This window comes from Primulina eburnea, chromosome 3 (assembly GCF_022965805.1).
Source record: "Primulina eburnea isolate SZY01 chromosome 3, ASM2296580v1, whole genome shotgun sequence".
Lineage (NCBI taxonomy): Eukaryota > Viridiplantae > Streptophyta > Magnoliopsida > Lamiales > Gesneriaceae > Primulina > Primulina eburnea.
The window spans coordinates 52,958,263-53,030,351 of NC_133103.1; the positions used below are offsets into that span (position 1 = coordinate 52,958,263).

At 36.0% G+C, this 72,089-nt stretch overlaps 5 protein-coding genes across 5 annotated transcripts; 2 read left to right on the top strand and 3 right to left on the bottom strand.

Moving 5' to 3' along the window:
* Positions 1–6,332: 6,332 nt before the first annotated feature.
* Positions 6,333–7,486, top strand: LOC140828589 (ethylene-responsive transcription factor ERF086). The gene has a single exon (XM_073191534.1). It carries the CDS (start codon positions 6,357–6,359, stop codon positions 7,281–7,283), a length of 927 nt encoding a protein of 308 aa, XP_073047635.1. The 5' UTR covers positions 6,333–6,356; the 3' UTR covers positions 7,284–7,486.
* Positions 7,487–13,814: 6,328 nt separating this feature from the next.
* On the top strand, positions 13,815–24,549 carry LOC140827931 (protein ALWAYS EARLY 3-like). The gene is made up of 21 exons (XM_073190890.1): positions 13,815–13,971; positions 14,872–14,979; positions 15,521–15,619; positions 15,860–15,922; positions 16,674–16,751; positions 17,239–17,425; positions 17,808–18,073; positions 18,152–18,515; positions 18,755–18,832; positions 19,530–19,804; positions 19,884–19,940; positions 20,213–20,521; positions 20,605–20,783; positions 20,900–21,182; positions 21,565–21,789; positions 22,288–22,449; positions 22,706–22,846; positions 22,951–23,151; positions 23,629–23,733; positions 23,821–23,916; positions 24,007–24,549. The coding sequence occupies exons 2-21, from the start codon at positions 14,875–14,877 to the stop codon at positions 24,181–24,183; spliced, it is 3,450 nt and encodes a 1,149-aa protein (XP_073046991.1). The 5' UTR covers positions 13,815–13,971; positions 14,872–14,874; the 3' UTR covers positions 24,184–24,549.
* Positions 24,550–24,866: 317 nt separating this feature from the next.
* LOC140827933 (uncharacterized) lies at positions 24,867–26,863 on the bottom strand. The gene is made up of 5 exons (XM_073190891.1): positions 26,679–26,863; positions 26,406–26,560; positions 25,447–25,505; positions 25,252–25,338; positions 24,867–25,163 (listed from the first exon to the last, which is right to left on the bottom strand). The coding sequence occupies exons 1-5, from the start codon at positions 26,771–26,773 to the stop codon at positions 25,122–25,124; spliced, it is 438 nt and encodes a 145-aa protein (XP_073046992.1). The 5' UTR covers positions 26,774–26,863; the 3' UTR covers positions 24,867–25,121.
* Positions 26,864–39,692: 12,829 nt separating this feature from the next.
* On the bottom strand, positions 39,693–41,556 carry LOC140827480 (uncharacterized). Its single transcript, XM_073190155.1, has 4 exons — positions 41,264–41,556; positions 40,975–41,136; positions 40,822–40,831; positions 39,693–39,758 (listed from the first exon to the last, which is right to left on the bottom strand). Exons 1-4 carry the CDS (start codon positions 41,554–41,556, stop codon positions 39,693–39,695), a joined length of 531 nt encoding a protein of 176 aa, XP_073046256.1.
* A 3,744-nt stretch (positions 41,557–45,300) lies between these two features.
* LOC140827934 (sucrose nonfermenting 4-like protein) lies at positions 45,301–52,074 on the bottom strand. Its single transcript, XM_073190892.1, has 13 exons — positions 51,559–52,074; positions 51,331–51,415; positions 50,545–50,736; positions 49,933–50,067; positions 49,783–49,842; positions 49,037–49,126; positions 48,402–48,536; positions 47,804–47,948; positions 47,480–47,653; positions 46,658–46,721; positions 46,484–46,553; positions 45,905–46,019; positions 45,301–45,736 (listed from the first exon to the last, which is right to left on the bottom strand). Exons 1-13 carry the CDS (start codon positions 51,654–51,656, stop codon positions 45,642–45,644), a joined length of 1,458 nt encoding a protein of 485 aa, XP_073046993.1. The 5' UTR covers positions 51,657–52,074; the 3' UTR covers positions 45,301–45,641.
* Positions 52,075–72,089: the final 20,015 nt, after the last annotated feature.

Sequence of the window (72,089 nt, forward strand, 5' to 3'; positions counted from 1 at the left end):
GTTGATACCCCTTAGGCATTTGTAATTCTTTTGTAATGCTGTCATATGGCACCATTCTGCCAATTTTCCTTTAAGGAAAGAGGCTCTTCTTGCCAACGTATCTGGATTACCAGGTACGTATTCCCTTATGAGCATTTCTCTCCAAGGGCTTGGCATTTTTGCGAAGAAAAGCTGCATAGCTATATCTTCTTCGACTCCTGAACTCCATCTATATTTAGTGAATAACATAATGTATTCATCTACCAAACATATGTCATGTAGTTCAAGACTATACAGAGCTTGAGTGTATTTCTTCTTCTTCTCTGTATCTTGACTGTTGAAATAGTCTACCTCTATAAAATGTGCTTTAAATAGGGTAGTCATTTTTCCAGCGATCTCACTAAGAGATTCTCCAGCTAGGACTGACTCCTTCATATCTAATGAAGTCATTTCCCAAGCAATTTTCACTGATCCCATCAGACTCATTTCCAACAGTTTAATGAATCCTTCTTTGTTAAGATCGAGTGTTCCTGCTGCAATTCTCATAGCAGATGTCCAATCATCTATGAGATCTTCTCTGTTTTTGAAGTCTAATACATCAAGGTTAAGCATAACCCCGTAAGGATGTATAGGATCTAAAACAATTTTCCCATAGGGTGTTTGGTGCAAAGGAATTTGATTTTTCCCTGCCCTTGTCCCTGCTGGGTGTGATCCTCCACCAGTATGGAAATAAGATTGAGCTTCTCTCATGTTTACATTCTGAGATCCCACACTTTCCCTGGGTGGTTCTTGAGAAGATGACCAGGTTATAGCAGGTGGTGTTTCACCTACTGTTGTATTCATCCTCAGATCTACTACTTTGAGATTTGCGAAAGATTCTGCAAGCTCTTGTAGATCCTCTAAACCAATCCTTTTCTAAAGTTGTCATCAGATCAACTTCTTTTCTTAGACAGACTTGATTAGATTGATCATCTTTTCTTCTTCAGTCAAAGGTTTTGACACCACTCTGGCCTTCCCTTGTTGATGTAACAAAGGTTCAGTACCAAAGGATGGTGGTAACAAACCTCCTGAAGTTCGTCTACTGGAACTGGGTTGTTGTTCTAGTTTCTGAATTCTTGTTTGAATATCCTTTAATAATCCAAGAATTTCTTCTTGGGTTTCAAGGATTTTCTCAACTCGTTGTGGTACAAAATATAGCATATTGCCATAATTTTGTACTGTCTTCTGAATTTCTCTAAGATCTGAAGAGAGCTTAGAGGAATCTGGAACTATCTCCAGAAACTTATTTGTTTGAATCAAAAGTTTACCTGAGATTTTACCAGAGGGTGCAGTAGCTTTCCTTTCTGTTTCGGATATCTAACAATAGTTAGATGCCCTTGTTTATATTCCAAAATTTTGGAATATTCCTTGTAAATCATTTTTCTCGAACCGTAGTTCGGATTCATAATTTGTTCAAAATTCTTCTTTTCATACAATCAGTTACTAGTAATAATAAAATTTGTGTTTGAAATAAATTACCATTCGCTCTGATACTATTTTCGAAGCACGGAGGATCAACTAGAAGAAAATAAAGAAGAAAGGTAGTTTTGTCAATTTTATAGGTTTAGGGAGTTAAAAGAGAGTTTTTGATGGCTAAGGAGTTAGGGGCAAGTTAAGTTTGAGATTAGGGATTTATGATCAATTTTCTCTTATATATACAGGGTTACTTTCATTATTAAATTTCTATGTAACATCGGTTGAAGTATTTAAAAGCAAGTTTGAATAAAAACATAATAATCTTGGTTAAGTTAGTTAGGTTGATGACTAACTTTTATATATTTCATGGTGTCGACGACATTTGATTAATCCATTTATATTTTAAATTACCAATATATTTTTTTTACTATTAGTCCATTACTTCAAATTATATTTGTTGAAACATTTTTATTCAATCAAATATAGAATGTGTGAATATATATAAAGAGTATGTCTCTTGTGAGACGGTCTCACGAATTTTTATATGTGAGACAGGTCAACCCTACCGATAGTCATAATAAAAAATAATATTCTTAGCATAAAAAATAATAATTTTTCATGGATGACCCAAATAAGATATATGTCTCACAAAATACGATCCGTATGACCATCTCACATAAGTTTTTGTCATATACAGAAAAGTTATGCCGCCAACCAAGGGTGTTACTTTTTAATGAGATATATAATGACTATAGAAATAACATTAATTTTAACAATTATTTTATTTGATTCTCGTATATAAATCATGTTGGCTATTTTTTGTTATATTAAAAATCAATGTTTACTGTTAATCATAAGACATGTGTCACCACGTCGCTTGACAAGCCAACAATATTAACTTTCAAGCAAGAAAAAAAAACAAACAAAAAATGACTATATTAAGTTCTTAAGTTTAAAACGAGATATCAAATTTGAACAAATATCTCACGAACTAAAATAACCAAATTTAAATATTTATGTAATAAATTATTACATATATAATTTTCTATTCAGCCCAATTTGTTGTTGGGTCATCCAAGCCCATAAGGAGGACCCATTTCCAATGCTGGATTGTACGATAGCCCCGTGGTACAAGTGGGCTTATTATAATGCCTATTAATGAAGGTGTTAATTCTTAATAGGGTGACTCTCATGTGAGACTGTCTCACGGATCTTGATATGTGAGACGGGTCAACCATATCCATATTCACAATAAAAAGTAATACTCTTTTCATGAATGACCCAAATAAAAGATCCGTCTCATAAATACAACCCGTGAGACCAACTCACACAAGTATTTGTCTTCTTAATATAAGATAAGAAGCAAATACTCAAAAATTTATTCTTTGGTAGCAACCAAATATTAGGTACGTGGCTTATAAAACATTGATACATGCGAGTAATTTTATATAACTTGTTTAATTACATGATATTTGGTGTTTGAATCATTTTATAAGTCATACGAAACGATAAAAGTTAAAGATTTTGACAGATTTATAATTAGATAATTGAAATTTGATGGCTTTTCTTACACACACACACACACACACACACACACACACACACACACATATATATATATATATATATATATATATATATATATATATATATATATACTAACTATATTATTACGTTAGAGACACTTAGAGTAACTAATTTTTGGTGTCATTGTCTGTTTTAATAATTTAAATTGATGTCTTTTCTTATATATATTTATACTATATTATCAAGTTTGAGACACAGAGTAACTAACTTTTGGTGTTATTGTCTGTTTTAATAATTATATATATTAATAAGTGTGAAAATTTTGATGTAAGTTATTCAATTCTTTCTTTTTCTTCTTTTTTCTATTTATTTTGTAATTCATATATCAAAATCACATTGTAGTTATTCATTATTTTTTATAATTATATTTTGATTTCATTTAAATATAAATCAAATTGATTATAAAAAATATTTGTACATACACGCTATGTGTGCATCGGTACTTGTGTGCAGTTTGGTATAATCAAGATCGAGTTGTACTGTTTGTGGGCATCACAAAATTTCATGGTACCATCAAAAAACAAGTGTACAACCCCAGAAACGAACAAGACAGTCGAATGACGTGGCACAGCAAACGGCACCGAGAGATCGACACGTCATCGAATGGGGCCCAGAAAACAGCACTACCAGGTCACCACACTTTTGAGTAAAGTCGGGTTTTTATTGTCGGAAAATCCGGAAACGTGTTTCCTAGATATTGTAGATAGTTAATAATATTTTATTTTTATTACTAAAAATGCAACATTATATGTACAATTAATTTGGTATTGATTAAAATAATTTAAAGCCGTGTTTATAAATACATAAAAAGGAATAAAAAATTCAAGTGTCTCTATTTGGTCAAAAGATACGAATAGGAGGAGTCTTGTCAAGGTCCAAGTCATTCAAATTTCTAAAAGAAATTTAAATATCCCTAAATTCGGGATTGCCTTTAATATATATCGGAAATCGTGAGTCTCATAATGGTTTGAACCCTTTTTATTCAGTTTATATATATATATATATATATATATATATATATATATATATATAATATAATATAATAATTGTTTTAATTATAGGAGATAAAAGGTTGTTTTATTATTTATTAGTAAAAAAAATATATATAGTGAATTTGAAATGGAAGAGACAAAAAGGGGTTTGACTCCTTTGATAATGACTTTAACATGTTCTTTTAGGAACGTGAAAGTTTCATAAAATAAATTTTAAAGATCACTAAGTATTATAATGTGGTTTGTACTTTTTGACTATAGCCTTTTATAACTCACCTTTTATGTACAAAGTAATTAATTTTAATTATATGATATGAAATTTATTTTCAAATCAAACAAATGAAAATATATTTGGATCCATAATTTTAATAATTACAAAAACTTGTGTGAGACGATCTCACGGGTCGTATTTTATGAGACTGATATCTTATTTGGGTCATCTATAAAAAAACATTACTTTTTATTGTGAATATCGGTATGGTTGACCCGTCTCACAAATAAAGATTCGTGAGACCGTCTCACAAGATACCTACTCTTTTATAATCTCGAATTCGAGCATAGTTTGATCCGATTATTGCATTAATATGCTATTCTTTTATACAATAATAATGAAAATGATATGCTTTCTTTCTAAACTCCAAAATTTCTAAAGTTCAGCTGAGTCAAATCTCGCCTAACTTTGATCATTAGACTAATGGTTAAGGGTGAGCATAGTTTGGTTAAAACTGAAATAACCGACCGGACTGAAAAATTCGGTTTAAATGGTTTGGTTTTATCGGTTTTTCGGCCGGTTACAGTTTCAAAATTAAAGAAATTCGGTTTGGTTTACGGTTTTGATCCCCAGAAAACCGAAATAATCGAACCGACTATATTATATTTAACTATAGGTTTTTTGTATAATGAGCTAATAAATAGACATTAGTCATGTGACAAGTCCAATATTGACAATTAAAAATTCAAATTGTTATTGAAGCTCATATTGTTAAATGTATTGAGATGTAAAATCTATGTGCATTTTGGAGTCTGAGAATTGAAATTTAATGACTGTGATATTTTTTTTATTGAATTGCTTATGTGTTTTCTGACCTCGACACATCCTCTATTTATAGACGCTGATATCACTCATACGAAAGACCAAAGGTTGCATTCAATAAACAACCGAAGCATCAACAGTTGATCGGTCTGACATTCGACGCACTCAGGACGTGCTCGTACGTTTGCACACAAAGTCAATCCTTTTCCAGTTCAAATCAGGCTCATGGTTTGCACTACCTACGTCGACGTGTGCGAGAGAGGTTCTCTTGATCAATAATTCTTTCAGTTCCATAAAGTATAATACAATATAAGCTCATCTGTATCACTTATTTTTCTTATGTGAGACAAACCCACCATTTCCCAATTTTCATTCACATACAAGGAAAATCTATTATCATATACATATACAAAACCCAATATATCTTTGAAGTACTTGTATTAAGTTGTTTTTGTTGGATTAAATATACATACGCACTACAAGAACTTCAAAGATATATTGGGTTTTGTGTGTGTATGTGATAATAGGTTTTCCACGTATGTGAATGAAAATCATACACATTACAAGAACTTCAAAGATATCACTTATCCTAATATTTCTTTAACCAAGCACGTTTGGAATTAATATGATTAGCCAAAATAAGATGGGAAACCAGATGTTTGTTGCCACTTTTGACTTGTTAAGCCTAACAAGTACAATTATTGTCTTGGAGCTTTGACATATAATTATGTTTTTATCTTCCGAAAATTTTAATTAAAGGCCATACACATGTATATCATTTCGATTAATGAAAATCCCCAACCACTCCCTTTGAAATTCCTAAAATAAAGACAAGAAAATCAAATAATTTAAGATGATAAACATTTTTGCATTATTCAAGGAAACAAGATTTCAAATGCTTGAAACTCTCAAGAAACATGCAGACAAGAAACTTGTGTCTTTATAACATTAACCTGTCTCAATTTTCACATTAAACAATTATTTGATGCTTCTAATTTAATCCAACATTCTTCAATAATGTTATCAATATCGGAATTTATAGTGACTTTCGAGAAGTAATTTAAAATATTTATAGGAACTAGCAACCCAAAGTGTTGTGCATCTGGGATAGAATGTCACATTATTAAAATTAATATATTATGAATCTATATATTCAATAAAATATCACATTTCCAATGTCCTTTTCCCCTCAACATCATCGTAGATTCATAACTCAGTGCCTTTAAAAGAGCCCTCCGACACACTTCGTTCAAACTCAAAAAACTTCCTTTAATTTTTTTCTCGCACTTTCCACTAAAAAATTCAAAAACATGTCAACAGATAAACTCTTCGATAAACCCTTAACCCTCTTTGAGCCCATCCTCACTGAAACAGGATTCACACTACTTCAACGCAACACGTTGGCGTCATCTCATCCCACCGAGCGAAGGGGCAGGAAGAGAACAATGGAGCCAGGGCGGTTCCTAGGCGTCAGGCGACGACCGTGGGGCCGATACGCAGCTGAAATTCGAGACCCTACCACCAAAGAAAGGCATTGGTTAGGCACCTTTGACACTGCTCAAGAAGCGGCTTTGGCCTATGACAGGGCTGCCCTTTCCATCAAAGGCACTCAAGCTAGGACTAATTTCATATACACTGATCAATCAACTTTTCAATCTGTTTTCAACCATTTTCAGCAGAATTCTACTGCTAAAAGTAAAACTGAGCAACCCTTTTGCCATCTACCACCTTCTGATAACAAGATTTTTCTAGAACCGGCCCAATCAGACAAATGTCGTTCTCATGAATCTTCTTTGTACAATTCACCAGTTAATGACGATGTCATTTTCTTCAATACTGACATGAATTCCGGGTACTTAGATTGCATAGTCCCTAACAACTGTCTGAAACCTTCTACTTCAACTGCCGGTATCACTTCCAAGAAAGTTGAGGAGAGTGGGATTTTAAGCTCGAACACGACAGCAGGATTGAATCTTGGGAACCCTGATATTGAATCTTGTTACGAAGAAGCTGGTTATGGATTTTGGGATACAGATCAGTCATGGGATGAGCTTTCAGCTATTATAAACGACCCTTTAATGCTGGGAAACCAATGCATGGGATCAGACTCGAACCAAATCTCTGGGATGATGAAATATCCGAGCAGCATGAGTGATAATGCCCCTAATTCAGCTGAAAGTTTTTCTTCTCTTGGAGATGCAGTTGATTTGGGATACACCCCATCCTCGGAGTACTGATTGCGAACCCACCCTTTAATCATTTTCTTCTGCTATAAATCTTTCCTTTTTTTCAGGTTTTGGGAAAAAGTATTTATAGCACACAGTTTCACAAGATTGTGAAGATCGACTGGTTCTTTTGCAGCTGCTGATCCCAACATGGAACTAATTAATAAGTTGTGACTCTGATCTTTCTTAACTAATGCGTGCGCTCACTTACAAGTTACAAATGGCTCGAACTAATTAATGTATTTTTGAAGAACAAACGCATGCTTATATATTACATTTTAATCTTCTCCAAATTGATGATGAACGATATACGTATATGTCTGCTAATTGGTATAGCTTTCTGTCATACATATTGCCTTTAAAAATACTAATAGATGGTATATATGATATGAGGCTTGAACAAGTTTGTGCCTCTCTCTCTCTCTCTCTCTCTCTCTCTCTCTCTCTTTTCAATTAGTTTCATGTCTCAAACTACTGCAGAATGAAGCTAATATCATAACCATTATGGATGAAACTCAGCTTCCACCTTGTATATCTTCTTTTCACAAAGTATCTTATTCAAGGGAATTTAAGATCATTCACACTTGAACCACCTACAACTTAAAGTAATAAAAAAATTAGTTCCTACTAACTGATGTCATATTGAATCACACGTTAAAAAACCATTCGAAGCAGTATTCTTCCAAAGATGGCCTTGTTTCCTATTTCGAACCATAAAAATACTAAATCCTGTTAAATGTCCCACATTTAGATAATTAACTTTTGAGTGACATATATTGGCTTGGACAATCCTCCCCCCTTGAGCTAGTTTTTGGGGTTGAGTTAGGTCCAAGTTTCAATCTTAACATGATATCAGAGCCCGGGTTTCACCGTTATGTGTTGGACTGTCTATAATTAGGCCACCTGTTCTGTCCATAATTGAGTCATTTGTAAACTCCACGCTTCAGATGTTCATTCCTGGGCGTGAGAGAGGTGTGTTAATTGTCCCATATCGGTTGGATAAATAACCTTTGAGTGGCATATATTGCCTTGGACAATCCTCCCCCCTTGAGCTAGCTTTTGGGGTTGAGTTAGGTCCAAGTTCCAATCTTAACATGGTATCAGAGCCCGGGTTTCACCGTTATGTGTTGGACTGTCTACAGTTAGGCCATCCGTTCTGCCAATAATTGGGTCATTTGTAAACTCCACGCTCCAGATGTTCATTCCTGGGCGTGAGAGGGGTGTGTTAAATGCCCCACATCGGTTAGATAATTAACCTTTGAGTGGCATATATTGGCTTGGACAATCCTCTCCCCTTGAGCTAGTTTTTGGGGTTGAGTTAGGTCCAAGTTTCAATCTTAACATGATATCAGAGCCCGGGTTTCACCGTTATGTGTTGGACTGTCTATAATTAGGCCACCCGTTCTGCCCATAATTGAGTCATTTGTAAACTCCACGCTCCAGATGTTCATTCCTGGGCGTGAGAGAGGTGTGTTAATTGTCCCATATCGGTTGGATAAATAACCTTTGAGTGGCATATATTGCCTTGGACAATCTTCCCCCCTTGAGCTAGCTTTTGGGGTTGAGTTGGGTCCAAGTTCCAATCTTAACATGGTATCAGAGCCCGGGTTTCACCGTTATGTGTTGGACTGTCTACAATTAGGCCACCCGTTCTGCCCATAATTGGGTCATTTGTAAACTCCACGCTCCAGATGTTCATTCCTGGGCGTGAGAGGGGTGTGTTAAATGCCCCACATCGGTTAGATAATTAACCTTTGAGTGGCATATATTGGCTTGGACAATCCTCCCCCCTTGAGCTAGTTTTTGGGGTTGAGTTAGGTCCAAGTTTCAATATTAACATGGTATCAGAGCCAGGGTTTCACTGTTATGTGTTGGACTGTCTATAATTAGGCCACCCGTTCTGCCCATAATTAGGTCATTTGTAAACTCCACGCTCCAGATGTTCATTCCTGGGCGTGAGAGGGGTGTGTTAATTGTCCCACATCGGTTGGATAAATAACCTTTGAGTGTCATATATTGCCTTGGACAATCCTCCCCCCTTGAGCTAGCTTTTGGGGTTGAGTTAGGTCCAAGTTCCAATCTTAACATGGTATCAGAGCCCGGGTTTCACCGTTATGTGTTGGACTGTCTACAATTAGGCCATCCGTTCTGCCCATAATTGGGTCATTTGTAAACTCCACGCTCCAGATGTTCATTCCTGGGCGTGAGAGGGGTGTGTTAAATGCCCCACATCGGTTAGATAATTAACCTTTGAGTGGCATATATTGGCTTGGACAATCCTCTCCCCTTGAGCTAGTTTTTGGGGTTGAGTTAGGTCCAAGTTTCAATCTTAACATGATATCAGAGCCCGGGTTTCACCGTTATGTGTTGGACTGTCTATAATTAGGCCACCCGTTCTGCCCATAATTGGGTCATTTGTAAATTCCACGCTCCAGATGTTCATTCCTGGGCGTGAGAGGGGTGTGTTAATTGTCCCACATCGGTTGGATAATTAACTTTTGAGTGACATATATTGGCTGGGACAATCCTCCCCCCTTGAGCTAGCTTTTGGGGTGGAGTTAGGTCCAAGTTCCAATCTTAACATGATATCAGAGTCCGGGTTTCACCGTTATGTGTTGGATTGCCTACAATTAGGCCACCCGTTCTGCCCATAATTGGGTCATTTGTAAACTCCACGCTCCAGATGTTCATTCCTGGACGTGAGAGGGGTGTGTTAAATGTCCCACATCGGTTAGATAATTAACCTTTGAGTGACATATATTGGCTTGGACAATCTTCCTCGCTTGAGCTAGTTTTTGGAGTTGAGTTAGGTCCAAGTATCAATCTTAACAAATACAAAGAGACACAGTTAGATCACAAACCATTTCTTGTACGTTTCTTTGAAAACACCACTTTTCCAACCAGTGAAATCGATGAAAGAAAACAAAAAATGAAAAACATCATTATATTTCACCAAAATGAACGCAGCATACACTCAAAATAGTAGACAGAATGATGCTTTTCAAAGGGGATTTTTGAATATAGAGACTAATAATATTCAGCTCCCTTATGGAATTCATATATCTCTCTTTAAAAAATTAATTAGTTATTAATTCTTTTACTTTTCAAAAAATAAGCTAAAAAATTCTTAAGTCGACAATTTTATTTACACGCGCTTGAAATGCAACTGATCAAATATTTTTTTTTTTACGTTTTCATTACTTAAAATTACATAAATACCGTCAAATCTGTAAATATTTTTTTTCTTAGTAGGTTTTTCCTTTTTCAATTTTAAAAATTTTTAAACCAACTTATTAACCAATATGTTATTTTTCCTTCAAAAAAAAAAACCAATATGTTATTTTTATTATTTTGTAAAACTTAAAAGAATAATAAAAAGCATTAATATTCAAAAGAATAATAATAATTATTAATACGAAGTATAATATAATAATAATAATGTAAAAATTATTAAAAAATGATAATAATGATAAAAATAATATTGAAATATTATTATAATAATATTATCAAAATCATAGAACAACTCAATTAATCTTAATTTAAATCATTCACATATAAGTAAAATAAAACCATTGATTATAAATATAAATACACACCCCCACACACATATAAATAAATATATCTATCATATATTCAAAAAATATCCAAAATAGGGATATTAAAAATCAAATCAAGAGGAGTAAAACCGATTTTTAATCAAGAAATTGATAACAAAAATTTGTATATTATTTTTAAAAATAATAATAACCACAATATATAATTATTTCGAATAACTAAAATGAGAAATATTTAAACAGAGTTTCTTCTACTTTGTTAAAAATTTGAATATAAAATAAGGGTGTCCAAAAATCAAATTAAGCCGAGTAAAACCGATTTATATATATAAAAAATAATTGAGGAAAAATTAATTTTGTAGGATGATCACTTATTGTTTTAACAAAATTTTGTTCTATCAAATTGATATAAATATTGCACTTCAACAATTACTCTCTCAATAATGACATCCATTTCAATAAATTAAAATTGAACCTGCGACTTTGACTTTGATGTAAATTATATGACCGAACGTTTGTTATTTTACCAAAAACTATAGTTGATGGTAATCGTGAAGTTCCAATCTTTTAAATTGTGCAACAACTTGAGTACAACGTTTCGATGATTCTACAAAGCAGATGAATAATTACACCACAACAAATTTTTTATTTTTCTAAAAATAAATTAAGATTAGAGTTTACATGATTGATCTTGTATTAGGGCTGAGGTAACCGAGTGTAATTTGATTTTACGTCGTTAAATGTTCGATGCAAAAAAATATCAATTATATTTAAATAAATATAAAAATAAAAATTATGATTAAATTTAATAATTTAGAATAAATTAAAATCTCAAAAAAAAAATCAGTCATACTAAAATTTATTATTATTACTATTATAATTATTGGTATATTTCATATTATTAATTTTTTGTTATTTTGAACACTACTATTTGTATTTAGTTTATCCTTGACAATAATATTATTAATGAATTTTATCATTTATTTTTAAAAATTACAAAAAAAAAAAAAATCACATATTCGGTTAGCATGTTGGTGAAGTAACGATTTCAAACAATGATCCTTCTCCCATTTTATAAAAAATAAAAATTTAAAACAGTACAAATTAATAAGTATATGTTAAATAATAGAAAAACTCGCTAACAAATTATATATTTAAATATTTAAGGGTATTTATATCATTTTATGTAATAAAAAATATGACCAATAACTTTTCAAGTGGGCGTAAACAAAATTTCCGACCCAATGGTATCTTTGGTGATTCCGGAAGTCAGATCAGGCCTCAAGTCTGATGAAGCCAAGGATGCACTCGTGTATCCCGTGGGGTAAGGAGCGACAGGAATATCAGTAAGAGAGGATGCAGATGTGCTGTAACTCAAAAGTTCTCACTGCGTGATCGAATTCGCACAAGGGCCCATATCTGCTGAGAATGCACTAGCAGAGGTGGATGGTGGCAGTATCCCGATCATTAATGGGCTTGCACCAATGGTTGGTTTAGTACTTGAAGGGGGCACACGACTACCAGCAGTCTGTACTGATTCACAAGTTAGCACAAAAGAAGAGATAATTAAATTCACATAAATGAGCTGCTTCATGTCCAACCCCCAGATAGGGAGTCCAACCAGGAACAGGGATAACACAGATGGGAAAGATCAATGGAGCGTAATTTCCAGGGGCGTATGAACCTGGAAGCACGGCTGGTCTGGCCACTGGCCAGTTTCCAGAAAATATCCCATACTGTTGGGAAGACTGAATTGGAGACTGTGCCGATGGAAACACTGTGGTTCCAGGCAAACCTGGTGGATCAACCAAAGGAACCAGGGCCAGGTAACCGATGAATTTTTAAGTAATGCGAACTTGCATTGCCCCGTTTTAATATAATATGCACATTCCTTTTTCACCCCGCAATATAGACTTGATGAATAGCTGAATGCGATGATAATAGATCAGGGGGTGAAAAAGAACAAGAATAATAGGTTTTCAAGTACCTGACCTCTCGCAAAGGGAATCCATAAAAATTCAGGGTCACTGCGGGGGAGAATTCAATTATGTGCTTTGGGTGGTCAGCACCAAATTTACATACTCTCGTTTGCATGTAGTACTACATACATGCATATTCAGTTCAGACAGTTTGATATCATGTATAAAACGATGGTATGAATAAGACTATAATGACTTTCATATAAAATAGAGAAACACTTAACCAACAGATTTGAACAGAGGTTCTGTTATTAATCAATTATGACAATCATCTTGATCAAAGAGAATCCATGAAATACAGTTCTATCGCATGCCATAGGAGCATAAAAAAATCAAGGAATGGTAGTTAAAACACTTGTCAAAGTAAAAGGAAGGGAATCACAATAAATCAGTTGTAAGCATGCACACGAAACATAATATGAAAAATGAAAAACTCGGCATCATTTTGTCCCACCGGAGTCATTGACTATCTCTCACTTGGGAACTATATCACTGGTCAAAAGAATGACATCATATGACATTAACAAAGAATTTAATTTTACTAATAAGAATTTATAGTCTATGTTAATATGACAAAAACTTGTGTGAGACGGTCTCACGGGTCGTATTTTGTGAGTTTGATATCTTATTTGGGTCATCCATGAAAATATATTACTTTTTATTTTGAATATCGGTAAGGTTGATCCGTCTCACAGATTAAGATTCGTGAGACCGTCTCACAGATAAAAACTCGTGAATCCGTCTTACAAGAGACCTCCTCCTATGTTGATATATACACATGTTCTTGAATTTGTTATTTTCTAAGTGAGCAAAAGGGGATCTACAATGGATCAAAAATTAAATAACATAAAACACATTGAACTGAAAATAGAACAATATAAGATTGTAGGGTTGAAAGTAGAAATGTATCCAACATTAGGGCCTACAGAGTAATTAATTTGCCCTTCGAAACGCGACGATATGACATCACTTTTACAAATACAAAGAGTTTCGCGGTTGTTACCCTCAAAACTTAAAATTACATTCTTTACGCCTCGATCCCTCTCTCTCTAAGACACTCCGCTCTCTCTCTCTAAATTCGCAATCTCATCTGTTCATCGTCTCCGGGTTCATTAAATCTGTGCTGGCAAGGTCTTACGAGTGTTTTCAGTTGAATTCGCATGAAAGGTAAATGTGAAAATGAGGTGCTTTTGCTGATCTTTGATTTTATTTTTGTTTTTAAGCTTGTGAATTCGAGTTTTTACGAAGTTGTGCTTTTTAATCGTTTGCTTCATGTTTGTTTTCTTGGTTTTTGAAAGGTTTCCTTCGATCGAAGGCTTTTGGTTCAGGACTTTGATATTCTTGTTTTTTTCTCTGTTTTCAAATTTAAATTGCTGCGCGTCTGAGTGAATTTGGTTAGTTCTGCGTGATTTCTGTTTTGGAATTTTGTGTGTGTATGAACTGTCCTATAAATTTGCGAGCGCTAGCTTCGAATCGTGTTCAATTCCGAGTTTGAGAAGTTTTTAGTGGCGGGATTTTGGCTTTGTGTTCGTGCGGATAGTTATTGGCGTTGGATGTGATTGGGTCAGCTTCTAATTTTCTTTCTTCTTTTTCAAAATTTCAGTATTATCGTTTGGCGGTTTTAGCTCAAAATCATTTTCTTATCTTTTTTGGGCTAGTTATTGGTATGTGTTTCTTTTATTGTGTCTATGTGTGTAAATTATTTTTTTTTTGTCCGCGATCTTATTTCTTTTGTTTGCTCAGTGCACATTTTGTTTATCATGTTTCAGATATATTCGAGATGGGGAATGGGTTGTGTAATTGTTTTTTTTGGTTTTCTTTATGCCATCAAGTGGGTAAAAGAAATGCTTTGTTTCTAATGGTTGGCACCTTTATACTTGCCCATTTTGGGTAATTACTCAAATGGCGTGGCCTCAAAGCTCTGTCTGGTGTAGAAAAAGGATGCTTCTCTTCTTTTATATTATTTGTAGCTGTGTCAAATGAATAAGTTTTTCTGCAGTCCATGATTATTTGTATGTTATATCCATTGTTCTTTTTTACTCACCCACTTTCTATGTTTATTAGCAGATAATGGGTCCACCAAGAAAATCAAGAAGCGTGAATAAAAGCTATTCTTATATTAATGATATATCACCTAGCAAGGATGGAGATAGTTCTAGAAGAAGCAATAATCGGGTGAGATTATAGTGTAGTTTATATGTTTTCTATTGAACTGTTGGAGTTCTCATTTCTTTCCAATGCCAACAAGTTTTCCATGTTTCTATTTTTTGGTTGCTCCGACCTAGGTGCGTTAAAACCAAATGCTATTGATCATTGCTTCTGCCTGGTTAATAAAATGCTGGTGATGATATCTCTTTTTCACCACATAAAATGTGCTTCATAGTACACTGCAATAATATTCTCTGTTTAGCTTGTAAAGCTGAGAAGTGAAATGAATTGTTGTTGAAATGCAAAAATTTCTGAGACGGTTGAGTTGAGATATCAAGGATAATGGCAGCATTATTTCTTACAACAAATTCCACTTGGCTCCTTGCATAACTTTCTGTTGTCATGTCTTATTTTTTCCCCTGTAGTTTGTAATTTCAGTTGAGTTAGATTTAATGCAGCATTTAGATATCTAATAAATTGTGTTTTTTTTCCTACTATTGATAACAAATGTGGCTTTGCTTATGAATGTATAAATCATCAGACTCTTCCCGTTTTGCATCATCTGCAGAAAAGGAAGCTGTCTGGCATGCTTGGGTCTCAATGGAGCCAAGAAGAGCTCATCCGCTTTTATGAAGCTTATCGCAAGTATGGAAAAGATTGGAAAAAGGTCTATTTCTCATATACTTTTGCCTTATTGCCATTAATTTGTTACCTCAAAATGCCTTTATTAAAAATGAGATCATATTTATTAATAAGTTCCATAATTGATTTCTGAGTTACTACAAAATCATGAGCAAAGCCGTGCTGGCATGATCCTTCTTGTGGCTTAATTAGTGCATGGCATACTTTTTTGGGCACTAATCTGTTCATTGCTGACAGCTTGTTTTTCTGTTTTGTGTGGTTATAGGTGTCCGCTGCTGTGCGAAACAGATCTTTTGAAATGGTGGAGGCTCTTTATACTATGAATAGGGTAATTTTGTGATAACACAATATTTTTCCCGGTAAAAATTGCGGCAATTTTGTTATCTCACAACTTTCTCCAAATATCCTGCTTCCAGCCTGTTGTCATCTCTCAAAATTCTCACGGCCTCACTATTCATATATTGAAGACTCTTGTTTTTCCTATTTAAAGAACATTTTGGGCCTCGAAAGCACATTCCCACACCAACTATGAGAAAAAAGCTAATATTTTTCTGAAAAATATTAGCTTTTAAAATGCATGCTAGCTAAAAGAACTTGAAGATTTTTTTTAGACAGAAAAAGAGTTTTATGTGAGAACATTTCTGATTTTGCATTGATGTGAAATCTTGATTACAAAAATTAAAGCACTGCCATCTTTTTGACGTAATTTAAAGTGTGATAGTTTGTAGAGTAGTGAATGGGAAAGACAAGATGATGTTGTACAATAGTGATCAGAGACCAAAAACTGATGGGGTGAACTAGAAAATTTCTTGTTAATTCTCTTCTCTGATGAGGCAGAGCAACACATGTTTATGGAGATTAACATTCCTGGTATGATAGCTGATGGTCCTTACATTTTTTTAAGTAGGGGTTCGTAGTTCAAATGTATTTCACTTCATTCACATCATATGCATATTAAACAAATACTTGCCATAAGGTTTAAGGTGTTGAATTTCCTTTTCATAAAAAATCACAAATGGGAGTACACGTATCCATTCTTCTGGAATGGCTGTCACATATTTTTAGCTCTCAAATTTCAGGCTTATCTGTCACTTCCTGAGGGAACTGCTTCTAAAGCTGGGCTTATTGCCATGATGACTGATCACTACAGCAATTTGGTGAGACTTTTTTTCAACGAGCAAACTTATTGTCATGGTGACTGATCACTATAGCCAAAGTCTCAGCTTTCAAATTTTTGCTTTGAAGTGTTGCAGGTTTCATAAGAGAAATAGTGATGAAATATTGTGCAGAAATAATGCATGTCCGATTTGTCTTTTGTGTGTATACTTTTCTATCCTTCTCTTTTAAAGTGAAACTGATACTTTACATGAACGATTACTACAAAACCAGGAAATATTTTATGAGATTATGATGATTGGTGGTGAAATTTATCGTATATGCATCCTCATGTGCTGTGTGACATCAAACTCTTATAAGATTGCGTGCTCTTGATTGATCTTTATCAGCGTATTCTGCTCATAGTTTAAGAATTATGTGTGTGGGAAAAATGTGTTACATGAGTGAATTATAATCAAGTTAATTCAATTGCTTTCTAGATATGCTAAGTACCGCTCATAACTGGTTTTGTAAACCTTTGTTTGACAGGCTGGAAGTGACAGTGAACAAGAAAGCAATGATGGAGCAGGATCATCTCGAAAGACTCAGAAGCGTGCTCGTGGAAAAGTCCAGCCAACTATGCCTAAAGTAATCGATGAGAAATTTGTTTCTCATTCTCAGAATGTTGCATCGAATTATGGTTGCTTGTCATTGTTGAAGAAAAAACGAACTGGAGGTATGAATACAGAGATAAATATACAGTTGGCATTGTTTTTCTCTTCTATAGTTCAACCACCAAGGCATGAGAGAAGGCACACATAAAATAAATATTTGTAGGATTTTGAGTTTAATCTTACTGATGCAGTTGCATGCTAGTATGGACCATTGATTTGTACATATAAGCATAAGAATTCCTGCAAATTTTTAAATAATTTGAGATGTTCTGCTGGCCCATGTTATTACATTTGAAATAGAGCTTAATTGTTCTTCCTTCAATTGCCTTTTTTCTCCTTTAAATTTAATAAAGAAGAGCTCACATATTTCCTTTCTTTCTGTGGTATTTCAAGCTATAACAAGGATATGGTATTCTAATGAAGTAACCATTGGGTTTATTTCAGGAACTCGACCTCGTCCTGTTGGAAAAAGGACACCTAGGTTCCCTGTTTCATTTTCATGTGAAAATGACATTGGGGAAAAGTACCTTTCTCCAACCAGGCAAGGCTTGAAAATAAAAGCTAATGCTGATGATGATGAAGTTGCTCATGAAATAGCCATAGCTCTGGCAGAGGCATCACACAGAGGTGGTTCTCCCCAGGTTTCTCGAACACCAAGTAGAAGAACTGAGAGTGTTATGTCATCACCTATTAGGAGTGCTCAGAGAAAGGTAATCCGTAATAGTTTGACCTTATGCACTGAAGGAATAATTATTTCATTCAGTTTAAAGACCTACTGTTGGTTACAGCATTCTGTAGCAGAAATGCCTGATGCCAAGATTTGGGGTGAGGATATGGATGAAGAAGATTTAGAAGGAAGCACAGAAGGTGACACTGGAGAGCTGTTTAAGCATAAACATTCTATGATGGAAACTGGAAGTATTAATACTGCAAGACAGCAGGAGAGAAATCTTGTAGGGAAAAAGTTTGAAGCTGATGGCAATAATGAGAATAACTTGGAGGACATCAAGGAAGAATGCAGTGGAACAGAGGAAGGTTTAAGATTAGGTGAAATGAAAGGAAAGTTTGATGTAGAGGTTACCGATGGTAAGATCTTAAGGTCCTCTGTTCCGAGTCAGAGGAAAAAGAGTAAAAAGGTTCTTTTCAAAAGAGGTACTTAACCTTTTATGAACATTTTGAAATGTTATAAATATACGTAATATGCCTATGTCATATGAATGAGGAATTTGCAGACTTAGATGCTTCAAAGACATCAAGATTCTAGATCAGACTTGCTTTATGATGTAGTTATATTGTTTTATTTTTGTTTAGATTTCCTCTGAGCTTTTAATCATTTTATTTTGCACCAGCCCTTTACGTTTACAGACCTAAGATATATCTAACCTGTGCAGAGAATGAAGGTGCTGCCTTTGATGCTCTGAAAGCTCTGGCTGATTTGTCGCTGATGATGCCAACAGCAAACGAAGATGGTGAGGAATCTATAATCATTTTCCTGTTAAAAATAATAACGAGGGGAATGGGATTGGCTTTCTGTAACTCAGTTCAGTTGGTTGCTTTCTAGTGCCTTATTTTAAATTGTATAATCCTTTGGGTCATTAATAAAGAGTTCTTACTTTGTGGTTTATCCATGTATTGATACTGTTATAACACATACAACCATTATTCCATACTCGAGAGGAGCAGGTAACTCAGTGTTGTTGCGTACCTTATTTTTAAAGAAGAATATGCTTTTATACGGTGTCCAGTGGCTTTAATATTTTATTTCTTTATCCACATGTTAAACATGTTATAAAGTGGTGAAAACGATCTATTTGTTCAAATGATAAGGGGTTCGATTGTTGTTAAGCAAGGTCCCGGTTCTGACTATTTGAATGAAGAATGTAGGATCTGGTAAAGTATTTCTCATAATGGGCCAATTCTAATTGGCTCTGGATTAGGGACAAAATAATGAAAAAGAAAAAAGAGGTGAAACTTAAATAACGTGTGGATTTTTCTGATTCTTTTTTGGGAACATTGTACAGAATCAAGATTTTCCCATAAGATTTAGTATTCAGTATGCGAATTTGATCTCTCTTAGTAAATGTATTAGATGAATTCCAAGTCATCTACACTATCATGCTGAATTGCCTCTTTACCTGCCATAATTAGTTCAAAATTTTCCATCAGAGTCAATCATGCCATTTAAAGATGAAGATGGTGATCATTTTGATGAATCTGGTTTGTTAGAAGCTCGGCCGGCAAACCAGCAAAAAGAGAAACGTAGATCCTCTGGTGTTCGGATGAAAGGGTATAAACCAAGTCTTGGAGTCGCTTCTAGTAAAACAACAAAATCTGGAAAAGTCTCAGTTTATAATGAGAGTTCTGTTCCTGAAGAAGATCAAGATATTAGTCGGCTTGTCACCAAAAGTGTCAGAAAAAAACAAAGGATGCAGACATCTAAGGTTAGATAGACTCAATTTTACGGTTCTTAAGCTGTAAATTAGATTCTGGTACAGTTGGTTTATATAAGTTCATTTTCAGATTGAAAAAAATGATGCTTATTCTGATATGCATCTGAGTGAATCGTCAGGAATCGAGGTACTTGACTTTTGCTTTATGATTTCGTTCTTTATGTAATGTTACTTAGCATTCATCTTCTTTTAAGAAGCGATAGGGCTTTTAACTTCCTTTTATTGTTTTTTTTAGTGGTTTTTGGTGTTCTGTATGCTGCTACAACTTCTATTATTGGTCAGAACTATTTTTTTTTATCATGGATGCTGCAACGATTTGTAGCATTGGTTTGAACTCTTCCTTATGACTTGTCCCATTAATACTTTATTGATCTCAAATGGTATCTTCTTTTTGTTTAGGCTCAAGATGCGGGGAAGAAGTCAGCGAGTAAGAGTAAGAAAACTTCACATAGCAGTTCACCGAACTTGATGAAAATATCTGAAAATTCTTCTGGTGCTGTTCTACGAAAAGAAGGGAGTGATTCAGCTCAATCAGCCATACATGATCCTCTTGCTAACCAGGTTAACTTGGCCACAAAAGTTAGGAGCAGGCGTAAGATGAACCTCAAAAAACCACAGGCTCAAAAAGATCTGAAATTTTGTGATAAAATTCAAAGTGATCACAGTAATACGTATTTGGCTTCACTTCACGACAAAGCAAATCTTAAGGTTTGGTATTTTCCAGTATATTACAGATGGAAAGTAGATAGCTGTGACTATACTTTACCCATGAATTTTCTGACGTAATACAGGGAAAACTATCTAATTGCTTGGTGAATTCACGTCTAAGGAGATGGTGTACATGTGAATGGCTTTACAGTGCCATTGATTCTCCTTGGTTTGCGAAAAGGGAGTTTGTTGAATATTTGTATCACGTTGGATTGGGTCATGTTCCAAGATTAACTCGTGCAGAATGGGGCGTCATTAGAAGGTAATGTTTTGGTATTTGGTCGTGTAAATTTATCTTTTTGATTATCTGGTGTTTGGACCTTTATGTACAGCAAGCATGTTAACATTGGATAAATATCGACTGCTATGTTAATACAGTTCTCTTGGTAGACCACGGCGATTTTCAGAGCAGTTTCTGGAGGAAGAGAAGGAGAAGCTTAATCAATACAGGGATTCTGTAAGAAAACACTACACTGAACTTCGTGAAGGTGTCAGGGAAGGACTGCCGACAGATCTTGCAAGGCCTTTGTCAGTAGGGCAGCGTGTTATAGCTATCCATCCAAAAACAAGGGAAATTCACGACGGAAGTGTGCTAACTGTCGATCACTGTAGGTGCCGGGTTCAATTTGACCGTCATGATCTGGGGGTTGAATTCGTCGCGGTAACCCGCTTTTCTTGTGTGGCACTGATTTCATTTTATGTCTAAGTCTAACCAGGAAGTTGCAATGTCACAAGTAAATTCATATCAATTCATTAGAGGTCTTGAAGTGATGATGTTGGCCTTGTAAGCAGTCGTTATGACAGTGCTTCTTGTAGAAATTACCATGACATCTTCTTTGTGAAGTAATAATTGCTAGTGAAATTCCTTGTTATTTGTTGTACTATTACTCTCTCTAGTTTGCAAATAATAAATTGTCATTTTGGCATGCTTCTCATGTATGCATATGAAAATGTTAAAAAATTAAAATCAAGCAGAATTTCAAAAGGAGTGATCTTCAAATTCTTATATCCTTTATCTTATGTCCATCTTTTTGTTTTGGCAGGATATTGACTGCATGCCTTTATATCCTTTTGAGAATATGCCTGCTATGCTTGGGCGACATACAGTTGCTGCTGATAAGTTTCTTGAAAATTTCAATGAATTACAAATAAATGGGCGATCAAAAGAATACATGAAGCTTTCTTCCAGTGACATTCTTGAAAGCAGTGATGGTCTCTCTCAATTGTCTCCATTTACTGATCTTTCCAATTCACTGAAGCCGACTAAGGCATGAATCTCTCCAACTATTCAAATAAATTATTTGATCATAAGTTCGATTCAACATTAACTTATTCACCTGTAAGTTCGATTCAGCATTAACTCGTTCACTTATTAGTACCTGGATTGATTGAAACCTTGACAAAAAGCATGATTATGAACTATATATAATTGGAGTATCCCAAGTATGGCTCACCATATGGTGTTGAATTTTATTTATGTTTTCATACGGTCTAATTAGTAATTACTATGAATAAAAGACACAATTTTCTGGAAGAAAAACGTATATGAAATGGATTATTGGTGAACTGTTCATTTCGAGTGCATGTCAATTTCTGAAGTAATTATCTCTGTATTAGCATTTTGGCTCATGTATAAGCTTTCTATCCTCAGTGTGAAGTATGTTGTCAGCTATGCAATCTTCCAAACTGTTTACGTTTTTACTATTGCCACAGATAGTCATCTCATTACAAGCCTAAACGTCTGAAATGAAATTTATATTTTCCAGGTAGCTTCTGCAAAGGCTAATGCGCAGTCAAAGATGGGACCTGGTGAAACTGCCTCTTACCAACAGACAGCTCAATATCAGCTTAATGCAGTTGCTCCGAACCAGGCAAAGGAAGCTGACATTGAAGCTCTTGCTGAATTGACTCGTGCTCTTGATAAGAAGGTCAATATTACCAACTGCTAATCTGTCGTAAATGTTGTTTTCCGCTCATCAACACTTTTTCCTTAAAATGTTCAAGAGAAGAAGTTTACCACCATAGTTTGCTAATTTATTGGTGTAACCTACTGCTTGTCTTTGTGCGTTGAATGGGTTTGAATATTTAATTTATTCATTAGAACTTCAATGGAATCAATTGGGCCTTGTAGCTTACCCATAATTGTTGTGCATGTTGAGTCATCCTTTTAGCCATGACATGTAGGAAGGAACAGTTCTTGAGTTAAGGAACATGAACGATGATGTGTTAAAACATCAAAAAGATGATGTCTCTTTGAAGGACTCAGAGTCGTTCCAAAAGCAATATGCTGCAGTGCTTGTGCAGTTGAATGAAGCCAATGAACAGGTACATTGTTGTCTCCCTTCAGCTGAAAAAAAGTTTGTCTTTTGCTTTAATTTGTGAGCTCAGTGCATTCAAACTATTGTTCAACCACATATTTTATTCGGCAGGTTTCTTCAGCTTTACATCGCTTGAGATTACGCAACACATATCAAGGAAGTAGTCCGCTTAAATTTACAAAGCCTGTCCCCTGCTTGGGTGATTCTGTCGACCGTTCTGCATGCCAACATCACGGAGCTGGATCGCAAGTGAATGAAATCATTGATAGCTCCAAGACCAAAGCTCGTATTTTGGTAGATGCAGCTATGCAGGTGTCCAAATACATATGTACTTTGAGTAATGTGATTTTTAGAAGCATTTCACCTTGAGACACCACCACACAACTCTTTTTTTTGGTCCAACAACATTTTTACTTCAAATTTGTATTCATCACATTGTGAGAGTCCAAAATTAGTTTTCCTCAGATGGCTCTAGTGTTATCTATCTCATTAACTTGGCAGAAGTAGAAGTATTTACCTTCTTAGTGTCGAATCATATTTGTCTGCTCGAAATGGGTGTTTAATCATTCATTGAAAGATTTCGCAGTTTAGACTAGTGATTCATCTTGACAACCGGGTTAGTAGTTCTGTGGTAGTTTATTTATTATATACTTATCTTTTTTCCCGTTATGAGCATGACAATGACAATGACAATGACGGTGATGAATAAGGGATCTATTTTTATCTGTATCATATCAGTAACATTCGTTTTCTACTGGAATCTATTTAATGTCTGCTCATACTTTTTAGGCGCTGTCATCCCTGCAAGTTAAAGAAGACTCCTTCGAGAAAATCGAGGAAGCTATTGATTATGTAAACGACCATCTTCCATCCGATGAATCCTGCATTTCCTCGGTAAGGTCCTCTCCATATTACATATTTGTTCTGTTTCTCCATCTAGTGAAGGATCTATTGAATTCTTGAATTTCATACTTGGCGCAGACACCTGATTCAAAACTGGTAAATTCTTCCGATATTGAGGCACAAATTCCTTCGGAATTGATCACTCGATGCATAGCTACTTTACTTATGATACAGGTGAAATACATAGCGACCCATTTTCATCTGGTGAAATGAAAACCTCTCTCCATACGTGCTGATAGTAGCTATTATTTATTATTATTGCAGAAGTGTACCGAAAGACAGTCCCCTCCAGAAGATGTAGCGAAAATACTAGATTCTGCTGTCACGATCTTACGGCCCTGCAGTTTGCAAAATCTCCCAATCTATGATGAAATACAGAAGTGCATGGGTATCATCAAGAACCAAATATTGGCACTAATGCCAACTGTGACACAATCCTAGTGATATCAAATTTGTGTCATTTATGGTATCTGGTGAATCTGCCTTGTAGATAATTTAGTCGATCTAATTTTGGTTCTGAATTGTATCTGCTGTTTTTAGCGCCTCTGGCTGTATTAAAGGATTGATGCTTGTAGACATCTTATCGTTTGTATGAATATGAACTTTTTATGGTATCAATAAATCAGTTTCTGATTCTGCTACAATAGTCTAGAATGTAACATTAAGTAGACATTGTGCTAGCGTCACGTACTCTTTGCGTTTAGTCTTCGACTTATATAGAGATGGGGATGGTATTACGACTTGTACATTCATAATACACCCCATTTGGTATAATCTTTCTTCGAATGAATAATTTCTTGTGCTTCATATGTGCCCTTTTACCGTCCTAGTAGAAAACGGATTCCTTGATACGGGATAATAATCTAATATTTGAAAGAAAGAAATCAAAATATTTCCAGTATTAAGGATTTTAAAAAACTCATTGATGTTAAAAAAACTCTCTTAAATTTCTACTTGTGAAAATCAATGCCTAAGTAAGAATATGAAACGAGATATATTCAATTATATTTCTAAATTTAGATTTAACTAATTACAATTTGATTTTGAATAGCCCTCTGAATGATCTATACATCTTTTGAGTTCTAATATAATGATCCAAGTGTTTAATTCCAAAAACAACTTCATGAAATTGGTAAAACCAGAAAAGAAAAGTGGCAGTGAGCCCGCATTGGATCGTTCTGTTTCCACGCTCACTTAGTTCAGGATTAGAAGGATACAACACGACAAACTATACCACCCAATTCTAGTTCTTAGAAGCCAAAGAATGGAAAGCTAGTTGACAAACCTAATTACATAAGAGGATCACAGTTTCAACATCTAAAGAATCTCTGAGAAATTGCTGATCCCAAATGCGAAGGATATCATAATTTCACCTTCTTTTAAAGTACTTTTGATGTACTACAATTATATTCCTCCAACTTCTGCAAAAGAAAGGACATTTCACACCAAGCAAAAGAAAAGACTACAAATAATATCAGCTATCCCAAATGAAAGCCAACAAGAAGTAACCTTTTTCTTTTTCTTTTTCTTCTTCTGCTTGAGTTTCTTTGATAAAAAGGTTTTCCCATCATCAATTTTCTCTTCAGTATTTGAGTCCTGTCAAATTGCGATCAATAGTAGTGGACACTAACAATCTGTTATAGAGATACAGAAAGGTCATATTGAAACGAAACTCCTAGAATTAAGACAGTAGATTCACCACACCTTAATATCTTCAAAAGTATTGACGTGATGAATAATTCTTCCTGAAGTGAATGCTCCACCTAAAACAATCACAAGGTAGAAGAACAAGAGTTAGCTGGTTAATATCATGTAGTCATACACTCCCTTTATCTTTAGTTATCATGGTTGCTAAAAGGTTACAACAGCAGCAAAGCTCACTTTTCATCATATTTACACTAAAATAGTTCCCAAGAATCTTTTAAATATTGTGTTGTGTAATTCGGGAAGAAAGAGGGTATTCTCTAAAAGAAAATATATGGTATGAATAGGACACTGTTCCAAATACGACTCCAGAGAACAAAAAGAGATGTTCAAATCTCAAAAGGAGGAATTACAATCAATTATAACTATATGGCATTCATCAAGGATAGTAATTTTCTGTTCACTTTTACAGCTGCCTTCTGCTAGCGTTCTTTACATCATGACATCATACAAATAGTCAATATTATCCCCCATTAACTACTGCTCCACAAGTATTTACATATGTTGTGGATAAGCTTTCACAGGTTTTAGCACATCATCTGGTAAGCAAAGGACTGAGCGAGGTATAAAACAAGAATGAAAATGATAAATGTAAAATATCAGACACAGGTGCAAGCGAAGCAGATAGAAAATGTACTCCAAAGAGCAAGATGGATCGAATAAGGTGATGAACACGTGAACACAGGGTGCTCTCATCAATAATTGAAATTTAGCTGACACGAGTATTTCCCATACCAATATTCCTTCTCCTCACAAATCACAATACACATAGACATTCCAAAAAAGACAATATACATTTAAAACACTCCACAAAGTCAAACCCATAACGGAAGCAAATCCATTTTTCTCAAAAAAGGTAAATATAGCACCAAAAGGAAAGAGAACATAGACAAAGATACAAATTTTAGATAAGCAAAAGCACTTAAGGTTTTAATTTAAAGAATATAAACATTACATACTTAATTGAACAGTTTGTTTAGCATTTTTGACCGCCAATTCAACCAATTTGGGATTGACTGAAGCCAAGCCATTTGGTTCCTGAAGTTTTCTTTCAAGAAACTTAGCCAAAGCAGCTGCCTTGTTTGTCTTCATTGGCCCCCCAGGATGAGCCTCTCTAACAACAGAATTGTGGACAAACAAATATAAGAATTAACGGACAAACACCAAATTTTATGAAAGTCGAATTACTAATGGGTCAAGAAGATGCGTAGAAACAGATGTGGCGTATGAACCTGGGGTGGCTACGGTTCGACGGCGGAGCAGAAGGAAGAGGAGCGAATTTGCTTCCTCTCAGTGCCCTTTTCTCTTCTTCTGTTAAGTCCTCCATCTCCGAGATCTCTCTCTCTCTCTCTCTCTCTCTCTCTCTCTCTCTCTCTCGATGCAGACACGCGCAGGCACACACAAACACACACACGCGTATTACCGTGTGCGCTTTGCTTATTGATTCATAAAGGTCCTTGGGTTTTCGAAATTCCACTTTGACCTCTTATATATTTTTCCTTATCTAAAATTAATTAATATCAATTTTACTTCAACGGGTGTAGGGTTGTCCGTGCTGCTTAAATCCCCTCATCCAAGAGAATCGTTTTCTTTTTTCTTTCACGTTTTTATCCTCAGTTTAGAATGCTGCCATCATGAAGTTTTTTTTTTTAAAAAAACACTTTGATCAACTATTTTTTTTATTTAAAAAATGATATTTTCATGTGTATTTCTTCATTCGATTATTTTACAAATCATGTAAAATAATCCGACCAGTCGCTTTGTCCGCTCACCGTGCGGGATCAGAGAATACGCATGCGCATTAAGATACAAAGGTTTCTTATTTCGCAACGGCGAAAATGTTTTTTTCACTCTTTCATATACTAGGATATTTTACAAACATGAATTTTTTGATTAATTTGGCTCATACGCTCAATTACTTTGTAAATTCTCATAACTTATTTTATGAATGTAATGAGCATATCATCTCTTCTTTATTCATAGTCCAAAAATAGTAGGCAACTAATAAACTCTACTAGCAAATGCGAAAGAATCATGCTATACGATAGACGATAATAAATTTACCTCGAGTTCGAGTCTGTTGCTTTGGTGATCCGACTGAACGAATGTTGTGATGCGACTTGTGTAGTGAGGAGCTTTTCGCAGCGAATACCATCCCCAGCTAAACCAAAGTGGTAGCCTAATCGAAGAAGTTGAGCTTGTCCCTAAGCCCATATTTTTACAAGTCTTCCATTAAAGAAGAAGAGCGGACTTACGTCTAGAAGAGAATATGAGCTAAGTCAATCGAAAAGGTATAATTATGTATTAGAACTTTTATACTAGCGAAAATCACAAGTATTAGTTTATTGTTGCTCCGATCAAAGAAACATTGTCAAACTATGTCTTTAGAACAATCAGAAATAACCAGAGCTAGGAATGATGCTCCTGACTGACTTGCTTACTTCCAACGAAGATTTTGAAAGATTTCTTAGAGTGTACTGTTGATCTAATCCAGTCTGACAGAAAAATTGAAAATGACATTCCAAAGAATGGGAAATGTCGAAAATATCGAATTCCCCAAAGTTTGCTTCGTTTCATCCATCACCTGTCGTCCATCATCATCATCATCATCCAAGATTTAGAAATCCAGATCAAGAAATGCAACTGGAAACTCATCTAAAACAAATTATCTAATAAAGAAGTTTGGGTTCTCTCAATAAAGGTCCGTAATAGCTTGCAAGAAATTCAAATTCAGAAGCTCTGAAATCCCAAATTCAGTCATTGTATTTTTCAAGAAAAATAATTTTAGTGATTCTCAGATATCCCGTGTCGTTAGAAAATCTCCTCGTAGTCTTTAAGTTGAAGCCTGAGAGTAATTTTTGCCCAAGACTCGATTTTTCCATTCTTTAGGCATATCTAGTACTGACACTGCTGCGATTATAACTTCTGGTGGAAGCTACTTGTTAGAAGCTTGGAAAACCAAATTATCCCATCGTTTGAATTTATCAAAAGTTTTCTGAAATCGTGTTATGTAAAGAACAATGGAATTGACAATTAACAAAGTGTGATCAAAATGAACACTGATTTCCCAAGAACACAGCAGCAGATGGTCCAGAATTATGCAGAAATTAAAGCAAACACGGGGTGTTTACGTGGTTCGATCAATATTGATCTACATCCACGGAAAAAGGGCCATTTCACTGAACAATTGATCAAGTTTACATCAACAGAATACAATATTGGTTCTAGCCACTTGAAATCACTCCTATCAAACAATGATACCTCAAAAATTCCCTAGAAATCAGAACATGTTCTCTTGAGCCCTGACTCTATAGATTACATGTGTTTTCTTCTGGATTTCTTGGCTTGATCACGGTGAATCGAGAGTTGGTCAATAGAGCTACAAGTCTGCCTGTGAATTAGAAGGCGGAGGATGAGTTCTATTCTGTAACCGACTCACATCAAACAGCCTTTATTGAAAAACTGTTGATAAGTATTGATAAGATTATTAGGTTGATAAGGTTGTTAGGATAAATAAAAAGTTTGTTTTTATCTTGTTATTTAAATTAGATTGGTATCTTATCATTAGGTGAAATATTTTCTTTATATTCAGTAGAACCTTGAGATTGTATTTTTTAATTCGATTCATTCAGCCTTTGAAGCTTGAATAAATATTGAAGGCATTTTATGCCTCTCTGTTTTTCGCTTTTTATTCCATCGACCTTCATGGTATCAGAGCACAATTGAAGGCTTCTACCGATGGTTAAAATGGCATATCCTGGGAGCCATAACGCATCCAGATCGGAAAGCTCTTCCACGATCTTTGGATCGAACACAATTCCTTCCCCTCATACCCTTGAATCTGCACCTCTTCAAATTACGAATCACAAACTAAACGGAAAAAACTTTCTTCAATGGTCTCGTTCCGTTCAATTGGTAATTCGAGGCAAAGGGAGAATTGAGTATCTTGATGGAACCATTTCACCACCTTCTGCCACGGATCCCACCTATCAAAATTGGGATACTCAGAATTCGATGGTGATGACATGGCTTATCAATTCGATGGAGGAAAGTATCAGTGAAATATACCTCTTCCATCCCACTTCTAAGGATATTTGGGATGCTGTTGCTTTGGCGTACTCTGACCTTGAAGACTCCTCTCAAGTGTTTGAAATACGTAATCAGATTCGAAACTTGAAGCAAGGAGATGGTTCTGTCACTCAATACTTCAACGCACTCAAAAAATTGTGGCATGAAATGGATCTATTCACTGTCTGTGAATGGAAAGATCCAACCGATGGGACCTTGTATCGCGAGATGGTGGCAAATGAACGTGTTTATGACCTTCTCGCTGGGCTGGATCGAAGTTTAGATGAGGTTCATGGGCGTATTTTGGGAATGAAGCCGTTACCATCAATCGATGGAGTTTTCGCAGAGGTTCGTAAAGAGGAGAACCGAAAAAGGGTGATGCATCATACATTACCTTTCACAAAAAATTCGGCCCTCGCCACACGCACTTCAGAAAATCGTGTTGATCCTAATATGAAGAATGGCAAACCTTGGTGTGAACATTGTGAAAAACCATATCATACTGTGGAAACTTGCTGGAAAATACATGGTAAACCAGCGAATTGGGTCCCAAACAAATTCAAAAATCGAGAAAAAAGGGGACTTCAAGCTTCAGCCAACTCTGATGTAGATGAAAATCAATCTACAGCAGGCTTCTTGAAGACGCAAATGGAGCAACTCTGTAAATTCTTCTCTGATGCTACTGGATGTTCCAACTTGGCTGAGAAAGGTACCAAATTCACAGCCCTCAGTGACCTAACTACAAAAGGTGAGACTTGGATCATAGATTCTGGGGCGTCGGACCATATGTCTTCCAATAAGAGTTTGTTTTTATCATATATTCCCAGTACAAGTCACCAAAAGGTTAAAATTGCCGATGGATCATATACTCCTATGCATGGTGTAGGAACTGTCTTACTCAATCATTCGATTGTTCTAAAGGATGTTTTGTATGTGCCTAATTTGTCCTGCAATTTGTTGTCCATCAGCAAACTTACAAAAGATTTGAATTGTACGGTTAATTTCACATCATCTACTTGTATTTTTCAGGACCTAACCTCGGGGAAGAGAATTGGCAGTGCTAAGGCAAACTCAGGTCTTTACTACTTTCGGGATGAATCTATCGTGAGTCACCATGTTCAAACAGCAGTTGGGAATTCTCCTCTTTCTCGCAAACAATACATATTATTGTTGCATTCCAGATTAGGACATCCAAATTTCTTGTATTTAAGACGATTATTTCGTTATTTATTTCGAAATAATGACTCGTTTCAATGTGAAATATGTCAATTGGCAAAACATATGCGTGTTCCTTTTCCTCCTCATTCATATAAATCATCTAAACTGTTTGCTCTAATTCATAGTGATATTTGGGGACCTTCTCGAGTACCTACTACTTCCAATCGGCGATGGTTTATCACTTTTACTGATGATCATACTCGTGTCTGTTGGGTGTATCTTTTAAGGGAAAAATCGGAGGTGGAACAAACCTTTCGAAACTTTTATTCCATGATCAAAACGCAATTTGATGCTACTATTCATATATTGCGTACAGATAATGGAACTTAATTTTTCAACTCTGTGCTTAACCAATTTTTAAGTGAGCATGGTCTCATTCACCAAAGTTCTTGTGTTAATACACCTCAACAGAACGGAATTTCAGAAAGAAAAAATTGTCACTTATTGGAAGTAGCACGTGCTCTCTTATTCACATCACATGTCCCTAAATATTTTGGGGGGATGCCATTCTAACAGCATGTTATTTGATAAATAGAATACCTTCCCGTGTCTTAGAGTTTCAATCCCCTCTTGATCGCCTTCATCTATCCTATCCAGAACATAGGCTGTCATCTTCCTTAGAACTTAGAGTTTTTTGATGCACTGCATTTGTACATATCCATGATCAAAATAGGAGTAAATTAGATCCTCGATCTCATAAATGCATATTTCTAGGATACTCTTCAACCCAAAAAGGTTATCGGTGTTATTCAGTTGATACAAAACGATATTTTATCTCTCGGGATGTTACCTTCTTCGAGACACAAGCATTCTTTCCAAAGGCACAATCTACCCCTGTCCATAATACAGAGCACACAAATTCAGAACCAGTCCTTCCCAATACTTTGGAGTATCATTGGAATCTTCCTACTCCAAATCTGTCAACGGCAGAGGGAGAATTACTACTGCCGTTTCCTTTACACTTCTCAAGAAAGAAACATCCATGAAACGTCCTGTCCTTTTTTATTGCTTTAAAAGTACTAGAATTTTTTTTTTAAAACCTCACATAGCATTCGGCCGAACCATAAAATTTCATAAAATATTTTTGACATCCTGTTAAAATAAACAACCAACTAACATTTTTCTAAATCTAAAAATAACATTTGAAAAATATAGCACATACTATAACCTCTCAAAAACCACTCATAATCATGATAAAAGTCATAAAATCTTTTAACATAAATCATAACATATATGCGGAAACTAACGTCGGTCCTCGGGTCATGTGCACCTTCAGTCCAGTCGGATCAACCATCAAGACCCCCATTAGCATTATCATGATAACCTGCATCCATCACACCTAGTGAGTCTAAAGACTCAACACATCATAATCTTTATAACGAGTAATACGTAATACAGTCAACATATAACGGTGAAAAATACTTGTACTTAAAATATCGTTTTCATGAAGATGCATAAATTTAAACATAAACATTTTCATAAATATTTTCATGATGCATTTCATAAACCTTAACCTTTTCCCTTTTTCCTCAACATGACATGACATAAAACATTTTTCATGATCATAAACATTTTTCCTTTTCCTTTTTCTTTTGTTGAATTCAGATCGTTAATTGTGACTTTCCTGACATGACATGACGATGGATCCATCTACATATAACCACAGTACTGGGCGGCGGGGACATCAGCGACACTCTCACCGGTCAACTGAGCCTTGGCCTATCATTATCGAATAGAAATACGATCGTCGGGGCTCCCTCTGGGGCCTTTTCCCATAATTGGGCTCCCTATGGGGCCTTCTCCCCTCACGACATTCCCATTCTTACCTCAAACCTCATAACCTCATATTCGCAACAATGGGAACACGATCGTCGGGCTCCCATTGGGACCATAACCCTCACGACGCCGCCATCATTAACGAATTAGTCACAATCACTTCACTTCCTTCAACGTTTTTTATTTACATCACTTTATAAAAATCGTGAATAATATTTACATTTTCATTTTGAAACCAAGCATGCAACATGTATTTTAAATGTCTTCCCTCAATCATAAATATCAAATAGACATTTAAAAATCATAATTTAATCATGAACATTTCATAAAGATTTAAAAATAATCATAATATGATAAAAACAACATTTCGGGCACTGTCATGACCTTTACTAATTTCTAGGTGTAAAAAGACCGTTTTACCCCTAGACTCGACATTTTACGATTTCGACTTTTTCTTGATTTCATTGACTCTAACATGTCCCAATAATTATTTAAGCTTACATGAATTTTATCATATTTTTATTTAGCTTAATTCGATGACTTTTAAATTAATCTTTAGATATAACGTATTAATGCGTTTTAATCCCGAATTAAACCAAGCCTTAATATAAAATTTCCAAATTAAAAACTTAGACTTATAATAATTATTTAAGCTTAAAACTATTTTTTTCATAATTTTATAAAGCCTAAAACTAGGTGTTTCAATTAACTCGTTAATTAGCGTTTCGTTCGGCGATTAAATTCCGAATAAATACAAAACTCATTATTTTGATCCCAAATTTTAAACATAACATTTTTATTATTTATTCTACCCTTCCAAGTCATGAGCCACACCCGTGGACCCTTAGATTCAATTTTAGTTCTTAAATTAACGAATTAGTCACCATCACTTCACTTCCTTCAACGTTTTTTATTTACATCACTTTATAAAAATCGTGAATAATATTTACATTTTCATTTTGAAACCAAGCATGGAACATTTATTTTAAATGTCTTCCCTCAATCATAAATATCAAATAGACATTTAAAAATCATAATTTAATCATAAACATTTCATAAAGATTTAAAAATAATCATAATATGATAAAAACAACATTTCGGGCACTGTCATGACCTTTACTAATTTCTAGGTGTAAAAAGATCGTTTTACCCCTAGACTCGACATTTTACGATTTCGACTTTTTCTTGATTTCATTGACTCTAACATGTCCCAATAATTATTTAAGCTTACATGAATTTTATCATATTTTTATTTAGCTTAATTCGATGACTTTTAAATTAATCTTTAGATATAACGTATTAATGCGTTTTAATCCCGAATTAAACCAAACCTTAATATAAAATTCCCAAATTAAAAACTTAGACTTATAATAATTATTTAAGCTTAAAACTATTTTTTCATAATTTTATAAAGCTTAAAACTAGGTGTTTCAATTAACTCGTTAATTAGCGTTTCGTTCGGCGATTAAATTCCGAATAAATACAAAACTCATTATTTTGATCCCAAATTTTAAATATAACATTTTTATTATTTATTCTACCCTTCCAAGTCATGAGCCACACCCGTGGACCCTTAGATTCAATTTTAGTTCTTAAATTCGAAATATTGACCTCTTACCGAACCACCCTAGCCATCTCCCAATTTACTCGAGCCACGCCCGAGCCATCTGGAGCCAAACCCTAGCAAACCCATCTAGGCACCTTCCTAACCAAGCCCAGCCCATAGAACCCGGCCCTGGCCCACGCTAAAGACCCTGGAACCGAGCTACAAAATCTGTGCGTGTGCCCTTCCTCTCCCAAGATTCCTAGTGACCCTAGGACTCCTCTAGCCGCCTAACCACTGACCACCCACGACCCTTACCGACCCTAGACCATGCCCAGACCATACCCATACCAGCCCAAGCCCCTGGAACTCACGCACGATGCACTGAATTCAGAAGACAGCCTGCGCGCGAGTTGCTTTCCCTATCCCATGCTTTGCTCGAGCCAAGCGCTAGCCCAGCCGCTCCAGCCCTTGGCCCGACCCCTGCCCATGACCCTGAGACTCTATAGGACCTACCTGAGCCACCCAGCAGCGAGCCCCCCCTTGGCTGCTGTCAATTCCCCAGCGCGAGAGGAGGCTTGGGGGAGAGTCCTAGCTTTCGTGGACTCTTCCCCAGCCTGAACCACGAGCCCTAGCCCTCCTAGGACTCTACCTAGGACCTAACCATGACTCCTAGGTCCCAACCACCAAGCCTGGTCGAGCCACTCACCCCCATGCATCAAATTTCCTTCAACCGAAAACACATGCTACAATAATAAACAATTGGTTCCGGCTTTTGTTCTAATCAGTTGTGTAGCATATTGGTGTGGTTTAGAACTCTCTATAACATGTAAAAACATCTCTTTTTAATTCCTAATCATGGCAGCCCCTTAGGTACATGAATTTCATGATTTTTGGATCAAAACACATGCTTTAAAAATCACCTATGTTTGAAAAACGAAAATATATCCAAGTGCTCCTTGTTTTCATGTTTTTCATGCATAAAAGAATACTATGATGTAACGGATGAGAAAAGGAGATTAAGGCGTGCCTTTGCGTTATATACGCACGAAAGTTTGTTGACGATTGCGAAGAACAGGCGAGAACCGCAGCTATCACCTTCCTTAGCTTTCTACCAAAATTTTTCCTTCAAAAGTGTGGTGTGTGCACAGCCGTGAGTTGTAGGGTTGGGATAGAGAGTTTTCAGAATAAAGAAAAGGTGTGGCCGATTCTTTTCTTTCTAGAGTAGGGTTTGTGAGATTAATTAACACTTTAAATAGTAGATTAATCCCTAACTAGACCTTAGGCCTAATAAGTCATTAAATTAGGCCCATTAGTCTATATAGGATTTAATTAAATTAATAACAAAGTTTTCTTTAATTAAAAATGTGAATTTATTAGCCGGGTTGCCAAAACGCTCGTATTTTAGTTGAAAAATCAACACCGATAAAATTTACGTTCCGGCGTATAAAATCACCTCAAAACCCTTTATTTTCAAAAATAAGAAAAAGCATCACCCATATTTTAAATAATTAAAAATAATTATTTAATAAAAACATTTTCTATTTTCCAGCCATCGGTCTCCGTTCCTCGATCGCAACTCGAATAACTTTTTAAAAAAATACATTTTAATGCAACAATGTAGAAAAATATATTTTAAAATGCAAATATGCACAACATAATTAATCCATTCAATTAAAACATTTAATTAAAATACAAAAGAATTTAATAATTCAAATGCATGTGGTTCACGTGGACCTTTAAATTTTCGGGGCGTTACAATCCAGATACCGTGGTAGAACCAAAGATTATTGTCACCCAAGTCTCCAACTCGGAGGTTCGGTCGGTTGATACTTTAGATGATCCACAGCATGATGTCTCATGTCCAGATTTAGATGTCCCTATTGCATCACGAAAGGGAACCAGATCTTGCACACAATACCCAGTGGCTAAGTATGTGGTATATGAACATCTATCAGCTTCTGTTCAGGCACTAATCTCTAATCTGTCAAGTGCTAAGGTTCCAACCACAATCCAAGAAGCTTGGAACGATCTCAGATGGAAACAAGCTGTCCTCGAAGAAATGCGGGCACTGGAAATGAATGAAACGTGGGACATTGTTCAACAACCCAAGGACAAAATCCCTGTTGGTTGTAGGTGGGTCTTCACGATTTAATACAAGGCTAATGGCTCAGTTGAACATTACAAAGCAAGATTGGTTGCGAAGGGATACACACAAACCTATGGTGTAGATTATCAAGAAACCTTTGCACCAGTTGCAAAAATCAATACAATACGAGTTTTATTATCCTTGGCAACAAATCTAGATTGGCCTCTATATCAACTAGATGTAAAAAATGCCTTTTTGAATGGGGATCTAGAAGAAGATGTATACATGGATCTACCTCCTGGGTTTGATGAATAAAGGAAGATTGGTAAAGTTTGCAGGTAAAAAAGTCCCTCTATGGTCTGAAGCAATCTCCACGAGCCTGGTTTGATAAGTTCACCAAAGTGATTCTAAAACTTCAATTTCTACAGGCTCATACTGATCATACCCTATTTTACAAACACAAAAATGGAAAAATAACAATTCTTATTGTTTATGTGGATGACATTGTTCTTACAGGAGATGATCTACATGAAATGGAAAGGCTGAAGCTAAAACTTCCAGCTGAGTTTGAAATGAAAGACTTGGGAAAATTGAGGTACTTCCTTGTCATGGAAGTGGCAAGAAACAAATCTGGAATTTCGGTATCTCAACGGAAATATGTGATTGATCTTTTGAATGAGACATGAATGCTAGGATGTAAACCAGCTGGCACACCCATGGATCCAAATCAGAAATTGAGAGAAAATGGTTGCCTTGTGGAGAAAGGAAGATATCAACGCCTAGTGGGGAAACTAATTTATCTTGCCCATACTAGACCAGACATAGCTTTTTCGGTGAGTTGTGTAAGTCAGTTTATGCATGCCTCATCTGAAGAACACATGACAGCCGTCTATCAAATCTTAAGGTACCTTAAGGGGACTCCGGGAAAGGGACTTCTCTTCAAGAAAACAGAAGCAAGAAATGTTGAAATATTCACTGATGCAGATTGGGCCGGATCAGTGGGTGATAGAAGATCCACATCAGGGTATTGTTCCTTTGTCTGGGGAAATTTGGTCACTTGGAAGAGTAAAAAACAATCAGTAGTAGCAAGGAGCAGCGCAGAAGCCGAGTTAAGATCAGTGGCTCATGGTATATGTGAAGCTTTATGGTTGAAAATGTTACTTGAAGAACTGAAAATGAATGCAAGTATGCCATTAAAACTATTTTGCGACAACAAAGATGCGATAAGCATATGTCACAACCCAGTGCTTCATGATCGAACTAAACACGTCGAAGTTAATCGACACTTTATTAAAGAGAGGATAGATGAAGGAACCATCAACATAGCATATACCCCAACTTCGGGACAAACTGCCGATATCCTAACAAAAGGCCTGTTTAGGCCATTGTTCGAAAAGATGGTTGACAAGCTTGGAATGTATAACTTGTACATTCCATCTTGAGGAGGAGTGTTGATAAGTATTGATAAGATTATTAGGTTGATAAGGTTGTTAGGATAAATAAAAAGTTTGTTTTTATTTTGTTATTTAAATTAGATTGGTATCTTATCATTAGGTGAAATCTTTTCTTTATATTCAGTAGAACCTTGAGATTGTATTTTTTAATTCGATTCATTCAGCCTTTGAAGCTGAATAAATATTGAAGGCATTTTATGCCTCTCTGTTTTTCGCTTTTTATTCCATCGACCTTCATAAACTGATTTTGCCATTTACCCCAGAAAACTTATGGCATTTACAGTTTTGTCCTTGCTAATTTCCAAGTCAATAATACAAATCTTTACCTTGACTGACAATTAACTTCAACACCTTAACTCCCTTTCCATGAAGCCCTCAAGGACTTCACATTTCCAAGAACATTAACTAAACTCAGACAATGACTGAACTTGGTTGTTGGAAAAAATTTTGTGAGCATGTCTTCTGGGTTTTTTGTAGTATGTATCTTCACCACAGTCACTAGTTCCTTGTAGATTATGTCCCTCACAAAATGTAACTTCACATCAATATGTTTGGACCTTTCATGAAAAACTTGGTGTTTTGTCAAGTGTATTGTGTTTTGGTAATCACAATAGACTTTAACACCTTTCTGTTGCATTCCCAACTCTGCAACTATTCCCTTTAACCACATTGCCTCCGTCATTGCCTCTGAAACAACAATATACTCCGCCTTTATGGTAGGTAGAAAGAGCCACAACTGACTGCTGGTTTGACTTCCAACTTATGGCTATACCAAACATAGTGAATGCATACCCTGTCAAGGACTTCCTTGTGTCAATGCTTCAAGCAAAGTCCGAATCTACATATCCAATCAGTTGATCTTCCTTATTTTCCTGGCTTTTGAACATTAATCCAAGTCCAGCTGAACCTTTTATGTATCTTAATGCCCACTTCAAGGCTTCCCAATGGTTTCTACCTGGATTTGACATGAATTTTCTCACAAGACTTATTGCATTAGCCAATTCTGGTCTGCTACAAACCATGACATACATGCATAAGGAATTATTCCCATTTCTTCCTTCTCATCATCACTTGCAGGTGCTTGGCTTACTAAGAGTTGGAAATGTTGTCCAAGTGGAGTTGCTACTTGTTTTGACTCTTGTATGTTGAACCTGTGAAGTACTTTATCAAGATATGATCTTTGTGAGAGAACATGTCTCTTTGTTATGTTTCTTAAAATTTCTACACCTGAGATCCTCTTAGCACTTCCCGGATCCTTCATTTCTAAGTCGTTACTCAACTGCCTTGATGCTTTGAATCTTAGCCTTACTATGACTAGCCACTAGCATGTCATCTACATACAAAAGCAAAAGCAAGTAGGCCAATACCTTGGAATTCTCTCTTAGCTATCATGGCTGCACCTTGTGAAGTTCACCTTCAAAATAAACTTATCGAACGTTTATACCACTGTCTTGGACTTTGTTTTAGTCCATAGAAGGATTTTTTAAATAGACAAACTTTATTATCATTTCCTGATGTAATGAACCCCTCCGGCTGACTCATGTGTAGTGTCTCCTCCAACTCAACCTGTAATAAAACCGTTTTGACATCCAACTGTTCCAGCTCAAGATCAAAGTGAGCAAGTAAGGCAAGAACCAGCCTTATAGAGCAATGTTTCACCACCGGTGAGAAGATTTCATTGAAATCAACTCCTTCAACTTGTGATAAGCCTTTGTCCACAAGTCTAGCATTATATCTTCCCTTGTCTATGCCCGTGATTCCCTCCTTCTTCTTGTAGATCCATTTGCACCCAATAACTCTCTTGTTTTTACATTTGTCTACTAAGATCCAGGTTTGGTTCTTCTTCAGTGAGCTCGATTATTCTTCCATGGCTGCTATCCAAAATTTTTTATCCTTTCTCCTCAATATTGCTTTGTATGTAATGGGATCCTCATATTCTATATCCTCGGCCACATTAAATGCACAAGAGATAAGGTCTGCATGATCATACCTTAATGGTGGATGTACATCTTTCCTCTTCCTGTCCCTTGCCAAAATATAGGTACTTGTTTCATCATTTTGATCATAAACATTGTTCCTCAAATTCATCTACCTTAGATTAAGTTTCTACCCCTTCCTCTTTATCATTTTCATGTGCATTCAGTCCCCCAGACTCCACCTCAACCTGTGTCATATCAGGGTTGTTGATATAGGAATGAGTCTTCTGATTTTGTGTTTGGTATCCCATCATTCCTTCATCAGATACCACCTTTTCTTATGATACACTTCTGTTCACCAGGTTCTAAACACCATATCTTGTAGCCCTTAACACCTGGAGGATAACCAATGAAAACACACTTATTTGCCCTTGCATCCAACTTTTCTTGTTTTGTGTGTACATAGGCCATTTACTCAAACACTTTCAAGTTGCTATAATCCGCAGGGTGGCCATACCAAATTTCCACTGGTGTCTTGAATTTATTTGCAGCAGCAGGACATATATTTATCAAGTAGCTTGTTGTAGTTACTGCCCCACCCCAAAAGGACTTTGGCAACCCAGCACTTAGTTACATATATCTCACCCTTTCTAAAAGAGTTCGGCTCATTCACTCTGCTAAATCATTTTGTTGTGGGGTGTGAGAGACTATCTTTTGTCTTGTGATGACCTTTTTCCTACAAAACTCATTGAACTGCTCTGATACAAACTCTAGAACATTCTGTCAACTAGTGTTTCAACGTGGATCCTAACTTATTCTCAGTAGCAATATGAGAGCCCTTGAACTTTCCAAAAGCTTATACCTTGTTCTTCAAGATAAATACTCATACCCTCATGGAGAAGTCATCAATAACGGACCAAAAATACCTACCTCCCCCAAGTGTTTGAGTTTGAAAGGGCCCCAAAGGTCAGCATGAGCATAATCAAATTGTTTCTTTGTTTTGTGAACTTCTATATTGAACTTACCTCTTTTGGCCTTTCCTAGTATGCAGTGTTCACAAAACTCCAGAATACTCACTTTATTTTCACACAATAGGCTTTGTTTGGTTAATTCAACCAACCCCCTTTAACTAACATGGCCAAGTGTCATGTGCCAAAGTTTGGCTATGTCAGTTTCTGCCTTTATCATGGTGTCTGAACTTCCAACCACTGTACTTCTTTGTAGTAAGTACAAAGCATTCTTCCTAGTCCAAAGCATTCTTCCTAGTCCATTTCAACATGGTTAGTGATCCTTTCATCACCTTTAACACACCATTCTCCACCTTGAATGAGTATCCATTCATTTTCAGAATTCCAAGTTAGATCAAGTTTCTCCTGAGTTCTGGAATGTATCTCACTTGATGTAGAGTTCTTTCACTGCCATCATGTAGTTTAAACCGGATGGGACCAATCCCTAGTCTCATACCAGTCCTTGTTTGGACCATATGGAAGCTGAATCCAAAATTCATTTTTTGGTTGTTTTTGTTTGATCACCAAAGCATCTGCTGAATCGTATCTCTCAGAGTACAAAACATTAGATTCACCATCTTCTTTCATTTCCAGATCCTTTTTCTTATCTGGAAAGTCTCTTTTAAAATGCTCTTGCTTATGGCAATGGTAGCATTTAAAAGGTGTCTTATATTGTTTATTATTGTTGGTTTTTAAGGGGTTTGATCTCAATCTAGACTTGGATTTCTTGAACCCTTTTGGATCACCTTTTTTCTAAACTTCCCCTAGCAAATAAACCATCTGCATTATTGGGTTCTTTTTTTTCAATCTTCCTTTGGAGCTCGTTTGCCCTTACTGCCGATTGTACTTCTTCAAGGGATATGGTTTTTTCTCTGGCATAGAGCATGGCATTCTTGCAGTGATCATAGATTCTTGGGATTGAATTCAGAAGTAATAGTGCTTTATCCTCCCCCTCCAGTTTCACGTCTATATTCACCAGATCATCAATGATCTTGTTAACATCATCAATTTGTTCTGAGATTGGTTTGTCATTTGTCATCTTAAATGAGTATAGCCTCTGCTTCTAATAGCGTCTATTGGCCAGAGACTTTGTCGTGTAGAGGAGTTCAAGCTTCTTCCATATAGCACTTTCAGAATTCTCGCTTGCTACCTCTCGAAGAACTGAACTGGCTTCGCTTTCAGTTAGAAAATCAAGCTGATGGTTAATGTAGAGATGAATATTATACTGCTCATCTGACAAGTTCAACAAAATCTACAATTGAATAATAGGCATATAAATCTATCCGCTACTTGAATTTGGATTCGATCACTCTTGCAGAGTTTATGGACTAAACTCTTTTGTCATGGTACAGGGCTTTAGCTACTTGGGCTTGGTCCTTATATAATTATTCTCTGATCCCACAAGATGCATGTCTACTTGTGCCTCATCCGAGCGATCAGATGCTTCTCGGGCTCTCTCACGTGGAATCAGATAATGCTTTCAAGCAGTAAAGCACAAGACAGCTTTCTCCAGAGACGGATTTATTCTAGGGCTGTAGCCCAGCCCACTTTTTTTTTAGCGACGGTTTTTTTGGCAACCGTCGCTAATATTTGCGACGGTTTTAGTAAAACCGTCGCCGATGTGGATCAACGACGGTTTTAATAGCGACTGTTTTTTGAAAAACCGTTGCTAATAGCGACGGTTGTTTCAAAAACCGTCGTACATCAATGTCTTAGTCCAATCAAGTCCCGTCCATTTACAAGGATGAGACCAAATTCATCCCATATCCTCTGATCCGCCCCACCTCAATTCTACAAATTTTCTCTCCCAAGTCCCAAGACCTTTAGCGACAGAATAGAATTGCGGACTCCCGAAGAAATCGAATTGCTCATCGGCAAGGCAACAATCCAGGTAAGAATCGGCTATACATTTTTTATTTTGTTTTTTATAGCTTCTCTGTGCGTGATTTGTGGTTTCTTGATTGTTTGTTGTTGAGTTGTTGATTGACTATTACTTGTTTATTTGTTTAATAATTATTTTATTCTTGTTTATTATTATAACTTGAACTATTTCAAAATGGAACATCAATAGGACATCATTACCACTTTGATGTTTTTAATGCAGCAATAGATTTCATTTTGATGGAGTTAAATACTCGGTTCAATGAGTCATCGGTGGAACTTCTTTCTCTTAGTACAGCTTTAGATCCTAAAAATTCATTTGACTCATTTAACAGTGATGATAATTGCAAGCTTGCGAAGAAGTTTTATCCTGGAGATTTCACAGCTCAAGAAATTGTTGCTTTGGAGTATGAATTGATACATTATAAACTTGATGTGATGCAGAATTTAAAGGTTTCTACACTCATTGAGTTGTGTCAGCAATTGACCGAGAGTGGACGGTAAAGTGTTTATGTTATGTTGACTAGATTGATTCATCATGTTTTGACATTACCTGTGTCTACTGCCACTACTGAGCGGGCTTTTTCAGCAATGAAGCATGTGAAGACGGCACTTCGCAATAAAATGGAGGATGACTTTCTTGCCGATTGTTTGACACTCTATATTGAACGAGATTTAGCTAAACATATTGATGTAAAATCTATTATTGATGAATTTTATGTTTTAAAATCTCGTAGGCACAACTTCGTTGAACGATATAGTGTAATTTTTTTAATAATATATAACTTATCATATTGAGTTCAAGCCCCCCCAACTTTTATTCCTGGATCCGTCCCTGGCTTTCTCCATGGATGAGCCGCTTGCTGATTTCGTTTGATCTTGTTGCTCTCAAGTCACTTCTGCTTCTAACAAGTTTAAAATTTTAGTAGACATTTATTTTTTTCTTTAAATGCATTAGTATTTAACTCTTTATTTATTATTATTATTATTATTATTATTATGATTGAATGAATTTTTTGAATATAAATATAATATTTAAATAGATTACTAATCTTAGTTATAAGGCAATTAGGGGGCATTGAATGAATTTTTTGAATATAAATATAATATTTAAATAGATTACTAATCTTAGTTATAAGGCAATTAGGGGGCGTTTGGTTTGGGTGATAAGGTGGGTTTATTTTTTTAACACATCTTATCACTCGTTTGGTTCGCGTGATTATTTAACCAAGTCAATACCTCCTATAAATGATTAGGTTATATTAGGTGGGTTAAAATAATACCTCCTCACCCCTAGGATTATTTATCCAACTCTTAATCCTTCCTATTTTCTAATTTTACCCTTCTCCTATATCCAAACTCACCACCACTTCCCGCCATGACCGCCGCCACCGACCACCGACCGCCGCCGCCGGCCCGCTGCCGCCAGACCGCCGTCGCCGGCCGTCGTCCGTCGGACCGCCACCGCCACTGTCACCGACAGCCGCCACCGCCACCGACAGCCGCCGGACGTCGCCGTCGCCGGTCCACCGCTGTCGCCATCGCCGCCGGAGTGGAAGAAGAAAAAAAAAGAAAGAGCAATTTTGTCCTTTCATCAAAAAATTCAAAATTATCCTACACTTAAAAATCATACCAAACAGGGACGGATCCAGGAATAAGAGTTGGGGGGGCTTGAACTCAATATGATAAGTTATATATTATTAAAAAAAAATTACATTAGATGAATTAACATCATTCAGGAAAAGAAAACAATATAAACAATATGCTTTATTTGTTGAAGGCGAATACTCCAACCAATAAAATTTCTGAAACCATTTTTTCTGAAAACGACGATTCTGGCTTCCAAATTTTGTACCTGGATACTCCAACATATCTGGTTGATAAGGCCCCATATTTAGATATGAACGTCTTATCTCATCTCGTACATTAACATGATATTCACATATTTGTTTTCTTTTTCCCGGATCTCGTTCAATAAAAGTAGACGAAGACTGATGATCGTCTCTAGGAGAGGAACATGAAGGAATTTGGATATTGGGAAATAGAAGACTTTCACTGGATTGATGTTGCATTGTAAGGACCGTAAGAATTGAAATATCTTCACTAGCTTGACGATCTCTCTTCTTAAAGAAAGAGGATATCAATGTTTTTCCTTTCTTTGCAGCAGATTGATGTTCCATCTTGAAATAGTTCAAGTTATAATCCTAAACAAGAATAAAATAATTATTAAACAAATAAACAAGTAATAGTCAATCAACAACTCAACAACAAACAATCAAGAAACCACAAATCACGCACAGAGAAGCTATAAAAAAAAAAATAAAAAATGTATAGCCGATTCATACCTGGATTGTTGCATTGCCGATGAGCAATTCGATTTCTTCGGGAGTCCGCAATTCTATTCTGTCGCTAAAAGGCTTGGGACTTGGGAGAGAAATTTTGTAGAATTGAGGTGGGACGGATCAGAGGATATGGGATGAATTTGATCTCATCCTTGTAAATGGACGGGACTTGATTGGACTAAGACATTGATGTACGACGGTTTTTGAAACAACCGTCGCTATTAGCAACGGTTTTTCAAAAAACTGTCGCTAATAACGACTGTTTGAATTAAAACCGTCGCCGATCCACATCGACGACGATTGTACTAAAACCGTCGCAAATATTAGCGACGGTTGCTAAAAAACCGTCGCTAAAAAAAAAGTGGACTGGACTACAGTCCAATACATCCCTAGAATAAATCCGTCTCTGATACCAAACATAACACCATATATTAAATTACTACAACAATCATTTTCTTTATCATTTAATTACTGATCATTATTTATTTTATCATTAGTTTACTAACAACCACAGCAGCATGACAAAATCGAATGGCAACCACATAGTATGCATTTTTTTTCCAATCGATGTTTCTTTGACAACGAGCATCCACCAAATCAAAATATATACTATGAATAAATAGTTTTAATACAACACAGCACGTTTCAAGAATTGGGAAAAAAAAAGGAAAGAGAAAATAATATCCAATAATCTTTTCCATTTTTTCCATCTTTCTACACCATAAGCCAACGACTGGCAGCTCCATTTTTTTCAAGAAAATTGAGATACTAGCCTCCGGATAAATTAGGCAACACCCCCAACATTACATCTTCTGTCATCTTTCAGCCTATTAACTTATGCGAGGTCAGTCCAATTGTATGTACGTAAAATGGCATCGCAAGATTTTTCGTGGCCATGGTTTTAAGTTCCCAAGAGAAACCGAAAAACATCACTAACTGAAATGACACCTTCTACTCGCTTACTTCCAGCTTCCACAATGACAAGGCGTCTCACCTCTGGAAAACAAAACAAAAGAAAGCCACCAGAAAGCCATATAAGGAGGGGACAAGGAACATAGGCCAAAAAATATAAAGACGTACTACAATATTGAGCCAAATATATTATTTCCAACACAATTAAATTGTTAGAAGAACAGTAAGTTAAGAAAAAAAACAAAAACCAACCCGGTTTGGATAATCTCTCCATGACCTTATATAGAGGATCAGAGCGTAAACACATGTGACATCTTTGGCTCGTGTATCCATAAGTTGAAAAGGGGTCGTCTCTGTACTGCAATGCCTATAATTCCAACAATGGACAGTGATGAACAAGCAGACAACATCAATTCATAGTTTAGCATCCAGTTAATAAAGGTCGCAACCATTTTCTTCCTCGCGTTTCAATTTCAATAAACTAGTTCAAAGTTTCTAGAGACCACTAAAGTTTAAATCAACTGTAGTTAGTTCCCCTACATCAGTAATGTGAAGTCCCAATATTATGAAAAAACAAGAAACCTAACAGGATTAGAGTCAGTGCAGATAATAGCTACTGTCACAAGCTTGGAGCAAAGAATTAACAAGCAGTTGCCAGATTATCTCCCAGCAAAAGCATGGATTCATTGAATTCAAATAAAGTTCCCACCAGTCAATGCTTTTTTCTCGCAAGGAAAGATTTAGAAACAAGCTGTTTAAATGCTTGGAAATAAAAGTTTATAAACTGGACCTTTCAGCAGCATCCAATGCCAACTGAATGACAGTTCATACCTGATGAATAGTTGTTTCTTCAAGATTAATGTGTGTATACAATTTGTCCTTGGTCAAAGACGTTATATCACTGCTTGAAAAATCAATGAACACTGTTATGCAATGCTTATAAGTGATATCAACCGTAGGCAACACACACTACCAATTGAAAGATGACTGAAATATTTTACTAACCTTCGAGAATATATGTCCAATAATGAGTCATTATCATCAACAATAGGAATCGAACTAACTTGTGCTGCAATAAATAAAACGGATATTCTGAGATCCGAATTAGCAGCTTCAGTTCGTACCATATCAAATGGCTAGGGAATAACATCTTCAATGTACTTAATAAAGCTTTTATACTAATTATAAAGCAATCTGATGTCATTTCAAGGAATTGATTTACAGGATAACTACATATTCTATCACAATTTTCTTTTTCTTTTTTTTTCCAGATGTAAGATTAAACATTCTCAGAGCTACCTAATTAGGCTCAAACTACAAAGAAATCAAAGATGAATAAAAACATGAGCATGCAACTAACAGAATTGAGAAACTCATTCCTTGTATACCATTAGGAGAACTCAGTTTCAGAGCATTCACATTGAATTATCCCTGTTCATAAAAATATAAATTCATCACAAATAACTTACTTATTTACTGAATATTCAAGCCATTTCCTTGGAACAAAATCCAGTCTCACATGCTTCTAATTAAATAATTCGAAATAAGATCATAAAAAAGTACATATGGGTCAAACAAAACTTAGTCTACCACACTAAAAAAACGGCAACCATTATCGAGGGGAGTTCTCTAACAATTACCAGATTTCAATCGAAAATTTGAAATGTTTAAGAATTCATAATAAATTAGTTGATGCACATGTGAATTATTTCAGGAGAAGGAACGCAGTTGGAAGATCGAATTAAGGCAATAATTGAAGGGATATGTACCCATCTAAGGTGCTCTCCATTTTTTAGAGTGCTAGCAATTCTAAAGATTACTAGCTACCTTGAATTAATAAATTCAGTGCTGTGCTAAGTGAAGCACTTGGTCTCAACAAAGCCAGCGGACGCCCCTTCGGCTCTCCAATTTTGGGAAGCCAAGTGCCAACAGGGATTGCACAAATTGGTAATTGAAATACCGGTAACAAGCTTGTTGAATTTTTGAAAAAACGGCAAATACCTGTCAGAAGAACAAGATCACAACAGAATACACACACTAGTTATTTGACCTTTTCCTCTTCTATTCTAAAAAAAGAGATTTTGCACATCATTTTCTAAGCAAGCACACATGTACAATATGCTAATATAAGCAGCTGTTTCAGTTTCTCACATTTGAGTATCCCCGAAAGAGAAGCAAGATATAACAGGTGTTGGTTGGAAGCATCCTCAGAAGGAGAATGGATAATTGGAACTGTGGCTACACCGTTTTGCAAAATCTTCGAAGCAACCAATTTCAGACTGTCATCTGGACCAGCCTGAAACTCATCACGTCAACATAAATAATAGTCCATCTGCAAATCAAATTGCACAAGACAAGCAACCGATGTATTGCAGATGATGATAAAATTCAGTTGCATTTTGCACCCGGCACATGTTCATTATATAATCTAATCTGCCACATAGACTGAAATACTTTCCTTAATGTCGTATCATTGTAGTAATACAAGACCAAACAAAAGCAGAAGATAACAAATGCTTTTAAGAATGGTGTACAACTTCAGACTTCAAGTTGAAAAAGTTAGAAATAATAATGAACTTATTTATCCGTTTGTAAATTAGTTTTGGGTGTGATGGTTAACAGCACACAAAGTTATTCCAACACAACACAAAAAGGTATTCCTCAATTAAAGAGCACCAAAATTTGTTTGTGGCAGGTTCCAGTATAAAATTTAAAATCTAGCATCCAACAATACAAAATCAAGACTTACATGCACAAGTTGTCTAGAAACTGCACTCCCTCGCCCATCAATACGATTGTTCATATATGATTTAGCTTCTTTCCAAGCAGATATAGTGTGAGTCTCAAGCTCTTCCTCGGTTGGGCTGGAGCCATGACTGCCAAGCTGCCAAACCAACTGAAAACATTATTTTGAAAATAAAAATAGAAAAATCGAGGTTTCTCACAACAAAATCTAATAAAACACTCAACATCATAGTTGTCAATAGCGAGCGTAGGGACGCGAAGCGAACTTTAAGGCATAGATTCTAAAAACTCAATAGTATGCTGAGAAACACATGCTACAATTAAACGATGATGACCATCAAACCAAGAATTTCAGAAATATTCTAATCATGGAGCCTAATATGATTTAATATTCGGTAATGCATTAATAACTTTGAAACAAATCGACTCTCCCTTTGTGCTTCAAGCACTGAGTAGCATAAAATGTTATTAGGTGTACTTGTTACATGGGTGATGGAACCCTTCATAATATCAACAACCATGTCCTGGATGAAGTTGGTTAACTCATCCAATAATTGAAAAGGGCAGCAGAGGAAGTGGATCTAAAAATATCGATCATCTTTCTGTTACAAAAAGACAACTTTGGAGCTCAGTTTGTACCTCCCTCATAATCAAAATAAAATCTAGCGCACTGAGAACTCCAACAAACTTTCCCTTCGAGAAGTCCCACAAGGGTGCCATAGAGATTCCCTGTACAAATCATTTGGTTCAGAAGCATGATGCACGTAGCAGAAAAAAACTGGTAACAAAAGCATCGAAAAAAACAGTACAACAGAAACATTCAAAACAATTTTTTGTAGGCAGACATTAATACAACACTTTTGGTTAGTACAGACATTATGAGGAAACTACAAAAATGAGACTTCTCAGCAGACCTTTGTTTTTAAGAAAATGCATGTGCAATAACAGTTAGTGTTAAGCTATCAATTTTTGTTCTATACGCAGAAAATGTCAGTACTGGGATTCAAAACTTAAGGAGCAAAACTGGGTGACTGGTGCTGTAAAAGTAAATCAGTGCTTGCTGTTTATCAAGGCACAAGCAATATTGTCACCTGATATGAAGTGTATCAATATTTTCAGCTATTAAATATACATCTACAATTATCCAGGTAGTTACGTAGTGGTGAAGCAGATTGTGCTTGTTGTGTATCAAGGCACAAGCAATATTGTCACTTTGTATGAAGTATATCACTGTTTTCAGCTATCAAATATACATGTAACAATAATCCAGGTAATTATGTAATGGAGAAGCAGATAGTCGATGTTTGTTGATATAGTAAACCAATAATAGCACGTCCGGTGGGCCTTTGAAATAGCTCCAATGTTCAAATAATATCAAAAGGTACCTGCTCATGCAAAATATGAAATGCTTGCTTTACAGGAAGATCCACATCCAAAGCAATAACCTGCAAACAAATTCCATTTTCATGAATGAACAAAAAATGTTGGAAATGCATATGAAAGTTAACATCAGGACAAATAATAATTGCTCGGACCTTTCCAGATTCAGGAAGCAACTCATATGCCATGTGAGAAGACAAGAACTCAGCAATACGATGCTGGGACATCACCAAATCTGTATCTGACATCGTTAGAAATGGCCCGTTCGATGCTCCAGCAGAGGAGCGAATCTGTGAATGTGACAGTTACAGGCTAATTTTTCTCGTGATTGATCAAAATAATTTTCGTTTTATTATATATCAGTACCAGAAAAAGTAGACGGTGGGAACAAATGAAAACAATTAGATACAAAAACAAGATATCTTCAGACTATGAAATGCTAGAGCATAAAAAATTATCAAATCCGAATTCGTTTCCCAATGATTAGGTCAAACCGCAGCAATAAAAATTAAATAATACCATATAACAAATAAACAGGAAAAATTTGTCAAGCAACTAATTCTAGGACACCCTCAGATTGGGCGGACTGGAAAGGAAATGGTGAATATTGAAAAATAAATGAATCAATGTTCTTCCATACTTGATCGGAAAAGGCCAAAACTAGTTGCCACAAGTTACCAAAACAATAGCTAAAGACCTGAAGATGCAAAAAAATGTAACAGGAGACACTCATGATAAATGTAAAGATGAGAGGTGCAATCTCATACCATGCGCTGAAGTGCCCCGTTATCAACATCCATGCTTGATCCAGGGCCAGAGTGGGGCACTTGAGGGCTTAATAATGCAGGATGATATTCAGATTCCCTAGTCAAGAGGATAGTATTTACAATTCCAATATTACTGCTGATAAAAGGCTGGTGCTCATCATGTCTCCATTCACCATCAACAACGAACTTGAACTGCAAGAAACAGTATTTTCCATATCACAGATTTCAAACAGCTAGAACAAATCAATACAGAGACTGAGGCATATATTATCAAGTTCAATCAAAATTAAAGCAACTCATTACCATTATTTTTTCTTTTTGCAGTATATGACTCATGGTCCTTAATGAAGAATTCTAGTTAGAGACTAGTTAACTGAGTGAGACATCTCTGGATTAAAATTTCATGCTGGATTGGCTCATTCAACTGCCCAAATCATCATTACCAATGATCTCCTCCAAACCATTAAGCAATTCGCTCATACATACATTTATTCCCTGAGGTTTCAGAGAACCATCTACAGTTTGGAGAAACCAGAGTCTCACTATTCACCAGATAGGTTCGAACGGTTAAGCCATTTATTCTGTATGTAAACATGTGCCCAAGTAATTCATGATACAAACTACTCGAAATCAGCAGTTTTAAGATTTGCCTAAAAAACAATTTAACAGGTATCAAAAGGCTAAGGACTAAAACTTATTGCATCTCCCAGCCAAACTAAGATAATCCTAAAGAAAGTGAGACTTTCTTTAATTCCTGGTAACCTAATATCAAAATACAAAACCAACCTGGTGATAACCCTGCGGTAAGCTACAAATTGTCTGAAACACAGTAGGGCAACCCTCCACCGGAGTCATAGGCCATGGCGTCCACCTTTCGCGAAAAGCATACGACACTCCGTCAATTATCACGAAAGTGGCAAAATAAAGGAAACGCATAACCAAATTCGGAACTGTATTAAAAACTGCAAGTACACAAAATATGGTACATTGACGTTTGAGTTAATTAACTCTCACCCAGTAAACGAGCCACTGATATATACATCTCTCCCACCATAAGGCCACACAAAACGTGTGGGAATCAGCACCATTCCACTTTCATGCTCATAATCCATACCGCAGAAAACACTGAATCTAACCCCGAAAAATGCTAAATTTATTCGTAAAACATCACCCACATAGCCCCACAACAAGCTCTGTTGTGAATCAACAGCAATACGAAATCATGCAACAACCCAGAAACTCATTCAACCAAACATCCCGAAGCAAATAAAAATTATGGCGAATGCTGACTCAAAAATAACAACTTGATGCAACATCCACGAATTTTGAAGCCGAAAACCACGATTTCGCGGATTAAGCTTTGAAGAAGCCACCAACTGTAAAATTTAGAAGGTTATAACATGCAAAAGAGGCATCAAATCGAAATTGCAGGCAAGCATTTGAAATCGAGAAGAATTGGGCAACTGTTGTCAGTGGTAATCAAAGGAAAGGGAAGGGGGAGAGGGACGGATATTAGTTGAGAGATAATTAACCCTAAGCTTATCTATTTATGTGTTATATATTTATTTATTTATTATTATTATTATTATTATTATTATAATAATAATTATTATTAATTATACTTATTTATGATGTATATAAATAATAAAAAATTAAATTTATATTTTGTTTCCAAGAAGTGATTTTGAGCTTCCACTCGGTTTAATCTAATAAATCCAATTTCAAAAAGATTTTTTTTAAAAAAAATTGCGTGTGAGAATTATACATAAAATGTTTGTATTTAGTGTTATTTCAATCTATTTCCCCAAGCAAGATTGTTCGAATTCGATAACTTTTTCTAAACTAAAACACCTTATTTTTTGTGATGATTTGCATTGAACTATTGAGTTTTAGGTTAAATTTTTTTTTTATCATCATATTTCTTGAAATCTCAATATTTTGTAGCGATTTTGTTTTGTTTATACCAAAGACACGACGATATGACCCAAATAACATTTTTTCGGGTGATCTTATAGCGTGAGGTTTGTCCAATGTGATTTATTTAATTGTCGTGGTTTACAGACTACTGTATTAGTGCGATAGTTTATATAGTGTTGACTAAAAGATACTGATTGCAAATTTTATCGTAATAAAACAATAGAACAAGTTACCATTTCGACATAATTTCCCGATCGAGAAAAAATAGACAATGATATTTTGTTAAAAATAATTTGAGGATCGAAGGATCTATGATTGGGAAAAATGTTCAAAATCGTGTATCCGACCTGAGAATAAGAGCATAATCCGACCTGAACCATTGTAGACCTAAGTCCATTCACAAAACTAATGAGCTCATGTTTGATACAATTAAGCTAGAGCTTACCAAAACCTCATACAAAATCCAAAACTGATCTCAGCTCTGGAAAAGTTTCAAAAGAAGAAAATGCTCGAACAACTGATTTAATGGCATTGTTACACAAGCCGAGCCCATATCAAGGATATCTGAGCCGAGCTCGAGCGAATACAATGATAAATACATGTAAAATCCATAAAAGTGAAATATTTGGACCAAACTTGTATGATAAGGATGAACCCCAACAATATCGAGATATTTTCAAATTTTATGAAGTACCACAAAAGAAGATTATATTAATCTTGCCACAATCTCGTATTCTAAAGACTTGTATTACTATAGTTATATTTATGCAAGGTATTAGCTCCTCTCAACTCTATAAGTATCATGTACCTATCATGATTTTATACATTCACTCAGCATTACTCTTATTTCACACTTAAGTTTTGTCTCAGTACTAACTTAAGCATCGGAGGGGCTACCTCAGAACAACTTCGGCGCCCTCTAACTTTTGTTCGTCTATGCAGATCCGCACCGAATCTCTGCTCAGCACACACTAAATCAGCAAGGAGTGATTGGCTTGCCAGACCTAACCCAAGGTGGAATTTTTGGCTTCATCAATTGGCATCATCTGTGAGAAATTGAGGAAAATAGAAATAAGATGGTTAGAGGAAGACGTGCAGGTCGCGGAAGAGACCATATAGTAAGTCAAGAGAATCAGAATTAGGAAGAAAATAATCAAGAGAATAATCCACCCCCGCCTCCTCCAGGTTTCAATATCACATAGTTTACTCTACTGATCACATCCACCACTGTACAGCATGGCTCAAAGTCACGAGAATAATCCACCTTCATCACCTTCTCCAAATCAGAATGCATATATTGAAGAGAAGATAAGAATGTATGAGGAGATAAAGCTTTTGCAGGAGACTCGGGTTGGTCGCTCTGAGCCGTCCCCATATCGGCATAATTCTTAACAGTTGAGCTCCCCCAACATTCTAGATTTCTCAATCTAAGGAAATACAATTGAAAAAGAGATCTAGAAGAGCACATATCCCGATTTGAGAATGTTGCTTTATTACACCAGTATTCCGACCCCATCAAATGTCAGGTTTTTCTCAACATCCTAGTATGAGTACCACAACAATTTTTTAATCTAATTGAACCAAGAAGTACCCAATCAAAGTAGGATTTTAGCATAATCTAATGTATCATTTCACAAGTAACAAGAAGCAACTGTTGACCACATTAAGCTTTTTCGGTACGAGACAACAAGAACAAAAATGTATGCGCACTTATATTCAAGGTTTGATACAAGGGTGATGGAAGTCCCTTCTGCAACCCCGAATTTGATGATCAACACTTTCATTCAAGGCTTAAAACTAGAGGATCTTTTCAAATTGTTGGTAAGGAATTCACCCACAAATTTAGAGGGCTTGTTGGGAAAAGCATAAAAGTATATATGGACGAAACGCAGACAACTCGGGTGGAAGAACCCAAGCGACCACCCCTAGCCTAGCTATAGACTAGGTCAAATCACCTCATGTATCTCGGTCAGTATGAGGTAATCAAACGGAGTTTCTCGGGAAGTTCCTACATAGACCCCGTTGAAAGTAAACAAGTTTAGGGCTCTTGAAATTTGTGAGTAAAGGCACCTCATCCAAAGACTTCGTGGAAATATTGCGACTTTCGAAAAGATTATGGTAATACCATTGATGAATGCATGCATCTAGCTCAAAAAATTGAGTGTGTTATCCAAAAATATCGAGGAATGAAAGCCATCTTGGCTCGATCAGATAAAATTCACAAGCCTCCTAAGAAGGCTCTGGAAGAAAGAAATCAAGGAAATTTGGGAAGAAAAACACTTGAGCCATAGAGAAAAGGAGCTCAGGCGTCGTCCCGAACAAGCAAGAGGCCACCACCAATGATCAACCTCCATCCTGATGGGTTGTAAACATGATCTCTCTAGGACCTATAGATGAGTACTCCAACATAGCATGGAAATCAAGTGGTCGGAAGATGGAGAATGCAAAAATCAGTGATAGGAAGATCTGAACCAAGCCACCGATAATCATTCAGATCTGAAGATATGAAAGGATTTTCTGACCTGGGCAATGATACATTTTTTATCCTAGCCATAATATCTAACTATGAAGTAGCTCGGTATTTGTTGATTCTAGGAGCTCGGTCAATGTACTATTCAAAAAGACTATGGATCAAATGGACTTGGGCAAGTATAATATGGAGCATGTTGTCACAACCTTGTTTCGATTCACAGGACATGCTGTTAATCCCATTGGAATTAGGGATGTCAATGGGTTCGGATTTTACCAAGACCCGTAATGGACCCCGTCTGGGGCGGGTTTGAGCATACTAAATGGGTCATGGGGCGGGTCTCGCGTCTAATTTTTCAGATCATTCTGGGTATGGGACAAGTCATGGGTCCTATAATACCCGCCCCATACTTGCCCTATATATGGATATAAATACTCTAGGTTTTTAGTTTTATTAATTTTCATATTTTTAGTATCACACCTCAACCATCGACATCTCTGATTTTCTCATTCTCCCACAGACTCTCACTTTCATTTCTTTAGCCACCATCAACAGGCAGCACTGCAGCAGCTCAGCCATCGCCTATCGACCACCACGGCCAGTAACGTAGTTGGAGAAGGGAGGTCTTGAATACGATTGCTTTCCTTAGCGTAGCTATTGGATTGCTAGTTATTTTCATTGATCTTTTATATCATAACATTACTTTCTTAAATTAACCCTGGTAATAATGCTACTGGTTTTCAAGACACCTATTCTGGATTAGAGTCCCACAAGGTATGAGTGTGATTTCCTCTTAGAAAAGAAAAATACCTATGTTAAAGACCTCTTCTTTAACAAAGTGTATGTTCATTGGCTCTAAAAAAGTTGTACTACCGGTGATTATACTTCCTGGCTGCCTGTAGTTCATATTTTCATATTTAATTTTATTAAATATTGTGAAATAACTTTCATATGATTTGAAGGTGAGTTATTTATATGAACAACTTCCTACTATATCTATCCTAATTATGTCAATTATATTGATGATTTTAATATAATTTAATAGAGGAATTCGTGTGATATATTCATGTGAGTATTGTGTCCTTGATTTATGATTTTATGGTTGTGTCTTGGAAATCCGATGTGCATATTTTCTTTATAAAATTAAATATTTACTGCATTCAAATTCTACAAAAAAAAACCTTGCACAATGAATTTGCTACCGAGTTCTAAATGATTTTGTAGTTATTTTCTTATTACAGATGGAATCTCAAGATGAAGATAATTTTCTATCTTCTACAAATCTTCATGATAGCAATACAGTGGTTCTTTCTCAAGAGAATAATGAAGGTGAAGGTATTGAAGGTGATGATAACATGGAAGTTGAGGAGATTTCAGAAATTAATTGTAAGAGAAAACATACATCATACACGTGGAATCATTTTAGAAGAGTAATGGTGGATCAAACGCAGTATACTAAGTGTAATTATTGCAAAACTCGTTGTAGCGTATTTTCCGCTATCAAAGCGCACAGTTGTCAAGTTTTAATATATTTGAGTAAAGTATCGTTCTCACGAGGAGTATGTATGTAAAAATACATCAGTGCTTGTAATTAAAATAGTCACAACTTTATCTAGAAACATCAATAAAAGGTTTGGTTTGCAGAAAATGAATTAATTGCAAATAAATATTAATCTAATCACCGAATCGAGAAAATATCAATGAGAAAAATTATCTACATGAGTAATTTCACTAAGTTTCCACGATAATTATTCTTGGTTGAATTTATATTCATGAATTCCAATTATTTAATGGCCAAGAACACTTAATTATTTTATTCCATCTTTCCCAAGTGACGAATAAATTGTATCATTCAAACTTCAATTCAAACATTCCTTTTAAGAATCTAATTTCCAATGATAAATGCAAACAATGTTCTTACTTAGGCCTTGCTAAAGTTATACGTCTTTCAAACGATATAACCATTCAACGATGTGTCTCTAATTATCTATAATCCTAGTCGATATCCCGAGTTGTAGAATTTGTCAGACAACAACAATTTATGGCCAGTAAACTGAAGTCGAATAAAAACAAAAAAAAACACAATTAAATCAAAAGAAATTCAATCATATAAACAACCGAATTAAATTATCGTATCAACAAAGCTACGTCATCCTGTAGAATGGAAAATTAGTTCATAAAGAAATCTAAACAAGATCAAGACATGTTCGAAGGTTTAGACATCGCAACACAAGAAAATAAAGGTGAAAGAATCAGATAACAAATCAGAAGTGGCGTCTCTGTACCCGGATTCATCGTTCTTCGTCTTTGTGATCAACTTTGCACTCCAGATCTTCTTCTTGTGTGTCATCTTGTCTCTAGTGTGAAATCTGCTCCAAAAACGGCCGTATCCTTTCTGTAAACCTATTTTTCCTTTTTTTTTTTGTATCGTTTGGCCCGTGAACTCAAGCCCATTTGATGTTTCTCGCCGTCATTAGCGCAATGGCTCTGCTTGGGCAGCGCCTAGGTGCCCGTTTGTCGAGGGTGTGGCGCCGCAGTGCTTGCTCCTTAGCGCCTAGGCGCTCGTGGTTAGGCAGTTGAATGATGCGGCGCTGAGTATTAGCGCCTAGGCGCTTATCTCTCAGCAGTGTAGGCACCGCGGCGCTGCTGGTCTGCGCCTTGGCGCTTGTTGTTTGGCATGATAGCGCTGCGGTGCTGAGGCCCTTGTCCCCCACACACAGTAGTATTGTGGCTCTCGTCCATCAAGCTAATCGTCATCAATCATCCAATAGTGGTTTATCTCCTGCACGACACAAAAATAACAAATATCACGCATAATTCTGTCTGAATATAACATAATTCAAATGAATTTTCATATAAATTAAGTGCAATTCTTGACTTATCACTCGTTTGAAAGCTTTTCCAACTTACGGTACTAATCATTTGGGAAAACATTATGATAAGGCTTGTAAAAAGAGACCTAGAAAAATGGATATTCGAAAAAGTTTTCTATTTTTTCAGCACGGAAGTTAATGGTAGCCAAGAATTTTCGACACATATTTTTAACCGAGAAGAATCTCCGAATGAGCTAGCTAAAATGGTCATCTTACATGACTATTGTCTTAGTATTGTTGGACATATTGGATTTCGAAAATTTGTTGCTAGTCTTCAACCTAGCTTTAATATGATTTCAAGAAACATACTTACAAATGATGTTTTGAAAATTCAACATGTTCAGAAGAGTGTGTTATAAGGCTTTGGACAAGCTTAATTCCAGAGTAAGTGTCATTTGAATTTTGTTACTATACTTTCTCTATTTAAATTACATTTTTTTTACAGTTTTACTTTTTCAATGTACTTTCTCTCTTTAATTTTGTAGGTAATTATTCAAGTAGTTTACCAAGTTGTCCCACCATTATTGATGAAGAGGAAGATGATCCTGAAAAATGTGTCCGAAATATTGTCTACTCGTTGATTTTATATTTATCTGTTTAAATTCTGTTATGACTTATTTTTGAGGATATCAAGATTTTTTTGTAGAGCTATTAACTCTCTTTTTATGTAATTCATTATGTCGTGAGAATACTTTGTTTGTTATTATTAAGTTTGGTCGAATAAATGAATTAGTTTGCTATTATGTTGTATTTAGAGGCTTGTTTGTTTCAAAATTCGGTCATGTGATAAGAAGATTATTGTTTTCATTTAAAAAAATTCAGATCTCACGGGTCTCACGAGTCTACCCGGCCCCATTTTGTATCGGAGTGAGGAGGGTTTGAAGAATATTTAACCATGGTGGGGCGATTAATGGGTCAAAATTTTCTTTGTGGGGCCGATCTTGGGTTTAGCCATACCCGCCCCATTGACATCTCTAATTGGAATAATCAATTTACATATATCTTGGGGGACGAGGGACCATTAAAATGCGGATTGTTAGTTTCATCATTGTGGAGGCTGATGAACTAACCCGCGCAACGAGAGCATGATCACTTGAACATAATTGGGAAAGCAGCCCAAGTAGCTACGAAGGAAGACTGTGAGAAAATTATCAAATATTCCCCATCTATTGTGGTCAAGATCACCAAAACCCCAGCCAAACCCCTAAAAGGTAGACTGCTCAGATGTCAAAGGAAAAATAAATATGTTTCACCTAGTCGGCTTCTGATTTCACAAAGGTTGTAAAGGATGTCATGGAACACTAGCTGAATGTATCAAGTTATTCTAACATGTTGTAAAAAAAGCACTTTGGTCCGAAATAAGATGCAGTCATTCGTGAGAAAGTGAAGGAATTTTTGAAAGCTGGACACATACAAAAATTACAATTCCTGAGCTGGTTATCCAATGTTGTCCTTGTACACAAGTCTCCAGAGAAGTGGAGGATGTGCATAGACTTTCGGGACCTTAACCAAGCCTGTACAAAGAATTGTTACCAATTTCCTCTAATCGAAAAATTAGTTGATTCTACGACTGGATATGAGATCTTATGCTTTCTCGATACTTGCCAAGGGTACCATCAAATCCTTTTGGCCGAGCCAGACAGAAACAAGGTGAGCTTTATTGCAAAAGATGGGATGCTATGTTATGTTGTCATGGTATTTGATCTAAAAAATGCTGAGGCTATATACCAAAGGCTCGTGGACAAATATTTAAAGATCAAATCGATCGTAATGTGGACGTATATGTTGATGACATCCTGGTTAAGGCTAAGGCAGTAGATGAGCTTATCACTGACCTAGAAAATAATTTTTCTAATCTTTACAATTATAGACTGAAGTTGAATCCGAGAAAATACACTTTTTGGGTTCAGAAGAAAAGTTTTTTTAGGTACATGAGTACTAAACGGGGCATCGAGGTCAATCCAGAAAAAGTCCATGATATGCCATTATGGGACCATCCTCGAAATATTCATGAATTTCATAAAGTAATAGGATTGATTGCATCCTTATCAAGGTTTTTAGTCCGGTCTGCTAACCAAATTCTTCTGTTCTTTAAAGAATTCCGAAAGCCTTTGAATTTTTAATGGAATGCAGAAAATGAGCAAGCTTTTCAAGAGAAAGTTTTATCTGGGTGGGTTACCCATTCTGAACAAGCCCACTCGTGGCAAAGAGTTATTTATATATTTAACAATAACTGCCCGAGCAGCAATCTCAGTATTTGCTAGAAGATAGGATTCAGTTCATCATCCTTTTTATTTTGTTACTCATGAACTTAATGGGGACGAGCTGAACTACAATATTCAAGAGAAATTTGATCGGGCCTTAGTCATTACAGCTCGGAAGTCGAGGCTATATTTTTTATTTCATCTTATCATGGTACTCACTAAAAGTACTTTGGGAAGAATTATCTATTATTCAGATGCTTCCGGAAGACTCGTCAAATTGTTAACCGAGCTCAGTGAGTAAGATATAAAATTTCAGCCTTGAGATACCACTAAAGCCCATGCGTTGGATGATTTCTTGGCGGAAACAATTCCGATAAGTGAAATAAAATAGTAGAATATTTTTGTGGCAACTCTTCTTTCAATTAAGGCAATGGGGTTGACATCTTCATGAATCATATTAGGGAAAAGAAACAAGCCTAGCTATAAAATAGAATATTCGGACATCTAAAAACAAAGTAGGATATGAGGCCCTTCTGCAAGGGTTGAGGGCCGCTCAAAGTATAGGAGTTTCCTGAGCCATTATATAATCGGACTCTCAGCTTGTGATTACACAAAGCATTGAAAAGTTTGAGGTGAAGAAAAATAAGATCATCAAATATGCACAAGCCTTCAATCTATCTTGGGTAGCCTTTGTTGAGCTCATTATACAGCATATCTCTCGGACTAGGAATGGAAAAAAATATATTAATTGGCTAGAATGACCACATCTCTTGTTCGACCCATCAGTTCGGAAGTTATCGAGCATACAAAAGAAGTCACAGCCGAGATAAATAAATGAGATTGAATGTATTATATTTATCAGTATTTACACTATGAGATTCTCCATACTGATTAGAAAAAAACTGGGAAACCAAGAGAAGAGCCCTGCATTTTGTTCTTTTGGATAAATTATTGTACAAAATGTAATTTTGAAGTGTGTAGGAGGTGAAAAAGTTTATTATGTTCTACGAGAAATTCATAAAGGCTGTTGTGGGAATCACTTGGGTAGCACAGCTCTAGCTCAGAAAGCTTTGATGGCCAGATTCTTTGGCCCACCGTGAAGAAGCGCGTGATAGATATAGTAAAAAAAATGTAAGAATTGTCAGTGGCATGCTAAGATTCAATGGAAACTAGTCAAACTCATGAAGGTTGTCATCTCATCTTGCCCTTATGACCAATAGAGACTGGATATTGTCGGACGATTCTCTATGGTGACGGGTCAAATAAATTTTTTACTCGTCCTTGTGGATTACTTTTTCAAAAGGGAGGAAGTTGAGTCGTTGGCTTGGATCAAGGAGAATGAAATGTTAACCTTCCTCTAGAAGAACTTTTTTCTCTCTTTGAGACATCAAAAAGATTTATTTCTACTAATGGAAGAAAATTATGCGTGTTTAAAGTACGGACATGGTGCAAAGAGATGAAAATAAAATAAATGTTTACTTTAGTGGTCTACCCACAGAGCAATGGACAATTAGAAGTCACCAGTAGATCAATTGTGCAGACGTTGAAAGTTAGGCTCGGGTCGGCCAAAGGAAAGTGGGTGGACGATCTCCCGAGTGTTACATCATGGTATATTGTGCGGATGCAGCTTTATTGATAAAAATTTGTCAAGACAGTGTCCAAATAATGAGTTATGGGCCAGATAATGCTGCTTTACGAGCAATGGACTTGGATTTGGTGGAAAAGAAAAGAAACCGAGCAGCGGCTCACTGCTCTTAAAAAAGAATGGCTCTGGACATTATTCAGCCCAACACAGCTTAGAAAAAATACAAAATCCCAATCAACTAGACACACTATTATGTCCAACATATCTTGGAAACATACAAAAGTTTGAGTAGTTCAATACCTTATAATCCCAACACTGCTTTTTAAAATACAAAATCTCGACTAGGCCGACACATTATTAAACCCACACAGCTTGGAAAATTAAAAGTCCTTATCAACTCGGCATATCATAAGCCCAACACTATTTGGCATAAATGTTCGTCTGACTGTAAGGTCCAAAAATACAATAATGTAATCTAACTGCATGCAAATTTAGGAAAAATGAAAAATGACTATTTAAATGGTTTTAATTGCATAAATTTTAATGGTCCGCATGTTTGAATTTTTAAAATATATCTTTCTACATGAATGCATAAAATTGTGTTTTAAAGGCTATTCAAGACGCGATCGAGGAACGGAGACCAGGAACCATATGAGGAAAAATATTTTTATTAAATAATTATTTTTAATTGTTTAATATGTGGTGTATTTTAAATAGAATTTTTGAAAATGAAGTGTTTTTATACGCCGAGTCATATTTTAAACTGGTAATCAATTTTTGATAAAGTTATGGACTTTTTGAGAACTCGGTTAATATTTTCACAAACTTTTCTAAACAAAATATTTAAATATTAACTAATGGGCTTAATGAGCTTAATATACTAGGTTAATGGGGTTAAGCTTGCACAATTAGTTTTAATTAATAAATAATGCCAAAAACCTTTCCCAAACCCCACACAACTCACGGCCCTCACCCTAAAAGAAATACTAGGACTCTTCATAGTCGAATCACACGGACACACACACACACAACCAAGGGTTTTCACGTGAACTTGGAGAAAAAAATTCAGCAAGGTCCTTTGCGTCGACGTCCTCAAATTGCAAATTGTTTTTGTGTGTAATATATGCAAAGACATGTCTTAACATCTTTTTTCTCATCTATCACACCATATTATATGTTTGATGCATGTTTGCATGAAAAGAACCCTTGTATTATTTTCGTTTTTATGCCATAATATGCTAAAAACTCATTTTTTTTATGATTTAAAACTCTTGCTATTGATGCATGAAGGGGATCCCATGGTAGGGACACAAAAGACATGAATTTCAGAGGGTTTAGAATGCTTAAGTTAGGCTGCATAAGGTCTGGATGTGAGGGGTAAGGGGTTGCATGAAAATAGAATCCTTGTGGGCTGGGGCTCTACGGCTAGGGCATCCTTGAGGGCCACAGTTTGTAGCTGCTATTAGGGTGTGTCCAGGAGACCTAAATGGGTTTTAGGATGGTTAAGGGGTGGTTGGATGATGCTTGGTTTGAAGGCTAGGGCGATCGCATGAGGGAAGTCGTGCATGGCTCCTAGGGCACGGCTGGAAGGGCTGGCACATTTGGGGTTGTTCGGTTCTATTCAGTAGGTTTCCTAGGCTTTGGTTATGGTCCTAAGAGGCTCAGCTAGGGTCTGGTTGGGATGGTTGGTGGCTAGGGACGAAGGGTGCATGGTTGGGGAGGCTAGGGTTTTCAAGTTTGGGCAAGAAAAGTTCAGTAGCTGTTCTAGGCTAGATCGAGGTTCTTGATGGGCTTGAATTGGGTTGTATATGGTATGGTTAGATGTTAATAAGCTTTGGTTCAAAGTTTGGTAAGGTTTGATTAAGTTTCGAGTCAATACAAGTCAAAATCGGGATGTACGTCTAAGTTTAAAATCGAATTGAAAAATTAGTCGAAGATATATTTATGGGTGTATTTCAAGGTGATATGTTAAGTTTGGAATGATTTGGATCGTCGTTTTAAGGTCTAAGGATAAACTGAGAAAGTTAGGGTTTCATAGGCAAAACAGTCATTTTACACTTGAAAAATGTTAGAAGTCCTGACAGTGCCCTGAATGCAATAATAAATGTTAAAACATTTATTTTAAACGTTTATGGAATTTTATGATGAACCGTTAAGAGGTGAATTGATTGTGACTAATATGATGATACGATGATATGTAAGGGCAAGGCTCAGTTGACGGGGTGATAGTGTCGATGATGTCGCCGCCGCCCGGTACCGTGGTAATACGTAGATGGATCCATCGACCTACATCTAATAAGAAAGTCACAATTGAGGATCTGAATTCAATAAAAAGATAAATGTATACGTATATGATGAAAATAAATATAATATGATATGTTGAAAGGGAAATGTTAAAGTTCATGTTCATGAAAAGCTATTTTATTAAAATTATTTTCATTGTTGCTTGTGAATGTATATCTATTACTTGCTATCATGGTTAATGTTTGTTGAGTCAATAGATTCACTAGGTGTGATCGATGCAGGTGAGCATGAGATTGATGTTAATGGAGGTCTTGATGGTTGATATTATTGGACTGAAGGTGCACAGAACCCGAGGACCGTCGCAAACTTTTCCGCAAATAAAATTCTGTTTATGAATTATGATTATTTAAAGATTTTTATGACTTATGATGCTTTTGAAAGGTTTTGATAGGATGATAGAGTTAAGTTTATTTTTGAAATAATGTTAGTTTAGATTGATTGACTAAACGAATTTATACTTTGAATTACTTTCTTTTGGATTTTCAAATAATAGTTGGTTGGTTTATTTTTAAAGTTCAGCTAATAAAATCTCGTTGAAAGCACGAAATTCTAATAAATTATTAGTACTATACAAAATACATTAAATGATCGGGGTGTTTATATGTATATGGCTGAGGGTTGCAGACATATAAAGAATATTATAATATATTTTAAAGAAAAACGAGCAGTAGACGTTTCAGTCATCTTGAAAATTGATGAATTTGCTCGGTTTTATATAGAACAAAATTTTACATTTTACCTTGGTTAATATTTTTCTCGTGTTATAAATTCTATACTAAGAAAAGTTTTAAATTTTACATCATTTCCGAGTATGTACCCTCCTCGGATAGGAGATTCAATATTTAGTGAAATTTACCATTTCATTTTTTACTTGGGTCTTACTACCATGCTCGGATTATAAGTTAAACGCAATACTCGGACTAGGTTTTCAACACTTAGTAAAAGTTTAACATCTATCCTTTTACTCTGGTTTGAAATACCATCCTCGGATTATGATCTCTGTATTTAGTATTATTCAGACATATAATGTGCTTGGCTCAAATTTTAAGATACGATAGCTTAAATACAAATGTGTATTGTATTGAGAGAAAACATAGGTATTACAAAAGAAGAGAAAAAACAAAAGAACAAAGAACATGAACTAAGATTTCTCGGCGTTCCTAGACTCATCCTCGATCTTTTTTTGGCTAGAAAGTTCAGCCTCCTCAAGCATATCCTCAAAGGCCTTATCTATATTTAGGAAAGATGTTGGATGCTCTTCTTTAGGATATTCATTGGTTCGGAACTGACCAGACAGACCTGTAAACCCTACTCGAAGTACTCTTCAGGATTTCAGAACACATGGCCTCGAAATCTTTGTACTGGATGAAGGGCATCCTCTGCTGGCCGAGCTTTATCCCTTTTATGTCAGTGTGGATTGCTTCCAATCCTTGTTCAACTTGGTCAATAAAGAAGACTTATCTTCAACCCTCTGGGACTCTGAGGTCTAAATTTGCAACATCAGCTCTGTATGTCGTGCCCATATATCGTCCAAATCCCTCTGTGGGGACTGGGCAGCTGTCGGACTTGGCTGGCACAGAAGAAATGCTCCGGCCCAAAACATAAATTACCCAATGTTGCGTATTTTCCACTCGCAAGCGCACGGTTGTCAAGTTTTAATATAAGAGAGTAAAGTATTGTTTCCACGAGGAGTGTATATATAAAAGTATATCAGTGCTTGTAATTAAAATAGTCATAATTTTATCTAGAAGAATCAATAAATGCTTTAGTTTACTGAAAATGAATTATTTGAAAATAAATATTAATCGAATCACCGAATTGAGCAATTATCAATGAAAAAAAATATATAGAAGAATGATTTCACTTAGTTTCCACGATAACTATTCCCGATTGAATTTATATTCATGAATTTCATTAATTTAATAGCCAAGACCACTTGATTATTTTATTCCCTCTTTTCCAAGTGACGAATAAAGTGTATCATTCAAACTTCGATTCAAACACTCCTAATAAAAATCTAAATTCAAATGATATATGAAAAAGATGATTTTACCTAAACCCCGCTAAAGTTATACGCCTTCAGAACAATATAAACATTTAACGATGTGTCTTTAATGATCTATAATTCTAGTCTCTCTCCCGAGTTGTATAATTAATATGATAACAATTAATTTATAGCCAGTAAATTGAAATCGACAAGAACTAGAAAACACAATTAAACTAACAGGAATTCAATCATATAAACAACAAAATCAAAATTATCGTGTCAAAGAAGCTACATTATCCTCTAGAATTGAAAGGTTAGTGCATAACGAAATCTAAACTAAAATACAGCATGTTTGAAGATTTAGACAACTCAACACAAGAATTTATAGGGCGAAAAAACTAGATAACAATTCAGAAGCGACGTCTCTGTCCCCAGATTCGTCGTTCTCCGTCTTTGAGATCGATCCTTGCATTCAAAATCCTTATCCAATGTATCATATTTGTCTCTCATGGCTTTTCTCTCGAAAACGGCTCTCCTCCGTGTTGAAACCCTATTTCTCCCTTTTATCCTTCGTCTGAACCCATAAAATAAAGCCCAATTATCTTTCCACTTAGGCATTAGTGCTGAGGCGCTTGCCGTCGCTTGTAATGTAGCGCCTAGGCGCTTGAGCTTCGACAACCCTATCGTTGTAGCACTAAGTTTTAGCGTTGCAACTCTTCTTTCCCTCCTGTGAAGCCTTAGCGCTGCTGTACTTTTTTCCTTGGAGCTGCTACGCTAGTCCTCAAAAAGTTCAGCATAAAAAACACGTCTAATCATCATCATTCATCCAATAATTATGTACCTCTTGCACAACACAAAAACAAAAAATATCACAAATAATTATATCCGAAACTAACATAATTCGAATGGATTCTCATATAAATTAAGTGCAATTCTTACACTTACCACCCAATAGGGAAATAAAGAAAGTATTAAAATTATGAACATAAATAATAAAATTAAGAAAGTAAAAGTACGAAGTAAACTTACCCAAAGAAAGCCAAGTGAAATTTGCTCGGCCATCTCCTAATCTGAGGCATGTTGCACCAGGCGCAAATGCAAATCAAAAATTAAATTTTGAAGGAAACTCGATGCGGTTGAGCCCAAAGAGTCCCATATAATGGAAACTCTTTGGCCATACGTCTATTCTCCCAGAGCAGTAGAACTCGACGGAGAATCTTGTACCTCGAACACAAGATCTTCCCTGTGAACAGACATCTTTCTTGGAGGAACCCTCGAGCTTCTACTGCTTCCCAATGGAAGAGCCTGTTTGGTGCAATAATTGTCTCTACTGGGTAGAGCGATCGAACCGTGGTACTTGAGCTGATGTGCGGTTTAAAAGATTTGAGTTGCACCATACTACTAGCTATAGCTTTTGGTAAAACGGCAAGCGCTCGGTCCTACAATTGATATCAGAGCCAAGGTAACGGGTTCGATTCCCATTGATTGCGAGGAGTGCAATTATTTGGAGGGAGATTGTTGGGTGCAATAATTGTCCCAGCTGGGTAGAGCGATCGAACCGTGGTGCTTGAGCTACTGTGCGGTTTAAAAGATTTGAATTGCACCATTACTACTAGCTATAACTTTTGGTAAAGCGGCAAGCGCTCGGTCCTACAGAGCCCCTACCCCGAGGAGGTCTCCTTCTGCGTGGTTGGGGTAGGCACAAAAGTCTTCTTCTTTTTCCTGTTCTTCTCATGTGGCTCGGGAGAAGAGATGAGTTGAGTCTCGGCTTGATCGGCCTTCTTCCTTGATAAGTGTAATTTATTTCACTTTTATTACTTGTTTTTAACTTAGAATTATGTGATTCTTGAGCAGTTTATTTGATTTGTTGTTGTTTTTGTTGTTATAGTTTAGAAGTATAGAATAAGAGTGTGAAGTATTAAAAGTGTTGAATTGGAAAGTGCAAAAAGATAAAAAAAAGTACAGTGGCTGCAGCGCACCCGCGCTTATTTATGTACCGCACCCGTGGTAAGCTAGTGCACCCGCACTGAAATAGGCAGCGCACCTGCACTCATACACCAGAAAGAGGACCGCACCCGCGGTCTGTTCTTCACCGCACCCGCGGTCTTCGAAAAGCAGAATCCGGAAATTCTGTAACTTTGTGTGTTGCGCGTGGAAGTTTGAGAATTTTGTGTGCTACGATTTCTATCTTGTCTGGACTATATTAAGACATCATTTTGCTACTATCTAGGGTATTGGGGAGCCAAAGAAAGAGTGAAGGAGGCTACTACTAGAATATTGAAGATCAAATTCATCAAGTTTGGAAGAAATCTTTTGTACAACTCCAGGAACAGAATCAGCTCTTCAAACTCTTGTTCTAAGTTCTTCTTTCCTTTGTTTTTCATTTGTTATGTCTTATTTTTAAACCATGTTTTGTTGTTTTGATTGTGTTATTATGAACTAAGTTTTAATTCTAGAGGAATGATGGAACAAAACTAGAAACCATGTGTTAGAAGTTATAAATTAAGTTATTTAAGTTCTTCATATTGTTCATTGTATTGTTCTAATATTATTGCTTTAAATATATTGGTCATATTTTGAATGATTTATATGTTTACAATTTATCACTCGGAAGAGAAAATTATAAACAAGAAAAAGATCAAATACATCAATGGTATTTATAGAATTCGGAAGGCCTATAATGCTATCGAAGCCTATAGAGAATCTAGTGCTTGTTCTGTTATTTAATTGTAAATTGTTGATGGGAATGTCACAATTCATTTTTAGATAACAAATATCTACTTATTACTTGGAAGATGGAGTAGATAATAATAGGATTTTTTGCTAATGAATAAAAAGGACTTTTATAACGAAGCTAATAAGAATTATACATGGTGGATAGTTGCGTGAAATCGGACATCTAGATCTTTTATCTCATTGTTATTTGCTAAAAATTGGTGTTATATATATCTATATTTATTTATTTTTAAATCCATTTTCAATTTAGTCATTCATAAAATCAAATCCTTAAATTGATTTTTCTAAATAATTAAAGTCAAGACTATTTTAATCACAAGCATTAATATACGTTTATATACACACTCCTCGTGGGATCGACACTTGTACTCAATAATATATTTTACTATAACTTGACGTCGTGCACTTACGAGCCATTAAGAAAACACGCAACAAGTTTTTGGCGTCGTTGCCGGGGAGTGTTTATTTTAAATTTATATTAGTATTGTTACCAATTAGTTTCGATTTTAATTTAGAGTTGTTTTTATTGTATTACATTAAATATTGATTTGTTTCTTATCTTTGTTTGACAGTGCATGCGAAGATCGCAAAATCTTGACTTACTTATCTTTGATCCTAAGATCGAAAGAACCGCAAGAAGATTAAGAAAGGCAAGAAGAGAAGAGATTCAAGCAATGGCTGACAAAATGAAAATCCACCCCCTGCAATACCCATCAGAGATCATTTTAGGCCGGTACTAAATGCTCATTATTCGGGCATAGCACGAGGGACTATTAATGCAAACAACTTTGAACTCAAGCCTGCATTAATAAACATGGTTCAACAGAATCAGTTTGGGGGAGCAGCTACCGCAGATCCTCATCTACATCTCAGAACATTCCTTGAAATCACTGACACGGTAAAAATAAATGGTGTTTCTGATGATATAATTCGATTGCGTTTGTTTTCTTTTACTCTTAGGGACCAAGCAAGAGGATGGCTCCAATCGCTTCCTTTGGGGTGTATCGGCAAGAGTTAGCAACCAAGTTCCTTGCTAAATATTTTCTACCTGCGAAGTCTGCACAGTTGAAAATTGAGATAAGTGCGTTTAGGCAGACTGACTTTGAGCAATTATATGAGGCATGGGAACGGTATAAGGAGTTGTTGAGGAGGTGTCCAAACCATGGTTTTGAAGATTGGGTACAGATTGAATTGTTTTACAATGGTTTGAATGGACAAACAAGAGGCACTATGGATGCAGCAACTGATGGTACGATATTTGCCAAATCACCTGATCAAGCATATGATTTGCTTTAACAGATGACCATTAACAGTTATCAGTGGCCGTCTAAGAGGTCGGGAGTAAAGAAACAAGCTGGAATTTATGCCGTAGATCCTATTACATCACTAACCGCACAAGTTTCAGCTTTAACAACTCAAATTGCAGCTATGAATAAATCTAGTACACCAGAGGTTGAAAATGCATCGGTTGTTACTGAAGAACCACATATTCCTGATGAGGCTCATTATATCAACAATAGGAATTTTGGTGGCTACGGAGGATATCGAGGTAACCCTCCCCCTAACACTTATTATCCTGGTTTGAGAAATCATGAGAATTTTTCATATGCTAATAATAAGAATGTGTTGAATCCTCCACCGGGGTTCAATACATCAAAGGGGGAAGGAAAACCTTCACTTGAGGATCTAGTTGGAACATTTGTTGCTGAATCTAGTAAAAAGATGGCTAGGACTGAATCTCGTCTTGATGGCATGAAAACTCACATGAGAAATATGGGTGCCACAATGAAATCATTGGAGACACAGATTGGACAGGTGTCTAATGCATGGAGAGATCAAAATAGAGGTCAATTCCCAAGTAATACTGAAGTGAATTCAAAGGAGCAATGCAAAGCTGTAACTTTGAGAAGTAGAAGAGAACTTGAGGTTAAAAAATCCAAAAATAGAATGAGAAAGCGAGAAGACAGTTGAAACTGAGGGATCCAAAGCTGAATTTGAAGTTGAACAACCTCCAGTATTTAAGCCGACTCTTCCATACCCACGGAGATTTAGGAAGAAGATTATTGATGATCAATTTGCAAATTTTTTGGAGATTTTCAAGAAGATTCACATCAACATTCCATCTGCTGATGCTTTAGAGCAAATGTCAAACTATGCAAAGTTCATCAAAGATGTGATGTCAAAGAAGAGGAAGCTACAAGAGTTCGGGACAGTGAAGTTGACCGAAGAGTGTAGCGACATTCTCCAAAAGAAGTTACCACAAAAACTAAAAGATTCAGGGAGTTTTACTATTCCTTGCATTATTGGTGGTACTAATGTTAATAAAGCTTTATGTGATCTTGGAGCGAGTATTAATCTTATGTCATTTTCTACTTATAGGGACTTGAAGCTTGGGAAGGTAAAACCAACCACTATAACTTTGCAACTTGCAGATAGGTCACTCACATATCCTCGTGAAATTGTTAAAGATGTTTTGGTAAAAGTTGACAAGTTTATCTTCTCTGCTGATTTTGTAATACTTGACATGGAGGAAGATCAAGATGCTCCATTGATTTTTGGGCGACCCTTCTTAGCCACTGGGAAAGCATTGATAGATGTGCACAAAGGAGAACTCACCTTGAGAGTTGGTGGGGAAGCTGTGATATTCAACATCTATAAGGCTATTAAAGGTAATGATGAGGTGAGTACTTGTAAAAGCATTGATATAATTGACTCTTGTGTTGCTGAGATTGGTATTCATTCATTTCGGCTAGGATTAAGCCTACAGACCATACTACTACTGTCATCAAGGAGAGGGCAATCTTGACTTTTTGCATATTAACTGGAAAGACGATTGATTTAGGTCAATTGCTTCAGAACTCAATGTTGGATTATGCAAAAGGTAACTCTCTTAGTGGACTCCTCCACCCTTCTCTTATCACAGACTTATGCCATTATGCGAGAGTGACTTGGGCAGCAAATGAAGAATTGTTGAGACCAAAAAATGCCATTGTGGTAATTCAACCACATAGGTCACTGACATCTGATCAACAAGATACACGTGAAGCTCAAAGAGAATTCAACCGAAGAGCTGCTGAAAGACATGACCATGCTCAGGCCCAACAACAACGAACACAACCGCAACGAAGAAATGTGCGAGAAAGATTAACTTATTTGGAAGAGGAGATGCGCCAACAACGCCAAGACATGGACGCGTTTCGATATCGGACCGATACATTCATGGATTATATGATGGATTTCACGTCTGTCTTGGCTCAACAATTTCCATCAGCTTCCACATCTGGTAATCCATTTCCACAACCTCCGCAATGGCCACCCGCATATGATCCGCCTGAGTACCACCCACCACAAGAAGGAGCGGATGATGAGGATGACAATGACCACTGACGGTCATTGTCCGAGGTATGTGTATTCCTCTAACTTTCATGATCATATACATCGAGGACGATGCACATATTTAAGTTTGGGG

Coding starts and splice junctions, on each gene's coding strand:
- LOC140828589 (XM_073191534.1), top strand. CDS start 6,357: ATGTCAACAGATAAACTCTTCGATAAACCCTTAACCCTCTTTGAGCCC.
- LOC140827931 (XM_073190890.1), top strand. CDS start 14,875: ATGGGTCCACCAAGAAAATCAAGAAGCGTGAATAAAAGCTATTCTTAT. Junction 21,790..22,287: donor ATTCACTGAAGCCGACTAAG/GCATGAATCTCT, acceptor TATATTTTCCAG/GTAGCTTCTGCAAAGGCTAA. Junction 22,847..22,950: donor TGAATGAAGCCAATGAACAG/GTACATTGTTGT, acceptor TTTATTCGGCAG/GTTTCTTCAGCTTTACATCG.
- LOC140827933 (XM_073190891.1), bottom strand. CDS start 26,773: ATGGAGGACTTAACAGAAGAAGAGAAAAGGGCACTGAGAGGAAGCAAA. Junction 25,339..25,446: donor ATACTTTTGAAGATATTAAG/GTGTGGTGAATC, acceptor GCAATTTGACAG/GACTCAAATACTGAAGAGAA. Junction 25,164..25,251: donor AGAAAAAGAAAAAGAAAAAG/GTTACTTCTTGT, acceptor TTTCTTTTGCAG/AAGTTGGAGGAATATAATTG.
- LOC140827480 (XM_073190155.1), bottom strand. CDS start 41,556: ATGACAAATGACAAACCAATCTCAGAACAAATTGATGATGTTAACAAG. Junction 41,137..41,263: donor AGGGGAAGTTTAGAAAAAAG/GTGATCCAAAAG, acceptor GCATTTTAAAAG/AGACTTTCCAGATAAGAAAA.
- LOC140827934 (XM_073190892.1), bottom strand. CDS start 51,656: ATGGATTATGAGCATGAAAGTGGAATGGTGCTGATTCCCACACGTTTT. Junction 51,416..51,558: donor ATCAGTGGCTCGTTTACTGG/GTGAGAGTTAAT, acceptor TTTTCGCGAAAG/GTGGACGCCATGGCCTATGA. Junction 45,737..45,904: donor GGAGAGATTATCCAAACCGG/GTTGGTTTTTGT, acceptor TTTGTTTTCCAG/AGGTGAGACGCCTTGTCATT.